Below are 72,089 nucleotides of genomic sequence, written 5' to 3'. Positions count from 1 at the left end.
AGCTGAAAACTGTATTAAGTGGAAATTATACATGGCACCAGCAATGCGTTTCATCCTCATATTCCTCAGTTTTGTGATATTATCTGTGAAATATTTCCGTTGATTTTTTAAAATACATAAAATATCAAAATTGAGATTTGCTAAAATGCACTTTAAATATACTGTTCTGCTCTTTACTTCCCATTTCATAAAATATATATATATATATATTGACTACCTGGATAAACAGTGTGAGTTAAATTTCACCTAAACTTAATATGGGATAGTGACTTAATAACTCCCTTGACCCAGGCATTCATCCACACTTAAACTACTGCCATGTATAGAAAAGTATATCTTATTACACTTAAATATTCTGTATGATATTCCTCAGACTCTCTTAATATTTTTAAATTTCTACAATATGTATAAACAAAATTCCTTGCTTATGACAGCCTGTGTTAAAATTTCTGCTTCATCCTTGATATGGTTTGGCTGTGTCCCCACTCAAATCTCTTCTTGAATTGTAACTAACTCCCATAGTTCCCATGTGTCTCAGGAGAAACCCCGTGGGAGGTAATTGAATCATGGGGGCAGGTCTTTCCCGTGCTGTTCTCATGATAGTGAATAAGTACTCATGGGATCTGATGGTTTTACAAATGGGAGTTTCCCTGCACAAGCTCTCTCTCTCTTTGTCTGTCCCATACATGCAAGACAAGACTTGCTCCTCCTTGCCTTCCACCACGATTGTGAAACTGCCCCAGCCACGTGGAACTGTAAGTCCATTAAGCCTCCTTTTCTTCCCAGTCTTGGGTATATCTTTATCAGCAGCATGAAAATGGACTAATACAATCCTAGTAAAGGACATTTCTGACATATGAGATTTGACAACTCTGCATTTAGACAGAAAAATAGTTCAAGAGGCATAGAACCTAAAGACATTTAATTCCCCAAATACTGCCCCTGATTTTGTCTGGGGTCTTAAGTTACATCATAAAATTCTTACTTTCTTACTCTCATACTCCTAACACCTAGCAACAAATACTTTATACCAACTTTGTACAAATTAATTCACTAGGAGCTTTTCCCATGTATGGTCTGACATATTTCTGCCTTTAAAGAAATTACTGTTTAGTAAGAACAATATAGACTAATAACTTTAGCTCAGAATAAAAAGTGTCATCATAGTAACAATTAATAGATGGTATTGGCAGAGCATTTATTACATTAATAAAATCTAATATAATAATTTTAAAGCTTATTTTAGGTAATTCCTATAATTATATCATGCAGTGCTAAAAAAATCTCCATTTTACAGCAAGGCAATTGAGGCACAGAGAGTTTGAATCATGTATCTGAGGTTATTCAGAAAGCAAGTAATAATGAAGCTGAGTTTCCTACTCAGACAGTATCTGAATCCAGGGTCCAAATTTTTAGTTACTCTGCTAAAATCAGTGTATGAATATCATTCTAAGAGGACAGAAGCAAGATTTAATAAGCTTTTAGGTGGGATGCAAAATAGAGAGCTTTCAAGGAAAATAACAGAGAAGATACAACATTTGAAGTGAGTTTCAACGGATGTATAGTTTTCTGGACAAATGATCAAAGAAAGGATGTTTTGTGCAAGGAAAATAGCCTGAACAAAAGCAAAGAAAGAGGCACTGATGATAGTTGAAGTTGTTGAAAACATTTATTTGCCTCATTAACAATGTTCAAATTGATTAAACTAGCATTTAAAGCCCAATATTATCTTCCCTTAGCCTAAATGTCTAGTTCCGTCTTTCACTCTTGTCTTCTACTATGTAATTTACATAATGTAATATGCACTTCCTTTCACTATCTTCATACTTTCCTACTGCTATTGTTTCATTTATACTATTCCATCCATATGAAATCTACTCTGTAGATTTGCACCTGTCCATTTTAAAATAAAGTATTCACCACTTAATCTCCAAGGCCGAGTTTAGAAATGCCTTTGCCTTTATGAAATATTTCCCTCAAGGAAAGAATTTTCCATATCCACCTTATCCAGTTCCGTAGCCCTTGCATTCTCTATTCATCTCCATGGTACTCATTATTCCACCATATAGTTTGTGCATTATTTATCATTCTGTACATTCATTAATAATTTTCTATCTACACAAATTTTTACCAGTTTTCTTAGATGGAAAAGTTTTATAATAGCAGTAAAGATATTGGGCTTCATAGTCTAACACAGTTCGATGGGAATACTAATTCTGCTATTTGCTAGTTTACCAAGTAGCAAGTTAATTACACAATCTGATTTTCTCATCCCAAAAGTGTGCATTCAATACCTCCCTAAAGTCAATATTTTGAAGATTAAGTTGAAGAGTAAATATAAAATCCTTAGCTCAATGTGAGCATCAATGAAATGGTAACTGTAACTATTACTGTTGTTGAGATAAACAGAAATTTCCAGTAGCAGATATTTAGAAATAATGTATGAAGAATTAAGCAACATTTCTCAATTTTAGTGTTGATGTTTATTGTATACAATCATCACTTAAAGAGCTTGTTAAAATACAGACTCCATGGTTTTGCCCCCAAAGACTGATTTCCTAGGTCTTGGTAAGGAGCAGTAATCTCTTGCTTAACCAGCCACCCAAATGACTCTACTAAAGATTGTCCAGGGACCATATTTTGAAGAATGAAGAAATGCCAAACAGAGACGTGGTCAATGAAATCTCTCAGCTAAAAAACAATACACATCTTCAGAAGTTTGTTGCCAGGCTGGGTATAATCGATTTATTTTCTAATCAATTATCTTTCTCTCTCTCTCACCCTCTCTCACTCTCTTCTCTTTCTCTTAGAAGAATAAAATAAAGGCTTTTTCTTTTCAAAGGACTTCCTAGATTATATGTTCTTTGCAAGAATAGAAGCTTTGATGTGCATACGTAAGCCCTCTCATACAATTCTCTGATTTACAAAGAGCAAAGGAGAGCTGCAATAAAGAAAAAAAAAAAAAAGAGAGAGAGAGGAATCTACACAATTGCAGAGATTTATAGAGAAAGCTATTTTGCTTAGATAAAAGATTCACTTTTATTTGGTTGACTAAGGTTGGCTTTGTTCCTGGAAATGCAGTAGAAAGTTCCCCATTATGATGTTAACTCTTCTCAGAAGCAAAGCACGCTTTGATAAATAGCCACCAAAAATTTTCATGGGGCTAGACTAACACCACTTATCAGTGAATCTCAATTCAAGATGTTATGGAGGAATCGATTTGCTTTGATTCCATCTGCTTCTTTGGGTTTTTTAATAATTCAAATATCTGGCCACATTCCAGAGATGCTCAGAAAAATCTTAAATGAAGCCCTGGTATGTGTTGTTTTTGAAAAAAATGAGGCCAGGTGTGATGTCCCGCCTGTAATCCCAGCACTTTGGGAGGCCGAGGTGGGCAGATCAGGAGGTCAGGAGTTTGAGACCAGCCTGGTCAACATGGTGAAACCCCACCTCTACTAAAAATAGAAAAATTAGCTGGATATGGTAGTAGGTAGCTGTAGTCCCAGCTATTCAGGAGGTTGAGGCAGGGGAATCGCTTGAACCTGGGAGGCAGAGGTAGCAGTGAGCCAAGATTGTGCCATTGCACTCTAGCCTGGGCAACATAGCGAGACTCTGTCTAAAAAAAAAAAAGAAAAGAAAAGAAAAACTGAGTGTGATCACTGAGGCTTGGGAGCTACTATAAATTACCCAGTCTCAGGTATTTCTTATAGCAGCATGAGAATGGACTAAAACAATAATATATAAAATATGACTATATTATCCACTTTTGTGATATATTGAAAGTATTTTCTTACAGTATTAATTTTTTAACTTTATTTAATATAGTTTTAATGTAGTTCAATTTAAAAAAAAATTTCTTCTAATGAATCAGAATTTTTGACTCCAATGAAAATGCCTTTCCTCACACTGAGATTAAAACGCCAATTATTATTGAGTGCTATGTAGTTTAATTTTTACCTGTAGATTTCTGATTCACATAAAGTTTATTTTTTACACACTATATTATGTGAGGTATGAATACAGTACTATCTTTTTTCCAGTCGTGATCCAGTTGTCTCACAATGTGCTATAATATTTCATCTTTCTCCAGTGATTTCAATGCCACTTTCATCAGATGCTAAATTTCTGTATGTACATGAATCTATTTCCAGTTTTTCTTATTTTATTTCACCAAGCTATCTGTGTATCCATATGCCAGTACCAAAAGGGGAACATACTTCATCAGCCACACAGTGACTATTAGAATTATGAGTAATTTTGGTTTTGTTAGTCAGTGAAATCAGAAGACAGGCTACTGGGAGTGGAAGGAAATGGCATTTTCAGAAACAGTTGTTTTCACTCAATTTAATTACTGCTGGAGTCTGTTTCAATTACTGTCTCTGTGTGTGTCATGTGATTCTTCATTTTGAAGAGATGAGAGTATTATTGAAAAACCCAGATGTTTTATTTAGCTGTAGCTCCAGTCTTTTTTTTTTTTTTTTTTGAGACGGAGTCTCACACTGTCGTCCAGGCTGGAGCACAATGGCGAGATCTTGGCTCACTGCAACATCTGCCTCTCAGGTTCAAGCTATTCTCTTTGCCTCAGCCTCCTGAGTAGCTGAGATTACAGGAGCCTGCCGCCACATTCAGCTAATTTTTTTGTATTTTTAGTAGAGACGAGGGTTTCACCATGTTGGCCAGGCGGGTCTCAAACTCCTGACCTCGTGATCCGCTCACTTCGGCCTCCCAAAGTGCTGTGATTACAGGCATGAGCCAACACACCTGGCCGCTCCAGTCATTTTTAAGAGGAAGGAATGGCTGAGCACGGTGGCTCACACCTGCAATCCTAGCACGGTGGGAGGCCTAGGTGGGCAGTTCATGAGGTCAGGAGTTCGAGATCAGCCTGGCCAACATAGTGAAACACCATCTCTACTAAAAATACAAAAATTAGCCAGGCGTGGTGGCACATGCCTGCAATCCCAGCTACTCAGGAGGCTAAGGCAGGAGAATCGCTTGAACCCGGGAGGCGGAGGTTGTGGTGAGCCCAGATTGCGCCACTGCATTCCACCCTGGGCAACAGAGTAAGGTTCTGATTCAAAAGAAAAAGAAAAGAAAAAAAAAAGACAGAGAAAGGAAAGATTTAAAATGTTATTTCTTCCAAGCTGATCTCTTTCAAGTTAGTTCTTTCCCTAATGAGAGAGTTATCATATATGCCTCTGATATTTACTTTGATTTTTGTTTACTTGAATGAATGACAAAAAATATAGTGAAACTGAATTTAAAATGTATCAAATAGTATTCATTACAACAAATGACAAAAATATTTCCTTTCAAATAATTTTTTCTTTTTTTTCTTTTTTTTTTTTTTGAGACAGAGTCTCGCTCTGTCGCCCAAACTGGAGTGCAGTGGCCGGATCTCAGCTCACTGCAAGCTCCGCCTTTCTGGTTCACGCCATTCTCCTGCCTCAGCCTCCCGAGTAGCTGGGACTACAGGCGCCCGCCACCTCACCCGGCTAGTTTTTTTGTATTTTTTGTATTTTTTTTTTTTTTTTTTAGTAAAGACGGGGTTTCACCGTGTTAGCCAGGATGGTCTCGATCTCCTGACCTTGTGATCCGCCCGTCTCGGCCTCCCAAAGTGCTGGGATTACAGGCTTGAGCCACTGCGCCCGGCCTCAAAGAATTTTTTCAACTTTATATTTTTAAAATCAATTAGCAGAAATGAATCGGATTATATATGCTGATATTTATTCAGACACAATGATTCTGCTGAATGTTCAAATATTTTCTTTCTGGTATTCTTTGTTCTATGGAATAGACTGTATTTTTTGTTTTTGTTTTGTTTTGTTTTTGTTTTGTTTTGTTTTGTTTGTTTGTTTTTGTCTTTATATCGTAGTCCCCAACCCTGGGCAGGGACCAGTACTGGATAGGAACCCTACTGGCACAGCAGGAGGTGAGGGACAGTTGAGCATGCATTACCACCTGAACTCTGCCTTCTGTCAGATCAGATTAGATTCGAATAGGAGCTCGAACCATATTGTGAACTGTGCACGCAAAGGATCTGGGTTGTGCGCTCCTTATGAGAATCTAGTGCCTTTGACACCATGCCCTGCCTCCATGGAAATATTGTCTTCCACAAAACCGGTCCCTGGTGTCAAAACCATTGGAGACTGTTGATTTAGATTTCTTAATTTCTTTATTATTGCAACTATACTAAGCAAAGATAAAATACCGACCATAACTTATATTTGCATAGTTCTTCAAAATACTTTGTAATGGAGACTGATTGCCTGGCTTTGTCACTGGGGTATATGGATATTGATTGCCAAATTTAAACAAGACCCACTTAATGTAGATATCCTTCAGTAACTGTATACCAGCAGCGTTTTGTTTATAAATGACTTTGTGAAGGCAACAGAAGGTTACTTAAAAAAAAGAATGTATTATATGAAATGAAAATTAAACACATTCTACTATGAAGCTAACATAGCAGATATAATATACAACACATTGAAAGGGATAGAGTGATATTTTCATTCCCATTTGCTGCACAAAGGAACTGATGCAAGTCATTAGGCAGCTTTGGCTAAAGGAATGACTTGTGTGGTGTTCTGGTATATAATACTTTTTGAATTATATAGTTATGTGCTGCTTCTTGTGGCCCTGGTGGCTGTGCTAAATTAATTCATGATTTTAAAAAAATGACTAAATGAAAAGAGATATAAATATTTGGAGCATTGTTATGTCGTTACATATATTTTGTATTATCTCATTTAATACTACAAACTCTGTTTATAAATCTGTACAAATTAACATTAAATAATCTTTCTAATTGCCTCTTATTAAAAATTTCACTCCAGAGATTTGGTCTAAGCTAAACTCTGCTGAAAAAACAAATAAACAAAAAGAAAGAAAGAAAAAAATAAAAATAAAAATAAAAAAACACCTCAGTAGCTTAACACCAGTGATGTTGTTTTTCCTACGCAAAGTCTTCTGCAGTTCCCTTCCATACACTGTCTCAGGTATCTAGATTTAAAGATTAGGGCTTTACTCACAATATGTCACTCCCACTCTCATTGCAATAGAAGGAATGAGAGTATGAAAAACCAACATCTGTTGTTATTTCTAATGGGAAGTGACCCACATCACTGTCACTGTTGCTTCCAAAGGCCACTAGCCAGAACTATTCTCATAACCCTACGTAATCACAACCTAATTATGAGGGAGGATGGGAAATTTAAGGAGCATACACAATATTAAGGTGAACAATAACTGTCTCTATCACTTGCTTTGCAAAAAGCCTGCTCACTAACCTATGAAAATATTCCTTTTCTTTTCACATATGTTTGAAGTTTTCTTTCTCCTGTAGCAGCTATGGGTATTTTATGTTTTCCAGTTGGCTGTCTCTTTGTTCCATCCATTTGCATTTAGGAATATGCATTAATAATAAACAGTATAATTTTCTCTTTCTGGAGGAAAAAGTAACATTTTTATTATATTCTGAGCTGAAGAGGACCACAACAGTCTCTGGCATCTAGATCTATTTATTTCCAACGTACAGATCACAGTCAAATGGTTAAATTTCCAAAGGACACTGTTTTACCTTATTTCTATTACCTGAGGCTTATGTATGTTGTCAGTGAGTTGATTTTATGCAAAAATTTCTGTTGGATTAATGACTGCCCTACTTCCATGTTGAAGCACTTTACCATCTGAAAGATAGGCTTAAGGTACTGAGTTGGTAATCAGGAGAACTAAATTATCCTTCTCATTTTGTCACTAGTTAATTGTTTTCCTCTTTGGGCATTTCACTTAACTTCTCCATGCATTAGTCACTTAATCTGTTAAATAAACGTGCTAGTATATGAGTCTCTTTCCAAATTTTGTACATATGCACATTTGTATACATCAACTTAAGGTCGGGTTATATCCCAATAAATCCGTAGGAAGTTGAAAATAGCATAAGTCAAAAATGCATTTAGTGCATCTACCTACTAAATATAGCTAAGCCTAGCCTACTTTAAAAGTGCTCAGAACACATACATTAGCCTACGATTGGGCTAAATCATCTAGCAACATAGTACACTGTAGCGTATCAGTTGTTTACCCTTGTGATACCATGACTGACTGGGAGCTGTGGTTCTCTCATACTGCTCAGCATCATGAAAGAGTGTTACTACCCCCGGAAAATATCAAAATTCAAAACTTAAAGCATAATTTCTGCTGAGTTCATATTGCTTTCACACCATTGCAAAGTTGAAAAATTGTAAGTCAAGCAATTGTAAATTGAGGAGCTGTATTTATAAAACACTCCAAACACTTTTTTTCATGAAATTTGCCTTACAACCCCTATGTATATTCAAGAACATGAAAGCTTTCTAACTGAAAAGGAGGTACAGGAAGCAAACATGAGGTTCCCCCAGATTCTGGATCAAAGCTGAGGCACAGCTATCTAATTCTAGGTCTTAAAGAAATAGGCTTTGAAATCCAGTGAAACAGATGTTTTCAGATATTTTTCAAATCAAAATCTCTTTTATAATCCAAAAGGAGGAATGAAGTTGGTTGTGCCTTTTTGGTATAGATCAAAATTAGTAATTCACTGCAAACATTAAGCAAATGAATGAATCGAGTTTCTCTTTAATGAGATAATCTGTTTTTCTGCATTTATTCAACATTTAAAGTAAAAGGCAGCAAAGGATCATATTTTGATTTAGTGAGTACATCAGTCCATTCTCACACTGCTATAAAGAAATGTCCAAGACTGGGTAATTTATAAGAAAAGAGAGTTAATTGACTTACAGTTCTGCAAGGCTGGGGAGGCCTCAGGAAACTTACAATAATGGCAGAAGGCGAAGGGGTAACAAGGCACATCTTACCTAGTGGCAGGAGTGTGTGAGAAAGAGCGAGGAAGTGCCACATTTAAAACCATCAACTCTCAGGAGAACTCCCTCACTATCATGAGGACAACATGGGGGAAACTGTCCCCATGATCGATTCACCTCACACCAAATACCTCCCTCCACACCTGGGGATTACAATTTGAGATGACATTTGGGTGATAACACAGTCCGAAACCATATCAGTGAGGCTATATCATGTATATGCAATGTATAAAATGGTTTCAAGTGTTCCTTATTTAATGTTTTTTTCTAGAGAAAAACATGTGTCTAAACTTTTATATCAATAATTTAAATACATAACCAGTAGAATTATCTTATGCAACATATAAAATATTTTATTTTCATAAAGTTAAAATTCAACTTTAGCCTTGACTCCAAAGGAGGCTGAAAAAGTCACGTTATTTAATATAACTTTTTTAAATGACATGCTTGTTTTGTAACTGACTTAGTCTGATTCTAGAGTATAAAATACACAAACGTGTCATAAGAAAAGTAATCCTAGTGATACTATCATGCTAGCAAAGCCATGAATTATTGTAATCCTCAGAGAAGTTTTTTTTTTTTTTTTTTTGCTCTCCAGACAGTTTTTCCTTTGGTTTCTGGAAGTTCAGAACCTGTTATGCAGTGAAGCCAGTAAGAACCCTGGGAACAGGCATGTGAATTGTATTCTTTGATTTTCTAATATTAAAATCAGTTGAGCAGTTTTTAGACTCTTCCCTGGAATGCTATTTTCATCACCTCCTGTAGTAAAGTCACTCTAGTGAATGATATTGACCACCTGATATTCCTAATTATTTAATCTATATTTCTCTCCTCATTTATTTTATCCAAGGGTTTTTTTCATACAGAGTTGAGCAGACATTTGAACACCCCTCGCCCCCTACATAAACTCCTATTTATACATATGAGTAGGGACTAGATAGGCATACATATGTATTTACACTCATTTATTTCTTATTTTTCTTTCTTCAATACTCAGTAAACCACTTTCATGAAAGTTAAAATTTTTTTCTCATTTTATGCTATGTCTAAAGTATGAACAAAATTCACATTTAAGGTGTAATGTTAGTGTACTAGTGGCCTCATAAACCATTCGAACCATCGATCTGAGACATTCTCATAAATCACTGACTCTAAAAGAAACACTCGAATGGTGTAAACAACAGCTTCCATTGCTAAGTTTTAGGTGATTGAAAGCCAAATCACACAGGAATATGATCCTGGGATCACAGCCATCCTGTTGGGCATGGAGACAAAGGAAGCAGAGGGCTTCTTTAACGCTTCACAATAATGATTGCCATGTCCACAGAAGGCAAGCCCTTTCATACTGCACTATATTTTCCGGAAGCAATGGCTGTGGTACACAACGCTTCTCTCCACACAAAAAAACACAACAGCCTGCTGCACTAATGCTTTACATGACAAATATATGCTAAAATGAAATCATGTCCTTTGCAGGGACATGGATGGAGCTGGAGGCCATTATCCTTAGCAAACTAGCACAGGAACAGAAATCCAAATACCACAGGTTTTCACTTAGTGGGAGCTAAAAGATGAGAACACATGGACACATAGAGAAAAACAACACACAATGGGGCCTTTTGGAGGGTAGAGGGTGAGAGGAGGGAGAGGATCAGGAAAAACAACTAATGGGTACTAGGCTTAACACCTGGGTGATGAAATAATCTGTACAACAAACTCCATGACACAAATTTACCTATGTAACAAACCTGCACTTGTATCCCTTGAACTTAAAATAAACGTTTAAAAAAAATTCATTGGATACACTTTGACAATTTGCAATGACTGAATGCTTTGGTTTGAAATAAGCTTAAGAAATCAAGGAGTCAAATGTTTGTTATTTGTAGATGAAGAAGTTGGACTTAAGATGTAATGAGAGTCTTATCCATGGCCAACAGTCAGTAAGTGGTAAAGCTGGGATCTGAGGCCAGAGACCCAATTGCTAATTTACTATGCCACCCCATCTCATGTTACCAAGCAAGATGGCAAATCTCTGTATTAGAGTGTGTCCATGCTCCTCCTTAATTTGTATGGGGTCTAAGGACAAGACCTCTGGCACAAACTGGTTATAGGCTTGTTCTACCTGTGCTACTGAATGTTGAGCAAATTTTACAGGGTCCAGGATTTTAATTTAGGAAAAAACAAGAAGGCATGCTCGACATTCACATGTGATGTTCACCAAGTCCCCTGAAAGCTGCAATTTTATTCTAGATGGAATTACCAGCACAATGATTCTGTTTTACAATATGAATTCAGCCATGTGGAACAAATTTAACAGTCTAGGCCTTTGACATACACAAAGCTAAAATGTTTCCTTTCAAGCTGGTGACTTATAAGTACTTGTAGCATTTACAAGAAAGGTATTACCAGGTCAAATTGTGCACTAAAGATTATAGCTGCACCAATTCAATCCATTTCTTTGGGTCAGAAAGCCTAAATAGTTTAGGAACTAATATGTTGCTGCACTTTGTTTAACTAGAATGACCTCAAAAATCGATAAAAGGCAAATGAACACACAGAAAATAACGTCAGAGTTGCAGAAATAAACTATCTGGGCCAGATAACTTGTTTTTGAAATGACCATATTATCAGAAATAAAATTACAATCCCTTTCTAAATTATTTAAAAGTATTATTAACATTTCTATTCTATAAGAAATTTATTATTTAGCATATGGAGAAAAATGCATTTGTTTCTTTCTGAAACTTGGGATTAGTCTTACTCATTGCTGGCAGAAAGAATTCTACTGCATTTTGTTATGCTATGTTAAACAACATGCTGTCTACCCTTTAAACATCAACTTGAGGCATGATATGTTTTAGCACAGAATAACTCTTAATAAAGAACACATACTAAGCAAATTTTAATAAATTGCAATAAAAACATGCCTAAATAGCAGAGTTTCTATATTCAACTGAATAATTTGGGATTAAAAATTATGTGAAGCTCAGTGAGTATTTCTAAATACTTAGAAAGAAGAGGTTATCATATTCCCGGCATTACTGTACAACACGCTTACAGTGTATTATCTCAATTAGTCCTCAGAACAATGATTTGAGATTGTCCTCAATATCCCAGTTTTATAGATGAAAAAACAACTTCTTCAAGATTAAATAAGTTGCTGAAATTGAGTGACGAATCCAGAATTCAAACCCAATCCCACATTGTGTTCAATCCATTCAGCTGTTCCTCTGTAACCCATATGTTCAGCCTTGTTGTTTATTATGCTCCATTAGGAAGCAATCTGACAACTAGGTTGGAGTTTTACATCTCTTTCTATGTATCTTAGAGAGATTAATTAGGAAACTCGCTGGAGTATTTGTGGTACAATTAGAGTAAATGTCTTAATGTTATCTGCAGGCAACAAAGGCATGCTTTCTAATTTCACTTTGTACTCCTCCATCTGACATTATTTCCCTGATCAACACAAGTGTTGTGCAATTGGAAGAAATGGGCTATGGTTTAGATAGACTTGAATCCAAGTCTCACCATTTCTAGCACTGATATTTGGTAGCTTACTCCAACTCAGATACTTTTTTGGATCCTTATCAGGATTAAATATGTACTGTGTATGGAACATTGATGGTGCATATTAATCATAGCCCATTCATTACTTTACATGAGAAATCTTAGTACTCTACAATGTTTTCCATACATTTTCAGATAGTACTACCTTTAATTTGCCTTGACCCATATTAATAGGAACCACAGCTAGATAAGAGCCCAAGAAAACGGGTTGAAAAGATAGATGACCTAGAAAAGATGGGAGGGGGGTTTTGGTCTCCTATGTGCACCAGCCATTAGTTGAGTAGACTAGTGTAGACTAGTGACTCTGATTAATTGATAAGTAGAAACTTCCTAGAGCCAACAATCATTTATTTGTTTATAGATTTATCTTTCCCAGACAAAGGGTTCCTGGAACAAACAACTAAATCATGATGCTCTACAGTCTTATCTAAGCCATGATGACAAAAATGCTTTCAATTCTTAGCAAAACCACAGCAGATGCTAGAGGGAAGTATCCTCAGAACCCTGTTTAACACCCCAGAGACTTGACTAGACAAGGCCAGTCACAGACTGTAGACCTCAGCCATCTGCCAGTAGGCCTCTGGAATGATACTCATTTGATTGGATGGTAAATTATAAAAGGGGAATTAGAAAGGTGATCAATATGGGGAGAAGTGAATGAAAGGCTGGACACTATCAGGAAGCGGGGGCAACATAGGAAAAACCTGTTAAGCCTGGAGACAATTCATTGGCTACATTCCCTGTATTCTGTAAGTTAACAGAATAGGGAAAAAAAGCTGACCTCTTTGGATTGAAATCACTACTTGGTTTTTAGAAAATGTCTTAGCACTTCAAGATTCTACCATATGAAACTATATCATGTATTCAAACTCAAAAAGGTTATGATGGAGCTTGGACTGAAACCAGAGGTTCCTATTTTCAACTGTTGACTGGCTCAATAAAACCCCACTGAATACCAGGGATTCATTCAAATGCTTGCATATTTTCTTTCTCTGGCTTTTCACATTCTTGTTTTTGCTTAAATATATAATAATATTTGTCTTCCAGATGTGTAATAAAATATTAGATTAATAAAAACTTGGTAGTTTTAGTAATTTATAGATGCAGTCTTTAATTTCACCACTCTAACTATACAAGTTAGGTCACCTTAATCCCAAGAGCCTGAATACTTATTCTATAGGCAATATACTTATTACTCCTAACCTATGAGTTTTTTATAATATAAACTTGAGATAATAAAAACAGCTCATATAGTTGTTTAACAGGTCACATTAAATAATGTATGTGAAAGCAACTAACGTCACCATCCCTGTGACAATGTACACAATTAAGCTATTTTATTTTTCTGCTGTCTTTTTCTAAACTTCTAGTTTTGCAGGGTAAGGTTAAAATAGGTGTGTCATTTTTTATTCCACATTATTTAAATAGATTGTTCACAGTTTGGAGGATTTTTGTTCTGCACAGAATATTTGAAAATATCTGTGGTTAGTTTTGGTTGTTACCACAGGAAAGGCAGATGCTGCCAGTATCTAGAAAGTAGAAGCTAGAAATGCTGCTAAACATCCTACAACTCATAGGAGAACCCCCAACAATAAAAAAATTATCCATCCCAAAATGTGAATAATGCAGATCAAAATTGTCTGATGATTATTGATTAGATGCATATTTTACTTAAAAGGACTATAGAATTGAAGGAATCATTAAAATCTAGATCATCATTAATATCAATAAATATTAATATTTGTTGACTAAACTATGCAAAATATGTATGTATACATGTATGTACATATGCATATATGTACATGAATATATATACACAAACATGCACACAAAAATATATTTTTACTGGACTTATCTAATTTTGTTTTATACCATTCAATGCAGTTGATTATTTTATACTGATTTTTATAGGAGGCTTGATGATGTCATACAATCTGACCCAAGGACATGTAACCACTGATGGAGACATAAGTTAAATTCAGGTGTTTTGACTCCAAAACCATTGCTTTAAATCATTAAGCAATGTTGTCTCCCGATGTTTAAATCCTGGCCCTGCCACTTCAGTTCTTTCACTAAGAATGTAATCCTTTTGAGTTACGGTTTCTACTTAGTAAAAAAATATTTTTTAAAAGATTTTACATTTTCATGTACATTATGGAGTCAGCATGAGCATCAAAGTTGTGAAATCAATAAAAGCACTTTAAAATTTTAAAGTACCATAAAATGCAAGCTGCTATACCCACTGATTGATAGATCCCTCTCATCACTGATTATACCTGAAGAATTTTAACTTTATGTTGCTGAAACAATGGTCCTGTCGGTACTCTATATAGATAGACATCAATAAAAATAAAAATTCTGTCCCATGGAGAACCAACTCCTGTTTGGATAAGCAACATTTTTGACAAATCATAAAGAATAAGGAGAGAATAATAAATTTCAAAAATCTAGTGTTCCCTTCAGAAGTAAAAACTGTTGTGTTTACTGATGAAATTAAGGTTGATTAAACAAATAAAATTTATACTACAGAAAAATTTACACAGCTTTAACCACACAGTTTTACTTCATATTTCCTATGAGAAATAAATCCAAGAATTATCAAAAACTACCAGGGTACAGACGGATATAACATATGTGAGTGTCTTCAATAAAAGAGTACTCATTTCTGGTCAGATTTAAGACTGTTAATACCACAAGATTTTCAAGAAAACTCCCATACTAATGTTAGATTTTACCAGAGTAAAATTGAGGTATTCTGGTTCTTACAAGAGTAAGTATGTATTAACTAATATTTTATAATGATTTTCTTGATTAATGTCCCCAAAGTATAATACTCTTTGACTCTCTTATAAGGATCTGGACAATTAGATTTCAAAAAGACACCTCACTTAACAGTCGTATTGTACAAAAAATGTATTACAATCATATTCACAACACATTTACAAAGCAGTTGTATTAGTCAACCATTCAATACAAAGTTATGAAATGTCTACTCGCTGCTCATCATTGTGTTAAGTATCACTGTGCAGCTAGCTATGAGCAAGAATACTTACAAATAAAAAAGTTCAATTTCTAAAAATGAAATTGGAGTAAGAATCTTGAGGTCTAACTGGAAGCTGGATTACAGTCACTCTGCATGTCTTTAAGGGCCTCATAGTTGAGTTAATTACTGTCATAACTGCCTCTTTTCTCTTTGATTCATCTTTTCATAGTATTAATATTTATTCTCTGTTAAATTCTTGCATCTCCCTCAAACTCCATAGGGACATTCCTAACATGTTAGTTTATTCCTATGCAATCTGAGTCTTATAGAATTAAGATGCAAGATTAAACACTGCATTCATATTAAATCTATACAGTTTAGTCTATAACCAATGGCTAGTCTAAAATTAATGTCTAAAGAATGATCAACAAAAAATTCAAAATGCCCCTTTCAAGATGGTTCAAATTTTTTATGGAATGAGAAGTGTTGTATATAAGTTAACTTCAAATAGGCAGAGACATCTTTCATTGAATATCTACTGTGGGCACTACAGATATCTGAACAACATTCATCCCACTGTTTCTCCACAGTGACATGTTCATGGAGTTTAGATTGTGTTGACTTCACAGGTGGACCTTGGCTGACTAAAATTAAACCCTGATTGTTCATTCTTTTCACAATGAAAGGTTCAGGGCTAAGACCAATGTTTTATATTCCTCTGGTCATAATACTTAGTTCTAAGATAATAAAATTGGTGCAAAACCCAGGAATTTTATATGGCTCTTGAGGGATACACATATTCTCTTCTACTGCCACTGAATAGAGAAATAGATTGATTATTGTGTTTGTATCTCTCTCTCTTGTTGAATAGATTGACTATTGTGTGTATGTATCTCTCTCATTTGTAAGTATATGCTTATGTAAGTATATGCAAACAGAAAGGGAGATGAATAGAAAGTGATAAAAGTGGCCAGGTGCAGTGGCTCATGCCTGTAATCCCAGCACTTTGGGAAGCCGAAGCAGGTGGATCATGAGGTCAAGAGATTGAGACCATCCTGGCCAATATGGTGAAACCCCATCTCTACTAAAAATACAAAAATTGGCCAGGCATAGTGGTGCATGCCTGTAGTCCCAGCTACTAGGAGGACTGAGGCAGGAGAATTGCTTGAACTCGGGGCAGGTGGAGATTGCAGTGAGCCAAGATCACGCCACTGCACTCCAGACTGGCAACAGAGTGAGACTCTGCACCCTACCCCCCCCAAAAAAGTGATAAAAGTAAATAATATTTATGCATTAATAGAAGGATGCTAATGAACAGAACACTATGCACCATTTATCAGTCCCGGGGAGGGCTCCAAGCACTTCTGCCCATTGCCTCTTGGTATCAGATATGCCAGGGGAAACACAGCTTACATAAAGAAAATTTTCTTACTTACATAGAGAATACACAAAGTAAGACCAACTCCAATAGTATGGCATTGGTCCCTTATGGTTAATAGGTTACCCTGGCAGCTGGCACAGAGCAGCTGGTTTGCCGCCACAGTAAAAGGACCTCACCCTAACCTCGTAGAGTCTTTAATACTGACAGTTAGGGCCCTGTCTGATAGTCACTAAGGGATTTAAAATTTTAAAGTGCTTTTTTTTCAATGTACAAACTTAAGCAGAACAAAGGAACACTTCCTGAGTCAAACAGGGAAAGATGCCCCACACAAAGGGATACTTCTGGCACAGGCATGTTGGGCTCTTCATCTCTTGATAAGGAAGTGTTCCAGGCTCCAGACCCACTATTCTGCGGCTGAGCCAGGGTTGAAAGACTGGGCACATAAGATTGCTTTTTCCAACAGACACCAGAATGGTAATATTTTCATATTACACCTCTGCAGTTTACACAACACTTTCACATAAATATTATGTAATCTTCACAGCATGCCTGTGAAGTATAATTATTATTTTTTGTAAGTGAAGACATTGAAATTTTAAAGAAGTTTTGTGATTTATCCTATTCTACAAGTATTAGATCACTTGACTACTGCCAAAGTAGTACATAAGAAGAGACAATAAGCGAACAGAATCTCAAGAAAGAGAAATCACAGTAAGGAACAGTTCTTAAGGGGGCCTGAGGTTGTTGGAAAAGGAGAGTGACACTTTAGAGGGGAACAATAAAAACAACCAGAAACTAGGGCAAAAAAGGAGATTCTGATCTTAACCAAGGTGTGTGATTCCAGACCCTCTTCCTTTACTCAGCAAACACTGACTCTCAACCTCAATATAAACGTCCCCACTGCCAAGGAAGTAAGGATTAGGCACCATGAAAAATTATATCGATACAACCTATTGTGGGCTGTTTTTGTTCATGGCTTCAGATCACTTTAATGCATACAATGTACAGATTTTCCTGGGCAATTTTCCCTTTTGTTAAGCCTGGAGGTTCTTGGTGGTGCCTTTCCCATGGCTGATAGATCTATGATGCTGGGAAGCCTCTTTAAAATGACTCAGGAGAAATTTACTGAGGCACATGGACCCCAAAAGAGCATGTGCATATCTAGAAAATTAGCATTTAGTAGAATAATATGTTAACAAAACAGCTAACCATACATATCACATAATTTGTCAGAGCCCTTCTAAGCTTCTCTGTATCAGAAGATGATCTTCCACGGAGAACAAACATCAACAAGATGAGAGAATTTAACATTTCAGTTCTTCTAATGGGCCCGAAATAGCTTTTAAACAACACATTAAACCAGAACTATCAGTTTCTTTTATAACAGGTCACTTTGGGATGGCTTTTCACCGCTTTTTTTTTTTTTTTTTACTTGTCCATAAAAAAAAATATGACTTTATTTTCAATCTACACACTTATTTATTACACAAATATTTAGAGAACAGCCTTGCTTTCTTCTTTTTTTATTGTACCCTCTCTCAAGATGTACTAGCTTCTGATCTTTACCATGCTAATGTTAGCCATGCCCTGAAAGGTTTTCTGACCATGACAAGAAACATATCGAGAGAAGCTAAAAATAATTTTGCCTCATTTAAAAAAAAATTGTTACCTGATTGCTTTGATTAACGCCCTGTTTACCTTACCTTTCCTTGTTCTTCCCATTGTATAAATTTCCTCCCTTTTAGAGGCTTCCATGAGTCTGGCTGGACTACCCACCAGTGCCAGCAGCCTTCTCTAATGACTTGCTCTATGGCTGGCCATAATGATCTCATGCATCACACTTTATTCCACAACTGACAGCCACTAGGGCACACCAAGACAAACTGTTCCATTTTAGATGGGACTTAACCTTTACTTTGTCAGAATCTCAATAGACTTTGTCAATTGGAAGGACAAAGAGTGAACATATTTCTGAAAATTTAAGAGTAATGGCTTAGCTTTATAAAAGGAGGTGAGAGCATTCTATCAAATGAGTTTGACATACAGTTGTATTCTGAAACGTTTGAATGAGGATTCAACAAGTGAATGTGGATCCGAAACAATATGCACCATATGCTTTCTCTTAAAATAAAAGCTGACCACCAGCACCAGCTTTAAAAGGCCGGTCAGTGCTAACAGTTTTTTGAGGTTGAGTAACTTTGAGTAAAATGTTCAAATGTTAAGGGCCAGTATCACTGTCTGTGATAGCAGGTGCTATAAATCTCTAAAGTTCTCTAGATAAGAAAAGTTTCTCATAGGCTATGCTTGCTTGAAATAGAATAGAGAAAATTTATCCCACAACACCCTTATGACATTGCCCAGCTTACCTTTAGAACATTATCTAAAACTTCAAGAATATTTTTGTATATTAATTTCAAGCTTATACTTCTGTGAAAATGCTCTATTTTCTCATACTTCTATTTTTATCTATGTACTCTTCTCCCTGATTGAAGTAACCTACCACCCTCTCAATACTCTTCTTCATTTAGCTAAATTTTACAAAGACAAAAATCAAGTGGCACATTTTAATTTTTTATTCTATCTTGCTGCTATTTCTCTGAGGCCCAGTAACCCACTATGTTTGTCTTCATCAGCCTTTAGGAACATGCATTAAATTTGATGTTATATGTTCAGCTTCTCTTATAAGGCTACACTGTGGGATGACAATCATTGATATTATATTTGCTTTCCTTGATGGCACAGTACACGAAATATAATAGGTCTTCTGTTATCTGCTGAATGTTTGTGCCTGCCTCAACTCAAACTTTATATATTGAAATCCTAACACCCAATGTAATGGTATCGGGAGACAGTATTAGGACCTTTGAGAAGGCATTAGCTCAGAAAGGTAGAGCCCTCATTAACAAGATTAGTATCCTTATGGGAAACACACACACACACACACACACACACACACACAGAGAGAGAGAGAGAGAGGAGAGAGAGAGAGAGAGACAGAGAGATTCTCTTTCAACCAAGTGAGGATAAAATGAGAAGATGGCTGCCTGCAAACCACTAAGTGTGCCCTCCATAAACACTAGACAAGAGCTGCACGTTGATCTTGGGCTTCTCAGCTTTCAGAACTGTGAGAAACAAATCGTTGTTTAAGCCACCCAGTCTAAGGTCTTCTGTGGTAATAGCCCTAAATACTGAGATATACTCATCAGATGTTTACTGAATACGTGAGTGACTGAATGAATGGGTGGGTGATGTCTGTGTTCTTATTTTCATCTGCAATGTGATTTATTTCTATTTTGTTGCCCATATTCTTCATTCCAAGACCAAGTTTTCTCCCTGCCAGTCCTTCCTCTTGGTTTTCACTCTCTAACTTCCAGACTCTAAATTATAGTCACATGAAAATGAATCAAGATCTTTTCTTAATTCTGATCAAATATGCGGTTATGTGCAAACCAATGAGGCAAATTAACCAACCTTTCTTGCCTTCAGGCCTCTGCAGGAACTAGTTGAAGAGTAGAGGGCAGAAGAGAAAGAAACCAGAGGATTTACCTTCCTCTTTCTCTGTAGGGGCTGCATCTTTCCCTCAGTTTAGGTCCCTACCTGAGAAGACTGTCATACTTTCAGGTTCTACCAGGTTATCACATACCCTGATTTTCAGTGACACTGACTCTTCCTGTTGTCACTCCATTCCAAGAAATTTGCTCCTTCCCAGTGTTACTCATCTCTGGGTAGCTTCGCCATCTCCTGCCTAGCCTCTCTGCTTTTCCACAGCCTCAGTATTTAGTACACTGACTTTTTTATTTTTAATATTAAGACGAATTTTTTTTTCCTGGTTGGAACCTGACTAAGGACTATCTAAGAGGGGAATTTAGACATATGGGCAAGAAGCAGCTAAATTTTTTCTTAGTTTTTTTTAAATTACAGTGAAAATCCCATGTTTTCTTAAGGACTTTAGTGACTATATAATTCATTCACATCATATTGGTTTCAATGATTGCTGAAAACTGTGGAAATTGAAATAATAGCAAATGCAAATGAAAGTAATGAATGGACACATGAGTATCATTTGGTTCCTATAAAGACTAATATAGCTTATTACTCTGTCAAAAACCTAAACTCAGCCATAACAAGTATTAATTTATGATTTCAGAATATCAGGTTTCTTTTGTTAAAGGTAAAGCCATCACATTTAGTTCCATATAGTCACATTAGTTCCATATTCATTATCATTTAAATGACTCAAATTAAATACTCTTCATTCTGTCCTGTGAAATTCTGCAAAATAGATTTTCTTCAACCCAAGGAGGGGTAGGGTCCATGTGGGCTGGAGTGGTAAGAATAGATTTCCTGGAAGATTCTGCAAGTTGTTCAAGGAAATATGTCTCAGTAGATTTTGAAATATTTCCAAGAAATTAAACTAGAACATGTAGCTTCAATGTAACCAGGAAATCAATTTATTGAATAATTTTAATTAAATGAGTCAAATGACTATGAATCTTTATGAAGAATGCTTTCATAGAAAAACTAGCACTAATACTATCAAACCACATACTTAGGTTAACAATTTGGCACCAGATAATCCCTGCAAGAAGTTCAGTGAAACACACAAGTAATACAGCAAAGAGAATATCAAGACCCAAAGGAAGCTAATGTGCCAGCTGCTCCGATTTATTTTTCATAATACAAAGTGATGATGTGAGAATCTTTATTTTGATACTATTTGGGTGAGGAAATTTATCTTTTATGCCAGTAGAGGAGGGATACCTAATATTTCTTATTGCATTAGTCTGCTAGTGCTGCCACAATGAAGGACAACAGTCTGGGTAGCTTAAATAAGAGAAATTTATTTTCCCACAGTCCTGGAGACTAGAAGTTCAAGATCATGCTATCAGCAGGGTTAGTTTCTTCTGAGGCCTCTCTCCTTAACTTATAAATAGCTGTCTTCTCCCTGAGTTTTCACATGGCTATTCCTGTGTGTGTCTGTATCCAAATTTTCAATTTTTATATAAGACAATAGTCATATTGGATTAAGGCCCACCCTAATGATTTTATTCAATGTAATTATCTTTTTAAAGACCTTTTTTTTTCAAAAACTGTCATATTTTGAGGCAATAGGTATTAGGACTTCAACATATAAATATAGGGGAGACACAATGAGCCCAAAATACTCATAGAGCAATTGAATTTTCTTTTGGAGGTAATACATATTGAAGTTGGTGGTTTGGTGCTAACAATAAAGTGGAAAATAGAAAATCAAGAATAAAAAAGATAAAAAGAAAAGGAGAATTGCTTCTCACCAAGAAATACTCAGAAATCTACTAATCTGACATTTTTTCCACTTTTGTATTTACTTTTTTGTCAACAATTGTTATTATTTTTTCATGGCTAATCCCTAGTAGAGATTCTTCAAGAACTAACTTTAGCATCATCCTCTGTACAAAACCTTTCATCTTGCCACTTTCACTGATTTGAATTCAATGGTTTTTCTTTGTCCTTCTTTAGCAGCTGGATATGTATCAGACCCAGTAGGGTTATCATCTGGTACAATAATCATATACACCTATTGCCTCCATTAACCTCAGAGCTCCTTGAGGACAAATACTAGCTATGTACTCTCCATATTCTCAATGCTTAGCTTTGATAAGGTTAGGTTTGGGAACCTAACCTAATAGGTTCTACATTAACATCATTTCTTGATTCAACAAATATTGTTCTGTATCCTGTGTCACACACAATAAAATAATAAAAATAATAAGACACAGTCTCAGCAGTACTGAAACTGTTTAATGAAATAACCCCATGAGAAATAAATGTTACTCACACACCATGAGCAATATTACAATCCATAATCATGCTGTATTCTATAGGTAAGTAGAATTCTACAATAAGCCTTACAGCCCTTGAGCAGAGGTTAGTAATCCTTTCTAGCACAAGTAATGGTGGCCCAAGACTTGAGCTAGGCAGTAGTCAAATAACCCTGAAACCTGAGTCCACTTCTCAAAGCTCAGTTGGGAAGCAGAAATTTATGTATAGTGACTTTTAACTTGAGCAAAATGCACGACAAAGTATGAATTTAAAAATCCTAGAAGTGACATGGTTACAAATCAAAGGATGTCAGTGATGAATGGAATAAATATCAAGTAAGCCTTTAATTCCGACTTAGTAGCCTACTTCACAAGCTACACAATGAAGGGGAAAATCCTGTCAGTGTCACCCCATCTTTACTGGAAACATTCTGGAGAGTAAGGAAAATATATTTCAAATAAACCTTCTATCTCTCATCTTTAAAATGAAATTTATTACCCAATACAATTTTCTAACTAGATATTTATGCTAGAACCTATCAAATGCCTCTATAAATTATCTAAGATTTTTTTTCATCTACCTCTGCAAAGTTGCTTTCCTTAGAAATGATTTCAAACTTGCTCATACTCAGCATTCATTTTCTCAGAGATTTCCCACCCCTCATTCAACACTTCTCTTTTCCTCATGACTCAGATTTTAAAGGTTTATTAATTAGAATATATTCAATAATTGATTTTAACACTATTTATTGGGCACCTATTATATGGCAAACAATTCATGTAATTCTAGCTCTCACAGAGGTTAAATCCAATAATTAAAAGTTAATTCAAACAACAAATTTAATTTTTTTTTTTTTTTGGACAGAGTCTCACTCCGTCGCCCAGGCTGGAGTGCAGTGGTGCGATCTCAGCTCACTGCAACCTCTGCCTCCCGGGTTCAAGCGATTCTCCTGCCTCAGCCTCCCGAGTAGCTGGGACTACAGGTGCCCGCCACCATGCCCAGCTGAATTTTGTATTTTTAGTAGAGACAGGGTTTCACCATATTGACCAGACTGCCCTGGAACTCCTAACTTTGTGGTCCACCCACATCGGCCTCCCAAAGTGGTGGGACTACAGGCGTGAGCCACTGTGGCCGGCCACCAAATGTAAATATTTCTAAGTGCAGATGCAGAATGGTCAGTGGCAAGTATTTGAAAAAGACTTTTATACTTAAAGTCAAACATGGGCATATATGAGTAGGACCTTCACACAAACACACACACACACACACACACACACACACATACACACCCACCTCAAATGTCCACAATAGTTCAAACTAAATTTTCCTGGCGTCTTTCTACTGCTCTCCAAAGACACTATTAAGTGTTCTCTTTGAAAGCATGTATGTAGAGTATTTGCAGTGATTCCCTAAAATCCTAAACGCTTGAAGTTACCTAAAGTCTTTTGCCAGAATTTCATCACTAATAATTTATATTACATGTCAAGTATTTTCTTATAGAGGATTCATATGAAGAGTTCACTGTATTTTTATACAGATAAGGAAAATATATTTAAAAAATATCTGCTTTATCAATTTGCATTATTTCATTTTTGGTTCAGTGGGTAACTATGCAAAAATTCCTTTGCTCTTATTTTTATCAGTGACTTTAAAAATATCACCATCAGCTAAGAGAGTGTGAAACATTTATTGAGGACAATTACAATCATTCCATAATGTTTTCCTCTTTTAAAAGTAGAGACTCAACATCTCTTTTCAAATTCAGCATTAGCTAAGTTAGATTTGTTGTGCAGTTAAATTTGCCAATTTTCTTGCTTTTCTTAATGCTCCTCAAAATAATCTTGTGCACTTATTCACATAATATTCCCCTTGCTGTGTCCACTGGGGAAAAGTCCTGAGGTTAAAAGCTTCCGCCTGCCCTAATTCTCTCTACAAAATTTTATAACTTTCTTTTGTCTCATTTTTTTCTTTCCTTCTGATATCTTGGCATGTAAATGTTGAATCATATGCTAAAATAAAAATTTAGCAAAGAAACTCTTTTAAAATCCTAAAGTAATCTGTGAATAACTAAGAGCAAAATTTAAAAACATGGCACTAATAAGATCAACAGGAATCACTGCGGAGTTAAGAAAATACCTAATTCCATATCACATATACTGGTCAGGAAAGAACTATAAGAAAATCAGCATTTACTGAGTATTACGTGTCAAGCACTGCCTGAAGCACCACCAAATATAAATGCATGAATAAATAGTCATTTCAATATTTGTTTCAAGGTCATAAAGCAATGCATAATCTTAAAACTGTTATTTGAAACCAGGTAGAGCTTGTTCCAAAGAAAGTCTAAGTTTATTCAATTTATATTCTAATGGGATCAATGGTATCAATATCCAGTCTTTGGCATTTTTAACACCTACAAAATGGAGATGACAGTATCTCTCAATGTGACTGTTGTTAGCATTGTACGAATGAGTGTAAAGAAAACCCCGATGATGATTCCAAGAATACAGCCACTCGGGGGTTTGATCCCTCTGGCATACAAAGTTTTTGTTAGGCAAAGGCAGAAACGTAGGATAAGGGAATGTCAAAGGCCTCTTTTACTTGAAAAAAAAAAAAAAAAGTATCTTCTGAAGGGGTGAGCCAAAGGCATCAGCTTTTACACGTGTATGTAACACTAACTTACTGGCTTTTCAAAGCATCATTTAAATTAAGAGGAGATTGCCAGTGCTGGGCTCTGAAGGCCATGTTTACCATCTCTGATATCTGCCAAAGAAGTTACAACTCTCCTAGTTCTAGGTCAGTACGACCGCAACGGCTGAGCTGCATTCAGCTGAGCAGGTTTCTAGCCTAAATGATTTCACTGACAACATAGTTTTCTTAATTGTCCCATGCAACACCGTACAGGCTTAACAGACCTAGAAGGCAGTAAGAACAAGCCACTGGAAGAATGTAATGAAGACAAAACAGACATCGTGACCTGTTGAAAGCACCTCAAGGAAAAAAAAATCACTCCACATGTATAACTATGACATTCCCTGAAACTCACAGACTCAGAGTCTTAGGGGAGGTTCCCTCAACTCAGAAACATTCAGTTATTGAGGAATCTGGTTTCTGGCCATAACCTATTTGTGATCACCCAGGCCCAACCAGAAGCAATTACAAGAGGCTATACCTCACAAGATTCATCAGAGGAAACGGCGCTCACAAACAAGACTCGGTGTACAGTCAATAATACACTTCAGGACTCAGCTGCCTCCACCCTCCATACTGGCCAAGCATTTACACATAATCCGCATTTCCAGAACAGGCAGCTCTACTCAGTGGCCTCTTTATCAGGGGCCTTTGGCACTCACCTGTCAGGCAGGACTTCTTCTGGCACCTCTGCCAAAGTCTCCTTGTTGGAGGGTGTGGAACGGGGAGGCGTGGAAGGCACGTTTTCTTCACTCTGAGTACGGAGCAGTTTTCTGCCGTTAGCCCCTCTCCCCCTTACTTTTCCCATCTCTCTTGGGGCTCTCTCAGCGGTGAGGTAACGCCCAAATCTATGCCAATCCAGCTGGTCCTAGACCAGTGTTATTCCATGGGGGAAAATGTGGAATCCGGAGCCAGCGCCTTCTCCAATTCAGCCTGTTGCTTATCCTTCGGCAGTAAGTGATTAAAGCCTTGACTGATTCCTTCATTTTGACCTGCTGTCTTAATTGGCTTCTCTAGCACCTGGCAGCTCAGTTCTCTGCAGCTCAGTGCTCTGGCTCCTCTCAGTCATCATCCGGTGCCGCACTGCGTGGAGGCAGAAGGTGTGATCCTAAGGAGGCATGGAGTCTGGAGTCAGATGACTGGATTCACATTCACGCTCTGCTACCTTTTCCATTTTGACAGTTATGAGCTAAATTGTGCCTCACACCCACCCTGCCAAAAAATTCACATATTGAAATCCTAATCCCCAGTACCTCTCAATGTGACCATATTTGAAGATAGGGTCTTTAAGGGGTAATTAAAAGGAGGTAATTAGCATGGGCCCTAATCAAACATGACTGATATCCTTCTAAGAAGAGATCAGGACACAAACACACACGGAGAACAGATCATGTGAAGACACAGGGAGAAGACAGTCATCTAAAGACCAAGGACAGAAGCCTCAGAACCCAAACTATCATCATGCTGATCTTGCCAGAAAATGACAGGCAGTTCAAATACATTGTAAATATTTTTAAAATGTTCAGCTTTCATTTTTCTTTTGGGTTTGCAAATATATTACCTGCTTCTCTTCCATGATTAGCAACCCTGTTCTAGACCCTCTCCACTACGTACACTGGAATATTAATCTTTTATCAGATCATTCACTTTTGCCGAATGATTTAACAACTCCTAAATGTCCTAAAGATAATATTTAAACTTCTTGATCGGGGATGGGGGAGGGTGGTGAAAACAATCTCCTAAAATTACTCTAGTGAAAAAATCTAACGGAATCACCTACGATTAGCCCAAATCTTCTACTTCAGTTACAGTGATAAACTCTCTTCTCCTGGAATCTGTGATACTTACACATTTTGGTTGTGTACATACTTTTATTCTGTGCTCAAAATCTCTCTCTTTTTAAATTTAAACACTTCCTCATTCTTTAGTGCTTACGTTGAGGAGGTATTTTCTTAACATTCTCACTCCCATCAATCTCAAAGCAGCCAGGAAATAGGAGCTCAGAAATTAGTTCCTTTAGAAATATATTACGAATTCATTTATTCGTTCAATGATTATTGGGAATTCTCTATTGGCTAAGAATAAGCTATATTTGAATACAGGAAATGAGAAAAATACAGACCTTTCCTCCAAGGGTTTATAATCTACTGGGGTAGGCAGCTACACTATAATCTCCTTGAATATTCTCCTTGACATATGAAAAGGATACTTTGTACACATAGGGGGCATATGCAAACGAAAATGGTCAGAGCAGACTTAGAATATTTGAGGTGAATCATGAAAAATATAGCATCAGTTGGAGGATAAAAGAAGTCTCTGGGAAAGACATGTTCAGGACACTCCTATTAATTCAACTCAGCTGGAGTATGTACTGAAGAGAGTGGTAGAAGGCAGGAGGCAGGAAGGGGCAAAAGAAAAGCTGGGACAGTTGGCCAGGAACCAGATCTTGGAGGGACGAATATAACAAGCTAAGGGCCTAGATTTAATTTCGTTAGTGACAAGATTGCAGTTCTTAAAAGATAATTCTAAAACAGTGAGAGATCATTTTCAAGAGAATGAGAATGTAGAAAGAGCAAGCATTTAAGATGCTGTTTTAGTGATTCCAGTGAGAAACGTGTTACATAAGTGGAATTCACATGAGCTAGGCTGAGACCAATAGGTGGCATTTTTTTTCTACTTCCTATCTAATTTGAAATAGATACAAGTTATGAGAGGTAAACTTGCCCCTGCTGGCACATGGCTGAAAGCCACAGGAGTCCTGATATAGGGCATAGAATGTGTGTATATGTCTAAATATCCTCTACTGAAGGAAAATCATAGTCAAAAAGATATTATTAAATATTCAGGAGTGTCAATTACATAACAGAAAACATGATTTTATGAATATTATCCAGGAAAACATCTATTTAACTGTGATTGCTTATCATTCGTATTTATTTTATTTAAGCTCTTTCTACACATTTTATCACCCTTCATTGTCTTACTGTCCTGTTTTTATTTCTTGTATAATTAATAATTTAGAGGTATAATGTCACTACTTGAAAAAGAAATTTAGTTGATTTTTATGAACACTATAAACTTAAGATTATTTTACAATGTTGCTTTAAGACTTTGCTGTTCAATTTTATGGTGGTTTTCTTCTAAAATTATTTAAGAGTCAATATTCTTTCAGCCTAGGACAGTAATTTCTATATCTGAGAATTTCTGGGCAATACTCTCTGACTTAGGTATTTCATTAAGTATGTTCCATACTTAATATTATGCAATACTTAAATATGAACATGCTTCCAAGGTGCTGGATAAATGAATTAGAAAGGGCTAGCAGCAATGTTAAGTATTGAGCATATACTCTGAGTTAGATATTTATATCTTTTAATCCTTACAAAACTCCATAGCCAGTTCCTGCTGCCACTGTGGTGAGATCAAGTGTTGTGAGTATCCATTGAAAATGCCATGTGATGCTAATCGTCTCCCAGTGAGCCGTTCCTCTCTCCAGTAAATGGTTTATTAGTAAAAACTGATCTCCCACAGTTTCTTGCACAGTTTTCGTCATGTTTACTGCAATACCATAAACCTTGAATAACACATGGGATCCATGTGCAGTGCCACAGTGATGCTAGAAGAGCTCCAAGAAAAGTCATGATATTACAAGAAAAAGTTGAATTGCTTGATATGTACCGTAGATTGATGTCTGCAACTGCCTGCCATTTCAAAATAAATGAATCCAGCATAAGGACCATTGTTTTAAGAAAATGAAAAGGAAATTTGTGAATTTGTCCCAAGCAGACATGAAAACTTTGCATTTTTTGTGAAATACCTTTTTTAATGTGTACATGCAGCCTTTGTGTGATTGCTGATGTGGTATAAGAAAGACATACCTATAGACTCTAATATGATTCCAGAAAGAAATGAAGTCATTTTATGACAATTTAAAGTAAAAGAGAGGTGAACCGTCTGAAGCTGATGAAGTTAATGCCAGCAAAGGATGGTGTGATAATTGTAGAAGATTTGGCTTTAAAAATGTCAAGATCAGGAGAAGCAGCTTAAGACAGCAGACAGGATCTCAGACGCCATTAAAAAACTAATTGAGGAGAAAGGGTATCTATCTGCCTGCACAGGTTCTTAATGCAGATGAAAGTGTCCTATTAAGATGCCACAAAGGACATTTACTAATAAGGAAGATAAACAAACACCAGGATATAAAGCAGGACAGGATAGGGTAACTCTGCTTTGTATAAATCTAGCCTGCTTTGTGATCAGGACTGCCTTTATCTGCCCTTACCTGCTACCTACATTAGGGTACATGCTTGATACTTAGCATTGTGCTAGCTCTTTCTAATTCATTTATTGAGCACCTTGGAAACATGTTCACATTTAAGTATTGTGTAATATTAAGTATTGTGCATACTTAATGAAATACCTATAAATATAAAGCTGCTAACTCCGGTGTCTGAAGGGAAAATAATAAGCACCAGCTACCAGTCTTTTGGTTGTACGACAAGAAGGCCTGGACAATAGGAACCCTTTTTCCGGATTGGTTCCATCAATGCTTTGTTCTTAAAATCAGGAAGTACCTTGTCAGTAAGGGATTGCCTTTTAAAGTTTTTTTGATATTGTGCAATGCCCTGACCAGCCAGACACCCCATGAGTTCAGCACTGAAGCCATCCAAATGGTCTATTTGCCCTCAAACACAATGTCTCGATTTCAGCCTCTAGATCAGGGGATTATAAAGACCTTTAAGGCTCATTACACATGTAAGTCTATGGAAATAATTGTCAATGCTATGAAAGGGAGTTGAGACAGAGAAAACATTGTGGAAGTCTGGAAGGATTACACTATTGAGCTGTCGTTGTTATAGGACAAGCTGTGAAAGCCATCAAGCCCCAAACAATAAATTTCTGTTAGAGAAAACTGAGCACGGATGTTTTGCATGCCTTCACAGGATTTATGACAGAACAACTCAAAGAAATCATGAAAGAGATTGTGGATATAGCACACACACACACACACACACACACACAAATAGGGGGAAGGTGAAGGATTTCAAGATGTAAATCTTGGAGAAATTCAAAACCGAATAGACATCACACCAGAGGAGTTAACAGAAGATGACTTGATGGAGATGACGGCTTCCAACCCAGGGCCAGATCATGAGGAAGAAGACATGGAGGAAGCAGTGCCAGAAAACAAACTGACATCTAAAAGGATGTAGACTAAAGGAAAGCAAATCATATACTATGTAAAACCTACTAATTCATGATATTGAGCTTCACATTAGCTGTGATCATGTTATTTTCAGTTTTCTCCACATCACTGGCAAAATGATTAGCCATCAGGAGAACAGACTGATGGGACAGAAACCATCTGGGACATGGCACAAGGGGAAGAAAAAAATAGACAGTGGATGATTCAGTTGAAAAGAGGCAGAGAGTGAAAATCTCTTCTGCTCACATTTTATTGCCCTGTTTAAGTTCTTTGGTCAAGCTTGACGTCAACAGATCTGACATGTGTAAGGAGGATAAGTGAATATTTTTTAACAATATACAAATATAAAATATACAAACAATATTCAAATATACAAAAATATTTACCAACATACAAATAATACAAATTTTAACAACATACAAATATATACAATGTTAACAATACAATTTGCTCCATCTATCACCTGCTTGTGAATGGTTCATAATATTTCACCATGTAAATGCATCATAACTTATGTGTGTATGTTTATGTTGTTCCTAATTTTTCAGTAATACAAATAATTCTAGAACACAGAAGCTACCCACTCCTGTTTGCTACATAACGTGAATGAGAAAAAGACCTTTGTTGTTGAAATCCATTGGAACTTTAGAGTCATATGTTATTACCACAGCATAACTTTGCCTCGTGTGACACTGAGAAAGTAAATCCTTGGTACTGACATGGTGATATTATGAACATGCTACTTTCCCAAACTCTGAACATAAAGCAATTAATTCATAAGTCTAAAATGGCTACATACAAATGACACATAATGTCATCTGTTGGTTACTTTGTCATACTTTTGCTTTAGGTTAGGACATCCTTTTGCACTTTGGAACTATGAAAATTCAAATAAAGTAAGTAGAGGTACTTCAGTGATATACCATTTTTTAATTTTGTTTAGATTTTTTAATTTACCTACTTACCCTTCTTCAACTATTGATTTATCTGTATAGATATGAAAGGAAACACAGCAAACCATGAGCATGGTTAGGAAGGAGAAACGTAGGGGAAGAGAAAGAAGAAAACATAATTTTTACCTTAAACAAATATATATTAATTTATTATTTATAAAATACTAATTTCATTAGTTAAACATTTTAAAAGGTTACCTCAAAATGCTATCATTTATCTTTACCTCTGTCAATATTGTCATTGATTTCAGAGGAATTTTCTGTAAATTCTTTGATTTTAAGGGTTCGTTTTTGTGTTTTATTGCTTTATTCACCTATTTGTGGGGCAGACCAGCATTATATATAAAAGAAATGGAATCTGGATTTGTTCTTAAGCTGACATATTTAGATTCATGCTGCTAAAATGAAATAGAATTTACTGATAAATGTTTTCTTATGTAATAGCAATGGCCAAATCCACTAAAAAGAAGAGAAAATAAAGACATTTCACTTTTATGCTACAGTATTTCATGGCTACACTCTCACTAGAGTGAAATATGATTCTTTAAAGAAATGTAAAAAAAAGCTACGATAATGTTTTCAGGATTTTTATTCACTTTATTTTTGGTAGCCATGAGGTGCCTGACCTTCTTTTGACTAAATACTGAAGTCCATAGTTTATACAATCCTACAAACACATCTGTAATTCAAAGCAATCCATTAAAATGGATTTTTTCCCCCAAAGGGAAAAACCATGAGGAAGTCCTCATTCCTCCTTTCAGGATCGAGGCAGGAGTTAATGCTGTTTTCCAAAGTCATACTGTAGGTCAGAGGTTAGCTTTTCACCTGCATAACTCTGGAGGTCACATCTTAGGACATAAGGTGAATGTTCTACTGCAGCAGATTTCAAGGTGGTGTTGAAGTGCTTTTTGGCATTGAGTCCAATAACCAAGGACTAATATGCAGTGAGAGAATTAATACAAGAAACTATATAAATGTTTGAAGATTTTCCTTTCTTGTCTCCTTTTTTAGCTAAAGAACTTTAATTAAATAATCTTGCTTTTAATTCTCATTTGGCTGCTTTCTAAATATGTGACTTTGAATGAGTCACTTAACCTCTCTGAAGCGGTATTCACTGTCATTTGTTCAACAGAATAACAATATCTTCACTGGTTTGGGGAAGATTAAAATACAGTAATATACACACAATGTGTACTAGAGTTTGCGGCCAAATATGGGTGTTCTGCACAAGGGAGGCATTGCCTGCTTGCTGAAAGTGTATTTGCATATCAGCAAACAGATAACCCTTGGCTGCACTTTGGAGACTGGACAAGGTGTCTCACCCATTTTTCATATCGGTATCCCAAAAGATATCACACTTATTTGTCCTCAAATATCATTGCATATGACAAGAATCACCTAAGGCTCTTGTGAAAAATGCATATGCCTAAATTCTACCTTAAAAATTCTGATTAGGAAGATCTGGGAAAGAACTCATGAATTAAAATTTTAGCAACTATCCCCAGGTGACTCTGAAGCATGCAGCCCATCAGACCCCCTTTGAGAAACTCTGGCTTCATTTTTATAGGCAAATTTGGTATTTGTATAACTATTTGCTCTTTCCAAAAAACACCACACTTTAAGTGAAATGAGGCTAACCGCACACAGGCTGTCTTAGGATAGTCATGCTTGTGTTCAAATAGGGATCCGTTTCTAAACGAATAAACTTCCATAAAATGGATATTCCCTAAGGAGTTATACTTCAGCAGAAGACTAGCCATGATTTTCAGTTAAAACAGCACCACCCACTTTGTTCTATTTCTGTTAGGAATACACTAGGTTAGACCACGCTTTCAAAGCCAATTCAATGCGTTTGAAATATGCTCCCATCTCTGTCACATAAAAACAAAGTTGGTTAAACTTACTCCTACCTCCCTCTAAAGATCATCTCCATCAGAATGATATCCTTCACCTCTCTGGTTTTCATTACTTTTGGGCTTTGATGGGTATAATTGGTCAGCGTGACTTCAAAGGGACTCAAATGATATTTCACCTCTGTCACTTGAGAGACTGACCTCTCCTTTGCAGTAATGGGCTCCTTGTAACCTCCTCTGAGGTCACCTTAGTTGCTTAAATGTGATCTAATTTAAAGCAGCTGTGTGGTATCTGATTACAGCACGCGGTAAGCTTGCCCTCTAGTGGCTACCATTCATATCGCACTGAAGGAATTTGGTTCTACCTTCACTTACTTGGTGGCAGGGGTAATTTAAGTCAGAAATAAATCCATCCACATAAAAAAGTAGATATCTCCCTATTTCACAAAATAACATTGTCCTTCATGTGATTTTTTTTCTTAGTAACTATTTTTGATGAACTTAAATGAGTAACATTTTAATAAAAATAAGCAGTTGTAAGTAATGCATTGAGTGTGTGTGTGTTTTTAAAGGCTGAACAATGTATTTCTCATTATATAAATAAAGGATAAAACAATTTTGAAGGAAAAGATAGAATTGTCCATGCTACATCTAAACTTTAGCATAGATGGATCACAATATATATTAAAGAATTTGTTTTGATTCCCAGGATGTCTGAATTCTCATCTTGTCATCTAACCTTATTAAGAATCCTTAAGTGGATCCTAATGGCAATAAGTTAACGTATAAATCCTTAACACAATGTAAATAAAGCTTTCACAATTTGGCTCCCAAAATCTTTTTTTAATTTTTTGCTGCTCCTTCATTTGGAATCCTGAGATGCTAGCCAAATCAAACTGCACTAACCTAGAGAAGTCATATCTTTTCATAACTACATGCTTTCACATAGGCTGTTCCTTCTGCTTGAAATGCCTTTTTTCCTTTTTCTTTCTTTTCTCTTTAGGAGACTTGTCCAAATAGATAATAATTTTTTCTTGGCTTAACATCATCTTTCTGTAAAACTTTCCAGATTCTTTCTTTTTCCTACTTGTACCTTGAACTTCATACTACATCATCTCTGGACTATGAGTTTTGGACAGTCTTCTTAAGGTATGTTAATTTGTCTGTGATCTAAAAAATTCCCAGTAAAGGCATCTTTATGAATAAAAGATGGGTTTGATATATAAAGAAAATGCATTGCATTTCCAAGCATAAATGGGTGGATATACACTGAGCTTAATTCAATATCTGGTTTCCTTGTAAGACATTTTGGTGGTGTCTGCCATTTTCACACCCCAGCATCCACTCTCCATCATTTTAGTAAAGACTCTTGGTCCTATCGATCTAGGAACGACTCCCAGACTCTCTTTCTCTGCTTCTGTGTGCGCCCGTGTGCTTCTGGTGCTGTTGACTTCACTCAATTCTGCTGTCATTCTGATGCGCTGTTTAGATCTGGCTAATCAGAGCATCACATTCTTCTGGCATTGGCAATTAACTCTAGGATGAACAACATGAAGACCCTTGCTCATTTTCCTTGAAGAGAGACTCATATTTTTCCATCCACCTACTAATCTTGAAAATTGTGAGGAATGGGACTGCTACCACTCTCTTGCTACCATATTAAACCAGTATTACGATAATGGATCAGAGAGGCAGACAAATTGGGGTTTTAGTGGTGTTGAGAATATAAAGTAATGACTCAATACAGAATATTTTAGAATGTGATCTAATTAAGACTGGGTTTTTAAAATTTTTTATGGAGTGCAGAGTCATATGTACCCCTCAGGACTTACTGTTGACTGTTTGTTCTCACTTACCTGGACTCAAGTTGGGAGCAACCAATAGATGGCTCTCTAGAGTTGGCACAAATCATGACCAATTTGAACCTCAAGTGTACTAATTTTAAGACATTATATTTTGCACTGCTGTTTCAAAATTCTACAGTGGATAAAACTTCAAATACAAACAGTACTAAATTTCCTAAATTTCAGGTTAATATACTCTATTATCTGTCTTTCCTCTATCACCTTCCCAACTGGCTATTGGTATTCTCTGCACAACTTAAGCACATTATTTGTATTTGAAATTTTGTCTCAGTCTTCTTCTGAGGGAAGCTAAACTAGACTTAATGTCTGTGTGTGTGTATGTGTGTGTGAGTATGTGTGTTGTATCTTGGGATTTGTATACTATGATTCTTTTATAATAGAAGTTGCTATGTGGACATCTTTACCTTTCTATCTTTATGCTCCAGTACTTACAGATCACCCTACATGGCTTTCAATGGTAAGGTCAGGGAAGTTCCAGTGTCCTGAAAAGAGGCAATTTTGTATGCAGGATAGACTGAATGTGAGAGAGACTAGAGGCAAGAAAGAATGTCTGGTGACCATCCCAATAATCCAGGAGAGAGAAAATGAATGTTTCTTCCCTAGAGTCTGTGAAGCTTTTTTCTTATGGATCCCTATCTCAACTAGTTCCCTTCAAGTTTTAAGAGATCAGGTCTAGAAACAGAGAAGTTGAACATTCTTCACAACTTTACCTAAGTTAAATTTATTATTTTATAATATTAGAAATAATATTCCAACACAAATAGTGCATACAAATAGAATCCTTAACATATTTCTGCCTCTTTGAATTGCTTTGCTATTGCTGTTGTCTTCAAGTCCATGAAATGAAAGATTGTCCTATGGGTACATAATTGTAAGGAACTTTGCAAATCATGTATATGAAAAAGATTTCATATGCAGAATAAAGAATTCCTACAATTCAACAACAAAAAGACAAGTAACCCTATTAAAAAGGGGCAAAGGACTTGAATAGATATTTCTCCAAGGAAGTGTACAAATAGGCAAGAAGCACATGGAAAGATATTTAACATCATTTGTCTTTTTGCAAATTTCTGTGAGCACTGGTTCAAGTCAAGTCAAGATAGACTTGCAAGTAGGGTCTCCCAGGGAACCAGAAAACCAGATAAATGGTGACAACTGGGAATGAGGCTTTAAAGGGGTCCCAAACTCATTCTGTGTCCATCCAGCAACTTCAAGACTCTTTATTTTCACTGTGATTGTAGGCTGTTTTAAGATTACTACAGAGCTAATTAGAATAGGATGGGAATAGAATAAGTCAAAATGTAAAATAAATACTTGCATTTATTAATGAATTAAGCCATTTTTCTTCAATAACTCTCCCTGGATTAGTGTAAATCTTTGGTTCATTTCCAGATTTCTGAAAAAAAAAAAAAAATGACACTGATGATGCTTGTCAGTTGTCTCATTGCTTTAATGAAAAAGAGTTTTCCAGGGTTCTTATGCTACCATTATTGATGATGATCTTCTCCAATTGTTAACTCTTTCACAACCATAGTATAATTTCAAAACCAGGACAATGGCATTCGTGCAATATGTGTGTATAGTTCATGTCATTTTACCACATGTGCAGAGTTGTGCGACTACTACTGAATTCGAGATAAAGGACTATTACATCACCACAAAGAGTTTTCTTGTGTCACCTCTTTTTATTATCACATCTACCCCACTAGTCTTTACCATCCCTAAATCCTAGTGTATTAGGGTTCTCTAGAGGGATGGAACTAATGGGATAGATGTATATATAAAGGGGAGTTTATTAAGGAGTATTGACTCCCACGATCACAAGGTGAGGTCCCACAGTAGACCATTTACAAGCTGAAGAGCAAGGAAGCCAGTCCGAGTCCCAAAGCTGAAGAACTTGGACTCTGATGTTTGAGGGCAGGAAGCATCTAGCACGGCGAAACATGTAGGAAGAAACACGAAACAAGTCTAGTCTTCTCACGTTTTTCTGCCTGCTTTTATTCTGGCCACACTGGCAGCTGATTTGATGGTGCCCACCCAGATTGGGAGGTGGGAGGTCTGCCTTTCCCAGTCCACTGACTCAAATGTGAATCTCCTTTGGCAACACCCTCACAGACACACTCAGGAACAATACTTTGCATCCTTCAATCCAATCAAGTTGACATTCAATATTTACCATCACACCGAGTAAGCACCAATTTGTTCTAAAATCAGTCACCTGTTAGAAGAGTTCCCTGTCTCCCAGGAATGGTGCCACCTTAGTATTCCTGCTATACTTGGTTATTGACAGGGAGCAGCCATAAGGCCTCCGCACAAAAGCAGTAATAGATTTTACAGCACAGCAATTGGGAAGCTGGTCATGCACACTCCTGGGTGTAGGAGATCTGACAAGCTCATTCTCATGGCTGCGAAAATCAGTAAGAACATGAATAATGTCTGTCTCTATCATTATTTTATCCCCTGCATTGGCACATAGTAGATGTGCCAGTACTTTACTAGATACCGAACACCATTGAAAGTGCTTCACATGTAGTATCTCATTTAATTCTTGTTATAACCCTGTGAAATAATTAACATTAATGTCTTTACTCTGCAGATGAAGAAATAAAGATATAGAAAGGCTAAGTAATTTGTCCAAGATCATACAGATCATAAATGACAGTCATAGTGGCTTCAGAATCTCTGGTATTAATGTATCTAATCCTATAGTTGACACTCAATTTCTGTTCAAGAAATGAATGACTGAATGAATGAAAAGGAAATAATCATTTCCTAATCACATTCATGTTTGAAAGAGCATTTCTGAACCACTCTAAACTCCCCACGAGAATAGAAAAATTATGACTAAAATAATGAGATAGGCCTAGAGGCACCCTACTCCTAAATTTTTACTAGCTAAGAACCTGTCCAAACTTCACCTCCAATGACTTGAGGGAGAGGTTCCTCTTCACACTTAAACTAAAATCAGCAAACAAAGTTCAAACTAAAATCAGCAAACAAAGTTCTTCTCATCTGAGTTAATTATGCAAAATAAATGTTGACCCACCCTAGGAATTTTCACTTGGGGAAATAGGAGTCGGCAAAACATTGTTATTCTTATTTGTACACTCTAACAGGTACAGGTGCAATTAAATAAAAATATTTTGTCAAGAAAGCATGAAATATTTATGCTTATTTAAAGATTATATAAAATTCTAAAGCCTAAGACCTTGGTTATATGCTGATAAATTCCTGAAAGTACTGCTTTAAGAGACATATCTTTACCCATTGTCCTTCTGCAACTACAGCAAGTTAAGTTTGAAGACATTCAGGCAAATGTCTTCATGAAGCTCCTCATCTCTTTTGGAATATTTTTGCCCCAACCCAGCACATGTGCATATGAAGACATGTAGTTCATCTATACAACCATGTGGATTAGTCACAATTCATATTCTCCCAGGCCAAAGCAAAAACTTGAAAACCAGTACTTTGCATCGACACACTCTTCTTGGAATACTAGCAGCAGGGACCTGTGAAGCAGGGCTTGAGGGTACATTATTTGGGCTGTCGATAGAGCTTGTTTTTCCTAAATTTTACTTACACCATTAGCCTGCTTCAGAGGGTGTTAGACAAAAATTTTTGAAACTCATTGTTTTTACTTGAAAATGTAGTTGATGATGCTGTTCATATCATGATGGAGTGTTTTCTGCATCAGCTACCAAAGAAAAGCATATATCTAAAGTCCAGAAATAAATCTGAACTGTGCTTTTCATACACAAACAGGTTTTCAATTTTTGGGGTTTTTTTTTTTCTGTAATAGATTATCTGATTCATGTGTCTGAATTTATCTCTTATTGTTGGTTGTTAGGAAACTCAGACATAAACTTTTATGAACTTCTAATAAAATTAGGTGAAGTCATAGACTGCATTCTGCATATTAATTTAACTTTTAGATTGATCTTTTTCCAATAGTATTTTCTTTTATTCCATTTCTTCTTGGCTTTGAAAAATATTACTATGTGTATTTACTCCTTTCTGTAAAAGATAATATATATTTTTTAATTAAGAAATTGAAATTGAATCCACTACTGTTGGAATTGTGTAGGCCACTTTGTGTCATTTTTAAAAAAACGAATTAACATGACTAAAAAGAAAACAAAAACAAGAATATATCTCCAGTGCATCCAGTTGAAAACAATACTTAGTCTGTATCATCTCAGCAAGCATCAGAGAAGATTCAGGTTTCATGAAACCTCAGTAGTCTTAAATTTGGGGAAATTTTTGAATAAAAAGAATACAAAATTATAAATTTTGAATTAGAAAGTGAGTAAGGAAATAAAAGAAATTATATATTTGTCAATGGCCATAAAACCCACAAACATCACTCACAAAATCCAGAAAGATAATATGAGGTATGTGTCTTAGTAACTGCCTATCACAATTCTATAATTATTTTTCTTACATTTAGACTATTCTTTGAGTCTTTATTCAAATGCATTTTAATAATATTTTCTACAGAAAAAAATTGAAAGACAAATCATTGCTTCATCTAAAACGGTTGATGAACTATTTTGCATTATACTTTTTAAATTTTTGTTTTGCTTCATAACTTATTAGTATTGCCATATACATTTTTCAGATTACTGTCAAATATGGAAAGTCTTCTTTCAATTTCCTTTCTTATATAAGGTATATGATGCTATTGCATGTCACATTTTCTTGTGTGGGAGCTACTCTCTAATCCTCTTTGAATTAATGTCACATTCACCAGTCCGTTAGCATAATCATATCTTACCAAAATAAACAAATAATCATATGTGTGTGTGTGTGTGTGTATATATATATATAGAGAGAGAGAGAGAGAGAGAGAGCATTTTTCCTTTGTTCTTAGAAGGTCCAGGGGAAACGAGTGACTCCAGGCTTTTGGTTTATTTGCTTCAGTGTAAATCTGTTCTCCAAGCCTGGGAAGACAAACCACATTGTTAGTTAATTATGTAAAACATTTCACAATCAGTATAACATGAAGAGTAGCTCATAATCACGAACAGAACTGAGACCTCATAGAGCACATACTTTGCTGGAAAGAGAAAAGGATTGTCACTTAGTGAGATTTCTCAGGCCAATGTGTGCCGAGTAATTTTATAAAAATGAATCAATCTATGTAGCTATTCAATCGAGACTTTAAAACACCAACTTACCAGGGTACTAGAAATCTAATGGTTAACAAGACAGACTTGATGCCTTAAATTCTAATGGAGGAGACAGAAAATAAGCCAGCAAACATCTAACTGCAAATTGTAACGAATGCCCTGATGGAAACCAATGGGATACCATGAAAAGGAAAACTGAGAGGTAGGAGACCAAATTTAGATAGGGAAATCTGTAAAGGTTATTTAAGCTGACACCTGCAAGATGCACCAGAACTAGACACATGAAAAACGAGAAAAGCAGTTAGGAGTCCTGAGACTTGCAGTATTTGACCCATGTCGGGGAACTGTGCTGGGGTGGGTGTGTAGGTGGATGGTATGGCCTGAGGAGGGAAGCAGGAGCAGCTCCCAGATAACTGCAGGCCTTGAAGGACAGGGCCAGAAGTGCTCTAAGTGCAGTGGGAAACAATTAAAGAGTTGGACCCGAGGCTGACATGACACAGCTTTCATTCAGTCTACTGCATGCAGCATGAAGCTAATGGAGACGAGAAGGAAGCAGAGAGGGCAGCTTGGACCTATTCTAATAAAACAGGCAAGAGGTGATGGTGGTTTGGGCCAGATGATTGGGTGCCAATATGGAGTGGAGTGGCATAGAATAAAACACGAATTCCTGATGGATTGAACGGGAGGCAAAGTAAAGGAGAAAGAGGATTCAAATTTGATTCCTGTATGCTGCAGACTTTTACTGATGTGGAGATAAACTGGAAGTGGGGAATAGATTTTATTTAATCCTTACAGCAACTCTAAGCTGAGTGTTTTTGTACTCATTATATGTTTACGAAATCAGAGAATGAGACAGCTTCATTAACTTCCCGCGGGTGTCTCAATTCAGAAGTGGAAGAATCTAAATCAATAGTTTCCTGGATTTATTGCTTTAAGAAATGCACATTTTGGGCCGGGCGCTGTGGCTCACGCCTGTAATCCCAGCACTTTGGGAGGCCAAGGCGGGCGGATCATGAGGTCAGGAGCTCCAGACCATCCTGGCTAACACAGTGAAACCCCGTCTCTACTAAAAAAAAAACAATACAAAAAAATTAGCCGGGTTTGGTGGTGGGCGCCTGTAGTTCCAGCCACTCCGGAGGCTGAGGCAGGAGAATGGCGTAAACTCGGGAGGTGGAGCTTGCAGTGAGCCAAGATCACTCCACTGCACTCCAGCCTGGGCGACAGAGCGAGACTCCGTCTCAAAAGAAAAAAAAAAAAAAATGCACATTTTGAATACACGTCTTACTTCCTTTTAAGTTTGTGGATATTTGGCATCGCTGATCTCTAAATATATTTGAATCAAGCCTACAAATGTAGTGTTTTGTTAGAGCCGCCTTTACTTCAGAATCTCCACCAGGGGGAGCTTCCACTATGTGGTTTATTTACTGTGTACAATTTTTTTTTTTTTTTTTTTTTTTACGGTAAGGTTAGTATTTACTGGTCACCCACAAACTTAATCTTAATAAAGTTCACTTTGTTATCTTTTAGAAAATAGTAATGCATATTTTGTAAAAGAGCCTGATGTCTTAACCAAAAACTTCAGAGTAAGAAAATACAGGAAGAAAAAGAAACTCATAATTTGCATAATGGCCAAAAAGCATCTAAATTAAACTGTGATGGGAAAAGACTCTAAAAATAAAGCAAGACATGTTGTATAAAATTTGATAGATGTCATTGATATTACGATTTATAAAATTATTTTGGTTCCGTCTTATTTGTTGTGCATTCTTACTCTTATTTTAAATAAATATTTAATAAATATTTCAGAACAATTAAAGATTATCTTATAAACATGGTCCCTGAATCTCTGTTTGTTATAAAGCCATATATTATGGGAGACAAATTTTGTCACCCATGGGGAGTTTTAGGAGCACTTGGAGTCATATGAGATAAGTATATTCATTTAATAAATAACACAAAATAAGCATAAGCATAATCCTAATGACAACAACAACAATAACAATAGCAACCGGCTGGGCACCAGTTGCTGTGCTAATCACTTAACATGTAGAATCATATGTAATCATTCCAATTATATTCGAAGCGTTGATTTCAGATACAATGATGGGGCTGACCTGGGTGTCCCTTCCTTTTGTCATGTGCTGACTCATGAAATGCATGAGGACAGAAGCAGCATTCCGTAGGTTTCCATTCATGCCATGGAAAGGTATGAATGATAAAGGCATCCCTCAAAGTGGAGTCCCTAAGGTATCAGTGAGTGAGTGCCCTTCCAGTGAAACGTGTTTCTAATTTGGGGTTGCCTTTCCCCTGGGGATCTTACACACAAGGTGTTGTGAGCTATTAAAGGCCCTCGGATTTCATGCGCTGCCTCCTGACATCAGATAAAGCGGCACTTTTTGAATCAGCATTGTCCCATCATAACAGATGGTCGTTAGCTCAACCTACAGGGAATCAGGTTATTGTCTTCCATAGGAAAATAAGCAGGTCAGCACTCCAAATCCTGAAATGACAACGGGAGAAATAGTTCACAGGGCTCTGAAAACAGCATGTGAAATAATCAAAGGGTAGGGGAGAACTTTCTTAACCACAAAAGATTTGTATTCAGTATACCTTAACATTTATTTCATTTAGAGCACATGAAATAGTTATATTTTGATAAAAAGGCCTGGGGATTGTCAATATTTAGCTCAGGGATCTGAATTCTGGCTGCACAGCAAAATCACTTTGGAAAAATGTTTAAATTTCAGATGCTCAGGCATACAGTTAAGTCCGAATTATTTTAGTTGAAACCCAGACATTCATCATTTTTTAAGTTCCCTCGTGATTCTAATGTGTGGTGATTTTAATATGTGACCAATTGTATAGTAATTGCATAGTAAGCATATAATCCATTTCCCAAACCTTCATGTGATAGGAATTGCCTTGGGATCTTGTTAAAATACAGTTAAGTTCATTACATCTAGGGCAAAGCCTGAGTGTCTGCATTTCTAACAAGCTCCCAGAAGATGGCGATATGGCTGTTGACACGCCACTCAGTAACTGGCAATGCGGGTGGGCTTTGGTCTCCATACAAGATAGACACAAAGCTCCTCAAATGCAGGGGTTCTTTCTGTTCATTTGCTGATATTTATTGTTACTGGATGGTACAGAAGCTCTTGGAATGTTAAAACAAACAGGGCTTAGCTCCAGACTACCTTTTTAGAGTCGTTAGCTTTGCACCAGAACCTTCTAAAGACTCTCTGCTTAATCTGTTTTCTTTCTTGAACTCTGGGCCAACAGACATTCAGATTTCTGCAGGAAGGAGTTTATAAACTAACAAAGTGTTATAAATAAATGGAAGCACAAGATTTTGCCTTTACCTGCCCAATTATTGTGTCACTAGTTATTGTCAGTAAAATTAGGTTCATGGATATTTGATATGCTTTTCTACCAAGTCAGAAACTGTGGGGCAGGAGAAAGCAGAATTGATAGAATGACTAATATATTCTGTTAGACTTGACTATCTGCACCACCAGAGCAGAGCCCAGTCTGTTCTGAACATTATTGCATGTTCCTAGCCCAATATGTAATACACAATTAGTAAATATGCTATGACCTTTGAATGCTGTATTTAATTTAGTCCTCCAAATAATGATGGCCAACATGCATTGAATGCTTACCATGTGCCAATCAGTGGTCTAAGTACCTCACATCTGTTTATTGATTCATTTACTATTTATAACACCCCAGTGATGCAGATAGAATCTCCATTTTCTAGATAGAGGAAGTGAAGCACAGAGAGGTCAAGTGATTTATGAAGGTCATACAATCATTAAGCAATAGAAACAGACATTAAATTCAGGCACTCTAGTTCCAGAGTCTGTGATCTTCACCAGTATCCTGTTAATGTTCACAACAAAAATATATGATAAGTACTATTATAATGTCACTCATTTACAGGTAAGGAAACAAAGGCACAGAGACTCTAAGCAACTTACCCAAAGTCACACAGTTAATAATTGGTGAAACCAGGATTTAAACCCAGGCAGATTCAAATCCAGGTTATAAATCCAGAGCCTTTGTTCTTAACCACTAATTTATAGTTTCTCAATTAGCCTGTTAGTTAGAAACCACCTACTAGGCGTGAAAAGAGCCCTGAAAAAAAATGTAAGTGCCATCGTCAAATATCAAACTGGAATTAATAGCAGAGGAGTTGAAACTCACATTTATTTTCTTTAAATTCTAAGTTCCTCTTCGCTTGGCTATTGAAACCAATGGAGAACTTTGTCAAATAGTAGAAAATGCTAACCTCCAAAGAGCATCATGAGGATCTTCTGTGGATTTAATTTCTCTTCTACATTCTTCTCCAGGTATATTATGGGTTGTTCACACTGTAGTGGGTAGACTAATGTCAAAAAATTAATCAGATTATTCTGAGAAGCAGATAATAACACTCCTTTCTGTGGGAAATCAGAATGTCTGCTAGGCCAGGAGGCTAAGTGAGGAAGCAGGGTAGAGGGGAGAGGCATAAAAGAAGGGTGGCTGGCAACGCTGACTTCACCTGTGACAGGCCAGTGAATTTAGTGGTGGAATCATCAGCCTGTCTTTAATTACTTGCTGTTAAGATAAAGAAGTGGAAGTTTATGATGGAGGTATCAATTATCACCGACATTTGAGAGACTGGTTGTTCAGAAAAACACAGAGTCCATGTCAGCTGGCAGTAACAGTAGGATTTTTCTTGTTGTTGTTGTTAAGTTCTAAAAACCTACATATAGGACAGATTATAAATCTGGACTCTTAAATTGTCAGCGTTCTGTGAGTGGGTAGGAAAGGGATTCCTTGTTTTGTTTTTCTGACCTTCCCAGAAGAGCTTTCCATTTTAGCTTCAATGATAATGAACACAAACTGGAGTTAATAAACAGGTATACTTCCCCTGGCCTCTACACTCCTTCCAATTTCAGACTCATTTCACTGGCCATTATGTGTCTGGAGCAATAGGGAAAGAAAACATCTAAGCAAACCATTTTCTTCTTTTGAACTGTACCATGCCTGAGAAAGCAGCAGGACAGGATAGGAGGTGAGAGGAATATTACTTTGCCATCTGAATACACTAAATTAGTCAACACTGACATTTGTAAATTGAAGAAATTAAATAGTGCCATGGATCTAATATGCCAAATCTATTTGCCTGACAATGTCCTTCTGGGAAGCTACAATAGGTAGGTGAAGTACAATATCCAGATTTTAAATTTATTACAACTTAGCACAATCTTTGGTTTTCTGGTAGATATCAGTCGTTTAATAATAAAAAGTCTCTGGGTAATGGATTTTGGAATGATTTTAATTCATTCAACAACTATAGGGGGCCTACTCTCAAGCAATGGCCTAGGCCTTGGGAATATAGAGGTAAACCATACGTATCAGGTCTTCTCTTATACATTTTAATGGAGGAGAAATAAACAATGAAAAACAACTAAATAAAATTGTTTTAGGCTCTGATAAGTGCTATAAGAAAGTAAAACAGGTTAAAGTCATATAACTATTAGCTGGGTAGAAGCAATTTTATCTAGGGTTGTTAAGAAAGGGTTTTCGTTAGAGAAAATAAGCAGAGATGAACAGTGAGAAAAAGTGGGCCAGTGAGGGACTTGAGAAGATTTCAGGTAAAGGTGAAAACAAGAACAATGACAGTGGGACAGGTATGAGCTTAGTGTGGTCCAGGGACGTCAAGAAGACACTATAGGGTAGAACGCAGTAACCAAGAGGGCAAGTGGCAGGAGATAGATCAAAGATGTAAACATGGGTAATTAATGAGGGCTTTGTAGGCCATCATGAACCAATGTACTGGAATTACAATGGAAAATCAATGGAGAATTTAAGTAAAGCAGTATTCTTTTCTGATTTAACTTGAAAGAAAACCACGGCTTCTGTGCAGGGACTTCTGTGCAGGCAAAAGAAGAAAGAATAATTAAAAGTTTCTTGTACTCATCTCATAAAATATGATGCTGCTTGGGACTAGGAGGGCAGTGGAGGTATGAATGAGAGATTGACAGGATCAGCATACATTTTGAAGTAGAGCTAATGATACGGGAAGGGGGGAGGGAAGTGCTGAGTAGAGAAAGGCAAGTCCCTGGCTCAGGCTCCACCCCCACGGACCTAGGTGAGGACAGGCATTTCCTGCCCAAATGTTACATTTACCAAGACCACCACGGCCTGACACACCCTCAAGACCCTAACAGGCAGGCACACAAGCAGCTGGACGTCGAGAGGAGCAGATCGGCGAAAGAAGATATACAAGCAGCTGGGTGAAAGAAGATGCAAGCAGCTGGATGTCAAGAGGAACACATAGCTGGAGGAACACACAAGTGGCTGGACATGGAGAGGATGTCAGGAGCACACCAACGAGCACCGGCATGCTGGCAGTCCATCCACCAACAGAACGATGGCCAGGGCAGTGGGAGAAGAGCATGGGCCACCGACTGGTCTAGCTCCAGAGGAAAAGCACCTCCCTTCTGGCTCCTCTATCTGCTGAAAGCTACTTCCACTCAGTACAACTTTGCACTCATTCTTCAAGCCCAGGCGTGATCCCATTCTTCTGGTACACCAAAGCAAGAACCCGGGATACAGAAAGCCGTCTGTCCTTGTGACAAGGTAGCGGGTCTAGTTGAACTGATTAACACAAGACTATAGATGGCAAAACTAAAACAGCACCCTGTAACACAGGTCCACTGGGGCTTCAGGAGCTGTAAACATTCACCCCTAGACACTGCCGTGTGGTCAGAGTCCCACAGCCAGCCCGTCTGGTCTGTATGCTCTCCTAGAGGTTTGAGCAGCAGGGCACCAAGGAAGCAAGCCACTCCCCCTGTCGCATGTCCTGCATGGGGGACAAGGGAACCTTTCCTGTTTCACTAACAGAGCACATTATTAGCTTGGATATGGGGAATATTTCTGTTACCTCTTACTGCATTAAACACTACCCCAATAGTGAAAGCCAGAGGGTTTGTAGGTCGGGAATTCAGGAAAAATTATTTTATCTCTGATCATTTGGCTCCAGCTGGGATGGCTGGCGCTGGAAGGTCTTCTTCCAAAATGGCATTTCCACTTCTCTCTTTTCACAAAATGTTTCATTCTGTTTTTTTTTTGTTGTTGTTGTTGTTTTCTGTTTTTTGTTTGTTTGTCTGTTGTTGTTGTTTCTTTGTTTGTTTTTGAGACCCTGTTTAGCTCTGTCTTCCAGGCTGGAGTGCAGTGGCATGATCTTGGCTCACTGCAACCCTTGCCTTCCGTGTTCAAGAAATTCTCCTGCCTCAGCCTCCTGAGTAGCTGGAATTATAGGTGCACAGCACCAGGCCTGGCTAATTTTTATGTTTTTGGTAGAGACAGCATTTCATCATGTTGCCCAGACTGGTCTCGAATTTCTGGGCTCAAGCGATCTACCCGTCTCGGCCTCCCAAAGTGCTGGGATTACAGGCGTGAGCCACCTCTCCCCGCCAATTCTTTAGAGCCTGTCTACATGGCTTGGGCTTCTTGCAGCATGGTGCTCCCACAGAAATCAAGCTTTTATGTGGCACTGGTTTTCAGGAGTGAATATTATAAGACAAAGGAAGTGCCTGTCTCTGCCTATCTCTTAATGCCTGGGCTGATAGATTATTGCATGTGCACTTTCACTATCGATTCTGTTACAGAATCCTCCCAGGTGCAGAACAAGAGAGTCAGTGAATTTATCAAAATTTTTAAACTGGCAGAGCCATGAACAGATGAATTCTCCAAAGTAGCTTGTAGATCATTGGTGAGCAATTTAAGACATGTCTTAATTAGACCAGAAAGTAATTTAGGCGTGAGTTATTCACATAGAAGAAATTATATTATTACTGCAAATATTCATTTCCACACATGTTGAGATTCTGATGTGGCACAGACAGAGAACATGGATGGGCCCAGGTATAACAAGTCATCACATGGTAGACAATACCATTTCTCATATTGAGAGAACCCTTTTAATGGTCAGTGTGAAAGATCATGCCTTTATCTTCTGTGAGATAATCTTCTGTGAGATAAAGGCATGTCAAGATAAACAAAACCAAAAAAAATGAGATAATTCTTTGCTAGCAGAGCAGCCTTATATGAAACGTTAAAGGAAGTTTCTCAGGGTGAAAACAATTGATATGGATGTTAATTTAAATTTAATTTAAAAAAATGAGCACAAATAAATGTCATCATGACTTCTTTTCCATTTTGAAGAATAGTTTCCTTTAGTTTTTTAAACATTTATTGTAGATCTTTTTTCATTAGATATTCAGTTTAGAGGTTTGTAAAATTTTATAGTGACTATAAATTGAGTGTAGAATTATTTAGTGGCATATTTCTTTCTTTACATAAGGATGAAAAACCAGGTGAGTTTGCTCTATGTTTTATTACAATGGGACTTCACCAGAGGAGAATTTATCATTTCAAATGTCACATAGTAAATTGTATTTCTTACCTTAAGAATATTGAATACTATATTACGCAAGCAGTTTTTAAATAATGTCTTCTGTGGTTCAAGTTCATTAGTTACGGCAGAAATTATCAGTAGGTACATAGGGCAGAACCCACTGGTTGCCTTTCAAGAGCCATTCCCCCTTTCTTAGATGCTCACAGGACTCTTTCCTTCAGGGGTGAGGAGTCGAAGTGCCCAGGGAATGTGGGGCTGTCTCTTGGAACCCTACATATGAAGGATTATTGGTTTCAGAATCAATGGTAATCCTCTGCGATTTTGTTGAAACTGGTTTAGGAAGGCGCACGTGACCTGGTTTTGGCCAGTGTGACCGGAAAGAACATTTGTGGTTTCTGGGAAGTATTTCTCATCTGCAGAAACACAGACAAATATGATTTTTTTCCCTTTCTTGCTTTCAGACATCATTATTTGTGAATATGAATGCTAGCATTTGCTTGTGATCATGAGGGGGACTTGTACCACCACTGATAATGGCAGAGGAGAAAAGCAAAGAAGAGCCTGAGCTCCAGTTAATGAAGTTGAGCTGATGAATCAATTCTAAAACCACCTACATCTGGAGTTATTATAAATTGACATAATTTACTAAAATCTCATTTAATTCATATTTAATAAAGCATTTTATTACTTGCAGCCCAAAATTCCTTGAGTGATTCCGTAGAGTATTACCAAGCTTGTTCTTTTTTATTCTCTTCTCTTTCAATTCTGGTCCAAGGTAGACTAGAATAATTACTTCTAAGCTTTTTTAAATCAATTTTTTACTTTCTTCACATTTTATCTCTTAACATAAACTGGCATCAATTGAGATTTATCTGTGTGGGATTTATAATGACAGGCAAAAAAAAAAGTAACAAGAAACAGATAAGCCTTGAAATCAGCAGACTTGGAGATCCTGGGAACACCACACATTTGCTCTATGTTTTACTAAGCAATGAACTTCATTTTTTCAACTGAGCATACTCAGTAGTAAAAATGGGATAAAAATACTCACTGTGAACATTGGTGATTATGAATACAGGTAATTTGACACCAAACCTAAAACATATTTGGCACTAAATAATCATTCTAATAATAATAATCCTTAATATTTATATAGCACTGCCTATTTTGCCAAGAATTTTCATATATATTACCTTTGATTCTAATATCTGTATATATACATGTATAATATATGTATAATATGTGCACATGTATACATGTATATATACATGTATATATATATGTATATTCTAACATATGTCTGTATATGGTAGAGTTCCAGCCCCATTCTCTGAGTCTTTTTCAGTGGGTTTGCCTCTCTCATATACAATTAAAATAATTCATGTGCTTTTATTTCTGTGAGCATCAGGGCACAGGACAAAAATTCACAAGAGCAGCCTTGAAGCGTGAGCATGCCTTGATTACTTAATGTATGTACATGGTATATTTTTCCTACTATGGATAACATTTTATCCTCATAGCAACTCTGTGTGTTAGGTATCTTATTTTATTGATCACATATGGATTCCAAACTTTGGTTTTTAAGTTGAATGATACTTCTCAAGTCATAGAGCTAGTATATCACATAATGAATACTTGAGTCCAAACCTACCTTTCAAACATAAGATCTTTGCTATACTATGCTTCCTTGTCATTCTGGAGGAAGTAGGTTAATTCCTCAGTGATTATCTTGACAAATAGCTGCACTTAGGTTGTATTCATATCAGCATTATTAAAGTAATTGTATTCTCAAATGTGGTTACTGATTTTTACTTTTGTGAATGTATTCTTATAATATCAATGACATACTAAATATTGCTGACATACTGAATGAATACTGAATCCTCCTTCCACTTTTAGCTTAAAAAAATTATATGAGATGCTGTTAGGAAGATAAAATTAAAAATCGTTTGTTAACTATGGTTTAGCAAGCTACCATACCCCAGGTTGTCTTGCCAGTCTTTAGGGCATTGTTTTTAAATTTTGAATGTAGCTCTCAATTCCCAAGTGCCCTCAACACAACAAGTGTCACTGAGCTGCTATCATGGCAGCCCCAGCTTTGACACCTAGTTCTCGATAGGCCATCAAGAATTGTCCTGTCTCTTACATCCACAGAGCTCCCAGCTCTCCACTATGAACTCTATGAACTCTATGATTCCTCAGTGTCTTATTTTCAGGAAGTCCCTGCTTTGACCTTTGACAACTTCTGAGCTCCTCAGGGACTAGCAACTTATTTTATGCAGCTTTATCCTGAACTAAACAAGAATACAAAAGGAAAACTTGTATATAATACAAACAAATTATGTTGTGCATTCCAAAGTGTACCTGGCACAGCTTTGGAATTGATCTTCTTATCACTTCAGTTATAGTATGCTCATGCACAGTTGATCTCCTTAAATATTCTACTCACTTCTATCACTGTCCTCTATTAGAATAATAGAGTACTTGGTAGTCATGGCCAGAAAGGATTTGGGGGCAGTGTCAGGATTTGGGATTTCTGTGCTATGTGACACAAGGAGATATGTGACAATCTTGAAATGTTAATTTCAACTATTCTAGAAAGTATAGTGGTGACTTGTGTGCAAATATTTAAGATTTTTTTAAAATCCCAAGTTCCTGAAATTTCATAAAATATTTTTATTAATTAAAAATATTAAACATAAAAAGCTTAAAATTTCATAGAACACTTCAAAGATTATTAAAACCATTGTTCTTAATATGAATAGAAAAGCCTTATTTACATTGAAAAAACAAGCTTTGATAAATGTAGAAAATTGGTCATTGGCAGAAATTGATCACTTGAGTAATTGCTTTGTAGTTAATTGGCAATTTAGGAAGCTGGGTTTTATGAATTGATTTTCAATGAATTAACCTAACATCCACTCAATGAATAAAACAATTACTTATTGAGACCTTTGTGCCTGACTCAGATGATACTCTTACTTTACTACATTTCAGTGAGGAATTGGCATAAATATCTAAAGTTCTAAGAGAAATATTTAGAGGTGTCTTATCATTATTCTCTCAACATCAAGAACAGTGTCTACAACACAGCAGGTGGCCAGTGTTTATTTGTTTTTTTAATTTACAAATCAACCAATGAAAAACAAATTCAGTTTATACACTTGAAAAAAATCATATTATGTGAAATTTAAAGCAATTGAAAATATCCTTTTTTGAGTGGGGCAATGAGTAAAATATCAAATAACTTGATAATTTTATTATTTCATAAAATATGGTTTTTGATTTTTCATTCTACTTCAAATATTTGCTACTTTATACTACCACACTTCATGTATTTTTCTGGAATAAAAGTTGCCCTTAGAAAATCCACCCCATATCTTTAAATTAAAGGCAATAAATTTGGATCAGCTTCACCTTAATCCAAATCCTCTAATGAATATATTTAATACCCATTTTAAAAGGTGTTTTGAAAAGGTAAATTATTCTTCTAAATTGGCACAGGCTATTGATGAAAACATTATTGTGAGTTTCTGCCTCATATCCTAAAATAAGCAAAACTTAAATAAAAGGCATACAGTATCTAATTAACATAATACAACATTTTCAAAGAATTTTTGAAAAAATATATGAATAGAAAAACAAGAGAGGCTAATATTTTTCCAAAATTCCTTCTCTCATCCTGTTACTTTAGTGAGCATTTTTTTCTCCCTGATGACTTTTTACAACTTGCTCAATTGTTATTTCCAGTAACTAGATCCAGGTTTACATTACTGATAAACAATGAGATCTATGCTTCTGGAATTTTTGACACTCAAAAGAATCAATTTCAGTCTAGAGTGGGTCTATGAATTCCATATATATATATATATATAATCTATGTATATATTCCTGTTGTTTTTCGCATTTTGCTTTGTAATATGTAGAAGAAATCCATTAAAAAGCAAAGATCACTTTATGGAAATATATAGAGACAGAATATTTCATTCTAACAGAGACTAAAAGATCACCTAAACAAATCCATCATTTTACGATGAAGAAATTGAGCCACGGGGATAAAAAGGACATTAAACTTTCTTGAGCATCTACTTACATGTCCTTGCACTTTGCATGTGCTTTTCACATTAAATTTATTCTCCTCAATAAGTTTATCAGATTGGTACAGTATTACAATAGCCATTTACAGGTGAAGAAACTGGCACTAGAATGATTAAATAACTCACTCAAGTGATGTAACTAGGATTTGGGTGTTATTCACCTAAATAGTTTTGTAGCTTTCTTGCATTGCCAACGTTTCTGATTGCACTTCAATGAAAGGGTCTCTCTGTGTTTGGTGGAGGAGTCCACAGGAAGAGGGTCTGTTTGGAGAGCTGCAGGGAAATGTGCAGTAGGAACTGAAAGAATAAGAGTAGAAAGTGGGCCCGGTGGAAATAAAATACATTTAAAGAACTACTGTCCACACATTTGGAAATTATAGTCTATGATCTTTTCTTAAGGGTCAGAAACTGATCTATCCTGAAAATACGATGATTGCCTCAAGACTCTCATCATGTTTTCTCCATGAATTCCATAAGACTGTTAGAGAGCCATTGAGCTATTCTGGAGCCTCTGTGTATTTTAGTGTTTATCCACACCAGCCACTGTGCTGCTGCTTTATATATTATGATATCACTGGATCTTCAAAATAGTGCTGTTTTGTTTCACTTTATTTTTTAAATTTTATTTTGAATTGAAAAATAAAAAATGCATATGTTTATCAAGTATTACATGTTGTTTCAAAATATATATTCATTGTGGAATGGCTAAATAGAATAGCACTATTCTAGAAATCATGATTGCTATTATTAGTGAAATTATCATTACTACTCCCCAAGTGAAGAAACCGAGGATTAAGCAACCTTTGTAGGATTAAGCAACCTTTGTAGGGTCATGCAACAAAATTGACAGAAGCAAGATTCAGATCGTGTTCTCTGACTCCATCACCTACACAGTGACTTTGCCCCTCACTCAGAAAGACTGCCTGTGACTTACTATAGTTTGATTTTTATCATTCTTCTTTGAAACTTTAAAAACAAATTGAAAAAATCTTATGCCTTTCATTTTTTTGGCATTTAATAGACATCAACATATCTGAGACAATGAATGTAGATGTCGCCAGTTGACAGGCTTTCAGCTGGGTCATTTTCTTCTTTCTTTAAATTAATTAATTTATTTACTTATTGAGACGGAGTCTCTCGCTCTGTTGCCAGGCTGGAGTGCAGTGGCAGATCTGGGATCACTGCAATCTCTGCCTCCCCAGTTCAAGCGATTCCCCTGCCTCAGCTTCCTGAGTAGCTGGGACTACAGGCGTGTGGTACCATGCCAGGGTAATTTTGTTGTTGTTGTTGTTGTTGTTGTTGTTGTTTTGTTTTTTGTATTTCAGTAGAGATGGGGTTTCACCGTGTTGGCCAGGATGGTCTCGACCTACTGACCTCGTGATCCGTCCACCTCGGCCTCCCAGAGTGCTGAGATTACAGGCATGAGCCACCGCGACGGCGTCAGCTCACCCATTTTCTAACACATTATTTTATACCCCTTTTATGATAATAAGGTCTTTGTTTTTCCTTTACCAACATCAAAAATCATTTGAGTCAGGAGATCGAGACCTTCCTGGCTAACACAGTAAAACTCCATCTCTACTAAAAATACAAAAAATAAAAATAAAAAAATAAAAAATGGGCGTGGTGGCAGGTGCCTGCAAGTTCCAGCTAATCTGGAGGCTGAGGCAGAAGAATGGCGTGAACCCAGGAGGCGGAGCTTGCAGTGAGCTGAGATTGCACCACTGCACTCTGGCCTGGGTGACAGAGCGAGACTCTGTCTCAAATAAAAATAAATAAATAAATAAAAATAATAATAGATAGCAGTAAGCCTAATTTAAGACATTAAATGATATTCTGTAATACTTAAAGCTATCATGTAGCCAAAAAAGTTATTAATTTTTAAATTTATTTTAAAATTATGTATTTCTAGAAATGTTCAGGTGTGAAATACGATATCTCATATCTCAATCAGATGTCAGATCAGATTGAAAATTTTAAAGATGTTTTTAAATATATTTCTGGGTTTGGTTCTTGCAGATGCTATTGTTTGGAAATAAATCTAAGAAAACAGAGCCTAACACTTTGAGCCAAATTCCTTCCATGCTCCATTCCCACCCATGTTTCCATCCTTTTTATGTTCTTCATGGAATTGTCTCCTTTCTACTCTGAAATTACAGAGCTGCCTCTCTTCAGATGTTTCTGTTTTTACTCATAAACCTGAAAATTATCTTGTGATATCAACACCCCAATGCTAACTGAAGAGTGGAATGGTTGAAATAGCAAACTTAAACATAATTGCTGCCACTGCTGTTTATTGTCCAAATAGGTGTTTCTTTCTTTTTCAAAATAAAGAAATGAAAACAAAGTGGTTTATTATTCTTGGTAGTAAATCGGCGGTGGACAGTAAGGTTGCATTTTCTCTCGTGTTGGCAATTGATCTTATGTGCACTGATTTATATATGAAAATGTTCTTGCTACCTAAGAAAAATGAGTTCTCATTATATAAATGAGTTTATTAAAACCCTACTGCCTTAGGCAGGTTGGCAGTTTTTTATGAATCTCCAAATTTAAACATCTCTAAAATAAGAAATGACAAAACATCTACAAGAGACGCTCCAGCTTATTCTGGCCCCAGATTAATTGACTCTCTCTTCAATGCTTTTGGGGATTATGAATATTAAGCAGCATATCTAACTCATTGATACTCAGATCATGTCTCTCTTTTACCAGCCTATGAGGGACAGAAAATATAATATGACCTCTGGGTAGTGTCCTACTGGTTGCTCACACAGATTGATTGATTTCCTCCTTGAATCTGAGATTAGTTTTACCATAAGACTTGAATATTTTACTGAGGTTAGGGGCTAGGAAAACGGGGGGGTCAATCATTCTTACTATCTTGTGTTGGGTGACAGAAAATCATCCAACAGGTGAGACATGGGAGATACTTCTATTATATCTCACTGCAGTGAGTAATTATCATTGATGAATAACAGACACTTATTTGAAAAGCACTCGCCTTTCCACAGCCAATAGGGCCTTAACAAATAAGAAAATGTTTTCATAATATATATCTATATCTATATATCTATATATATATATCTGATATATATCTATATATCTATATCTGATATATATCTATATATCTATCTATAACTATATCTATATCTATATAGATAAATAGATCTTGAGATAAATATATCTCAAGATATATAGATATATATAGATATATATAGATATAGTTATAGATAGATATATAGATTATATATATATATCAACGAAGGAGACAGCTTTTACTATGAAAAATATGATTAGCTTCCAAGCCATGTAATGTGGGTTTCCTCTGAGCCTTTGAGTATCAGGAACTTGAAGCTGAAACACTTCTAGAGATCATCTAGAATTCCTAATGTTATATATGAATCTTCCCTAGGGTACTCTGGTCAATGGTTGTTCAAAATACACTTGAGTACCCCTGGAGACAGGTAGCCACACCCAGGATAGCTCGTTTCATATTGGATAACTCTTAAAATTATATTGATCAAAATATTTGTATGATATACTTTTGGATTTTATGTTTTAGATTACTTCCTATAATTTAAAAATAGTAATCACTGACTGTTCTTTCTTCTCCTGGCGGAACATCCCAAGTTGCATCAACCATTGTGTGTTTGTGTGTGTGTGTGTGTGAATTTCTTTTTACCCTCCAGTATATCTGTGTTTCTTTTTTTAATCCCTTCTTTGGCTTGTTGATATTTATGAGGATCATTTTAAATTTTGCTTTATAATGGGATGTTTTTTAGTAGGGAGGATTTCTGTCAGTATCACAAATAACCAGTGAGTGTCGCTGTTTTAACACAGACAAACATTTGTGGGCCTGTCATATAATGATCAACAACATTCTTGCATAAGCCATAAGCACTTGTAATTATGCGGAACACAGGCAGTGGGCTGAACGAATCAAGGGTCCTCTTAATCCACCCACATTAGCTAATGTAGATATTTCAGACAGATTTACTGGTGCCTTTTTATTGCCACTAGTCTACTTTAGTTTTCCAAGATGATAATTCTTTTTGTTCTCCCTTCAAAATAAAAGACTGTTCATTTTCCCCAAAATGCTCTTCCTACAACTCAACTTGTATAGTTTGTAAACAACTTTTTCTCTTGATTTCAATCATTCATCCAGTGGGTTACTGCTACAAAGGAAAACGCAATAATTCTGAGTATCCATCTCTACCAAGTTTCCTTCTAAGAACTCCAAGTGTATCATTTCTTTTAACACCACAACAATGCAATGAGAGAGTCATTATTCGTGCCATTGTTTATATCAGGAAAAGGAGGCTGAGGAAGTTAAATCACTTGATTCTGGGTGACATAATCAGTAAGTAACATATCTGACATGAGAAGCCAAGACCATCTGACACCACAGCCCCATTCTTTCCACTACACCCTCCTTCCTATCTGCAGGTGGTGCCTGCAAAAACGAGGAGCAAGGAAACTAGTATCTCAATCCTTAAACATGTTGGGATTTCAACAGAATCAGTAGATAACATTTTTATCTTCTCTGTCAGGATTCTCAGAAAATATTTGAGAAAAAGAATACTAGAGACTAAGAGAGATCAAAATGTCAATTGTGAATTGACGTAAGCTGGAAAATAGGACTTAGATATGTGGCCAAAGGAGCTTGCTCAAATTTCTCGCCTCATTCCCAATCTAATAACTACCCATCCAGTAACTGGCACAACCAGGGGATCCCAGGGCACCCCACACATGGACGGATCACATACCATGTGACAGGAGACAGAAAACAGGCCAAAATGGACAGGAAGAAAGAAATTGCTGAACCAATCTTTCTTAGACATTTTTTGAGCTAAAACATCATATAATCCAGATAAATTAGAATTTTTCCCCAACAGAAGTCCCTACACATGGAATTATGAGGAGTAGGGAATAACTGTTCACTGAAAGAGTTGTGTTTTCAATATTTGCAATGCCAAGCAAGGTTATTTCAGGCCTTATAGGTCTTGTTTTCATATAATTATTCTGAGTAAAGTGATTCATATAATTTTACTCTGAGTAAAGTGGGGCTTCACTGAATGAAGGAAGCCCCTTAAACAAAGGAGTTGTATTAGCTGAATTTCATGTTAATATCCCCTGACTCATGTCTACTCATTTCCAAACCCAAACCTACCATCATTTTGGGCAATGGAGACAGATCATTTGTCTTTGGCAAGACCAAGATCATTTAGGAGATGTATGATAGCTGGTGGCAGCGGAGATGGTGAGAAGTCATGGTTAGATTTTGGACATATTTGAAAGTAGATTGAATGAGGGTTATGAGATAAAAGAGTCAAGATTTTTGGCCCCAAGCTTTTCTCCATCAATTGAAATGACAAAATAATGACTGAATATGGTCTGGCAGCGAAGATCAGAGAGATCATTTGGGAATGTTGAGTTTGGACTTGATTCTTTCAGACCAATGGAAATGTGAAGAAGATATACATGTAGTCTAAATCCCTGGAGTGAGAAAGAGAGATCTGGACTGAAGATGTCCATTTAGGAAGTATCATTCTACAGATGATATATAAAACCATGAGACAGGATGAAATTAGCAGGCATAAGAAATAAAGAGAAGAGTCTAAGGTTTGAAGTCTGGGGTTTTGCAAAGTTAAAAAGTTAAGAAAGAGAGGAATGACAAAGGAGGCTGAAAAGGAGAAGTTAGTGAGGCTGGAGAAGAATCAAGACAGTGCGGTACTCTGAAAGCTAAGTGGGGGCAGTGTATCAAGGAGGAAAGTGTGATTAATTATATACCATGGCCCTGATATATCAAAGAAGCTGAAAGTTAAGAATTCATCAATGACTTTGGTGAAGAAGAGGTCATTGGTAACTTTGACAGTCTTAGTGAAGTGATAAGAAGAAAACAAATAAATACTGTAGAGGATTTTAGAAAAATGAATTTGAAATAGTAAATTTTGGTTCTAACTTTATCTGCTTTTGTGGACTAGTGGAGCAAAAGGCAACAAATAAGTTGAGAAGAAGCCACCAGGAAAACTGGAGTTGAGAGAGATTGCCTTTTTTTTCTTTTTTTTTAAGTGATTAGAAGAGCTGTTTGTATAGTGATGATAAATGTCAACTAGAGTTGGGAGGCGGAGGCTGGCATGCTTGTATGTGATGATAATTATCAACTAGAATGGCAGTGGGTGCAGGGACTGGACCTGATTCTGTAGGGAGAGAGTATATATGGAGAATTATTGGGCTGTTGTCCTGAAGTAGGGCTGGGGGATAGAAACTACTCCATACGTGGAAGAGATGGTCTTTGTTGGAATATAGTCCATTTAGCTAGACTATCAGTCAGGAAGGCAGAATATATGATCATACAGTTGCCAATACGTGGGTGGGAGCTGTGGAAGTTTTCTTCACATTGCTTCAATCTTCTCAGTGAAATAGGAAGCAAAATTATCAGCTAAGAGTGAGATATAGGGAGGAGGTGTTGGAAGACAGGGTTTGAAATGAAGGAATAAAATATGAAGTAGTATTCTAGGAGAGTGGGAGAATAACTGGACCTGGCAAACATATTTTGACTGCTGGGCACCATTAAGCCCTCATGTGGGGTTATTATCAGGAATTTCAGGAAGACCAGTCTGTATGTTGGCATGTTTTTTCCTTCATTTGTGGTTTAATTGCACAGATATGAGTATGGAGGAAGTGTGATGACCATGCAAGCACGCATACACACACACAGACACACACACGCACACAAACACAGACACACACACACAGAAACACACACAGACACACACACACACACCTTACTTTTAAAAACAAGTTGTTTTACATCTTTCCTATGCTATTTTTGTTTTCCTTTTAGCTCCGTCTCTCTCTCTCTCTCATTAGCTCTCCTTCTCTCTCTCTCGACATTTGACCTCCATTTTATAGCACACACCAAATAATTAACCAAGTATGTAAGAATTGAAAATTATTTTAGAGATCAGTCTCATTCCCCTCATTATAGATGGGGAGACTAAGACTAGCTAAAAGGGATTGGCCCAGATTTTGGCAGTCACATAGGAACAAACTGCTAGGAGCTTCCCTTATAGATATGCATCTGTGGAACAGGTGTATAGAAAAAGTATATGCTAATTCTTAGAAGATGCTCAACTTAAATTATCCTATATATTCAATAACTCAGTTGAAGCAAAATAACTTAACCCTGAATAATATCCCTCATACATATTCTTGTTAGGATAATGCCACTACTGTTGCCTGGTTACTTTTCTTTCTTGCTTGCTTGCTTGCTTTTTTTCTTTCTTTCTTTCCTTCCTTCCTTCCTTCCTTCCTTCCTTCCTTCCTTCCTTCCTTCCCTCCCTCCCTCCCTCCCTCCCTACCTCCCTCCTTCCTCCCTCCCTCCCTCCCTCCCTCCCTCCTTTCTTCCTTCTCTTTCTTTCTTTTTTTTTTATGGAGTCTCACTCTCTTGCCCAGGCTGAAGTGCAGTGGCACAATTTCCACCTACTGAAACCTCCGCCTCCTGGGTTCAAGCGATTCTCATGCCTCAGCCTACCAAGTAGCTGGGATTACAGACACCCACCACCACGCCCGGCTAATTTTTGCATTTTTAGTAGAGACCGGGTTTCACTATGTTGGTCAGGCTTGTCTCGAACTCCTGACCTTGTGATCCACCCGCTTTGGCCTTCCAAAGTGCTCGATTACAGGTATGAGCCACTGCACCCAGCCTCTTTACTTTCTTAATTGCCTCTTCATAATGTATTTCATAAACTATGGCAACCCCAGAATGACAGATTGTTACCACTGTCATTGGTTTTCTAATTTCCGTTTGGAATTTAAAAACCAAATACCTGAATTGTTGTCCTAATTCTGACATTCCCTATTTATAGCCTTGGTTAGGTAATTGAGCTTTCTGAGTCTCTAGTTTCTTAGTTTATTAAATGAGAAAAATGGACTAGATATGCAGTTAAAATAATTGTAAAATAGCAGCATAAATGAAACTGAAGTACTTTTATTTAAACAAGGGCTGGTGCATCCAGTTGGCCACTCATTGAACACCTTTGTACTGTTCTAGGTTTCTTTCAGACAGCTGCACGGAATTCAAGTGCTCCAAGGATTACGATTCTTAAAAGTAGCATGGAAGATCTAATATTTCTTCCAGCTCTGTCATTCCGTAAACACATTATGTTATGTAGAGGAGTGGAGGCATTGAGAGATACAGAAGGAAAAAGAGAGACAGAGAATGAAAGATGAATGGTAACTTCAGGTAAAAGATTCTTACATATCTACAGTTGCAAAAACCCTTAAATGCCTTATATGATAAAGTGTTTTATTTCTTCCATCCCTATTGTCACAAAAACCTTTAATTACCTTATAGAACAGACTGTTTTATACTTACCCCCATTGATGTAATCTCAAAAGACAAGTAGGCTCAGAGTGAGAGGACACAGACCTTTACTTTATCATCTCATTTCTAAGCCCCATCACATGTAGACCTGCATGTTTTAGAAGAGCATTTACGGTTAAAAATGATAGACAGTTACTAATATCACAAATTGCAAAGTAGGCGAGAGACTGATGATGCAGCCCTGCCAAGCTACAGGTACTAGGCAGAGGCTGTGAAGGTATCTGCCAAGATTCAGTCAGTCTTCCGGTCTTCATGTGGTATCTGTCTCATATAATTTCCTATACATAAACTGAATTTTATCTGGTTCTTTGGAGAAGTGAGGAGAATAGCTCATTCCTAAAAAGTGGTTAGTGCATGAGAGTTTATTAAAAAAAAAAAAAAAAAATGATGGCCAGGCGCGGTTGCTCACACCTGTAATCCCAGCACTTTGGGAGGCCAAGGCAGTTGGATCATAAGGTCAAGAAATCGAGAACATCCTAGCCAACATGTTGAAACCCAGTATCTACTAATAACACAAAAATTAGCTGGGTGTGGTGGTGCATGCCTGTAATCCTGGCACTTTGGGAGGCCGAGGTGGGCAGATCTCGAGGTCAGGAGTTTGAGACCAGCCTGGTCAACACAGTAAAACCCACCTCTACTAAAAATACAAAAATTAGCCAGGTGTGGTGGTGCATATCTCTAGTCCCAACTACTCGGGAAGATGAAGCGGGAGAATCGTTTGAACCCTGGAGGCAGCAGTTGCAGTAAGCTGAGATTGCGTCATTGCACTCCAGCCTGGGCAACAAGAGCGAAACTCTATCTTAAAAAAATAAATAAATAAATGGTCTTTTTTTAAATGTCATCCAGATGTAGTTAATAATTTAATGAGCGGCTGGGTGCCATGGCTTACGCCTGGAATCCCAGCACTTTGGGAGGCTGAGGCAGGCGAATCACCTGAGGTCAGGAGTTTGAGACCAGCCTGGCCAATATGGTGAAAAGTCTCTACTAAAAATTTAAATATCTCTACTAAAACTGCAAAAATTAGCCAGACATGGTGGGACACACCTGTAGTCCCAGCTACTCAGGAGGCTGAGGCAGGAGAATCACTTGAATCCAGGAGGTGGAGGTTGCAGTGAGCCAAGATTGCATCATTGCACTCTAGCCTAGGCAGCAAGAGTGAAACTCCATCTCTAAATAATAATAATAATAATAACAGCAATTTAATGAAAAAGACAATATTATTTAGTTCTGTTCACCATCACGATTGAATTGCACTATGTGTTTTCAGCTTTCTTATAATTATGCCTTTTCTGCATTTGTCTAGGGTTCTGCAAAGAGGCTTCTCTAACCCCATTTTCCTCTCAAAAAGTCTTTGTCTATTCTGATTTTACACTTTCACTCATTATTTCTCACACCTGAAGTTACCTTGTAATTTCCCTGGTCTATCCAAATACTTCTACTTTTGGAGTTCAGCTTGCTTTCCATCTTTAACTGAAGATATTTAGTTCAAATTTATTATGGTTTTTCCGAACATCTGGTCTTAGTCTACCCAGAATCATTTTATCTGTTTTATCATGTTGATGGCACAATTGGCAAATCTAAATATCTTTCTCCAAAAACACAAAAGTGTTGGACAAGAAAAAACAATGAAGAGACCTGGATTCAAGATTTCTCTCTGTGACTTCCAAGCTGCACATCTCCTAATAAGCCGTTTACACTTTCTGGGCCTCAGTTTGCTTATCTGTGAAATAAGGATTGGATTAAATAGTCTTCAAGGTTCCTTTCAGTTTACGTTCTATAAACTGTTATTTAAGGGCATTTCATACAGTTTAGTATAGAATGCACGCAACCATTATAAAATACACTCTACTATTATAAATGAAGTAGACTGTACATCATTATCCATTTATCTGTCAAACAAGTTTATACTCTTGTAAAATTATTTAAGCAGATATTTTACAGAATATTTTTTTCTATTATCACATAAAACTAATTTTATTCAATTGGCAGGCTACTTAAAAGGTGAGGTTAACTATATCACATATCAATTGAATAAGCCTAGGCAATTTATATTAAAATGAAAACAAAACCTCGTTAAATACAAGGTACTTTGTCAAACATTTGGGAACAGGGAAAAGGATACAGAAATGAATTCAAAGATTTGGTATCTACCATTAAAGAACTGATTGCCTAATGAGGGAGGCATAGAAATAAAGGAATTACTATATTTATGGGCAGAAAAAGTTGTTGATTGCTACCACTTGCTGAATACTTACTATGAACCAGGATCTATCCCAGGGATTTAACATACACAAAAGCTAGATAGCCTGCACACTTTTTCATTTTTACAACATTTCAAGGTAGTTCTTCTTATTATTTCTATTTTGTAGGAGAAAAAAAAACTGAGGTCAGAGTTTTTAATCTCCCCAAGTTCATATAGTTAGAGTGATGGGAATGTAGTCTCCACTACCATCATTTCAGGATTGCATACATTTCTGTAGAAAGGCTTTTTTAATAGGAAGGACTGTTCCTAAGTGGAGGTGTCACTTAAAAAGTTGTCTTTCTAAGAGTTGAATCACAAGAGCAGACTTTCCATTGACTTGTTAGATAAAGAAGGCATTCTAGACACAGACAACAGGCTGAGCAGAGGTTAGAAAGGACAGGTTATGCTCAATAATTCTGGTGATTTAGCATGCCTACAGAATAGATCAGAGTGAGCAAAGGAAAAGATACAGCCTCCGAATTTGGGTGGGTAGAATATTAGAAGAGTGTGTTACCCACCCTAGGAAAATGTAATTGGAAAATCTGTCCATTCTAAGCTGTTTCAAAGATGACAGCTAAATCAGCTTGCATAACAGTGAATAGAACCTACCCACCTGCTTAGTTTCTAATGCAATTTACTGAAAATTGTATCTTCCTACACACTTCTTCAGAACTGATTTGACCTATACCAGATAGTAGTTCTACTGCAGCTATAGTCAACATGAAAAGCTCTTCTTTTCCATGATAATTTTCTACTCTCTTTCTGGTCTACTGAGTTTCTGAGCAATTTTTATTTTGCTCTTTTGTTCTCTCTCACAGGCCTGCAAAAGTTGTGCTTGTCTCATTGTGGGCTTGAGAAGAGTGTGTGGGCTGCCAAAGGCAAATATAATGAAGGTGAGTCTTGAGGATGGTGTTTCAAGAGCTCCCACCAACTCTGTTCTTCAATATAATGTGGTAGCAACTACAGAGCCTTTATGGGGTATGAAAATTTAACACAAATTTAGTCTCATGTTAATAATTACCATATGTGACATTTAGCTCATCATTCACTTTGCAAAGCATATTCACATATGTAATATTTTATTCTAAGCTTCTATTAAAAATGCATTTACTTATAAATGTCTCTTACAAGAGCTCACATACAAAAACATTTGCACCATTTAAGAAAGTATTTACATTCCAAAATAACTTTGCAATCTCAGTAAGCATTAATAAATTAATCAGCAAAAGGCCCTACACAAATCATTTGATATATACATACTTACATTAATTTTTAAAAAGGTATTTAGTGTAGATTTTAATATGATAATCATTTATATATATGCACACATAGCTACATATATAAAATAGCAAACTGCCCTAAAATCCTTGAATAGTTAGCAATAAACCAACTATAATAGATAAAATCAGATAAATGCAAAACGTACTTAGCAGTCAACTCCTTTTTGAGGCCCAATTATCAAGAGAGAGAGCAATTCTATTGGTTAACCAACTGATTGGTTATTGGTTAACTGAGTTAATCAATTACATTATCAGGGTGAAATGGAGAACAGATCACTCAGAAGGTAGCTATTTGCATGAGAAAACATAAAATAGAAGGTAAAACATTGGCCATAGTTGTTGGAGAATTTTTCATGAAGAGTTTACTTTACTCCAAGAGTTCCTTCTGCCTGAACACCAAATTGAGAGGTGTACATTGGACTACCATAGCTTAATGCTATTAACTTTTTTAATCATATGACTGACTTACCTTTCCTGGATTCTGGAGTCGGCAGAAATCTCGGGTTTAACATGTTGTCTAGTCTGCACTCATGTGTGTGTAGTGTGAATATGTGTGTTTTGGAAATCTATGTGCTACATAGACACTATAACTGCCAGTCCCCACAGCAGTACTATTTTTCATGACATAAGAATAATTTTATTAGTATTATATTGATATTATAGTATATTCTGTGGACTTGTTTATCATGAGTCCACCTTAGGAAAAGCTTCTGCTTCCTTCTGCCAAAGTCAGATTTCTGAGACGGTAAGTGAAGATCAATCTCTCACCATACACAGGGTAAAAGCCACCTTGGGATGCCTCCAAGCAACTAGTAAGCTAGATTTTCTCTGGCATAAATTTTACTATTATCTTTTTTCTTTACTATTTTATCCCTCATTGCTTTGCCCATAAATGTCTTTCTCGTATTAAATAATATGTAGAGGTCATTATCAGAACTTTCTTCATACTCAAAGAAAGGTGGGTTATGGAATGGAAATTAGAAAGGAGAAATGGGAAATCAATGAAGTGAGTAAAAGCAGATTCTGGGATAACATTAAGAACAATAAGAATATTCAAAGAAATTGGTATTTATGAAATTATTCTTATGTGTCAGGTACTGTGTTTGGGTCATTGACTAAGTCTATTGTGTGGATTTATTGACTGTTCCCAACAACTCTGTGAGGCCAGTGCTACTACTAAGATCAGGTGAATGAGGACTAGACATGTGAAGTAATGAGTAACTAGTGTTCTAGCTACTTCTGCCCTCCTGAAGGCCTGAATGGGACTTGAACCCACATCTGTCTCCTGAAGAGACAGAGCTTTTCATGATTCACAGATATTGGCATAAGCCTTGAAACTAGTGAAATATAAAATTCCCACAGACTATGAAATTTAGGATTAGAATTGTTGGAAAGGAGTATTTTTACATTGTCTCCAGACCTGTCCTAGAAAATGTATGCTAACATGATAGGTCACCCAACTTCTGTGTGTAGGTGAAGATATTACTAGAGAGGAGAAGGATAAGTTGCTATGCAGCTCTAAGTTGATTTTTCAGAAAAAATTCACAGTTTTACAGAGGTCCTTAGTTTTATTGTAAGTCCATGACTGCCATGTACAGCAGAGCACCAATTACCTCCTGTACTCTGATATGTCTTTCTGTCTTAATTTAAGCCAAATTTTTAACTGTGGGGAGATTCATGTGAGTTTTCTAGGGAATTGGTTCATATTTCCCTCTTAATTGATTAAAAGCCTCCTCTTATTTTAGCACAGATCTTATTTTCATGAACATTGTAAATAATTAAATATCAAGTATATATACTCTTCCATCATTTGTTTTGGAAATTGTTTCAATTAATTCCAAATTCTTCAGAGAGAGTGTACTTTAATCTTCATTGTTTCAGATCAGTTGTTCCTATTACCGTTTTGTTCTTATAATGCAACCTAGAAAGATCCAATCCTCACACAAGTCCTTTTATTCCTTGGATAAAAGGTGAGTACCTAGCATATCAATGCAAAATATATTTTGTACCTAGACTATCAGTGTCTTATTAGGACATGTGTCCATTCACTCATTCATTTATTGCACCATTGTTGGGAATCTTTCTTGTAACAGACACTGAGCAAGGTGTGAGAGTACATGAAAAGGCTCTGAAAAGAACATTGGATTCAAAATTAGAAGAATCAATATTGAATTAGGCACAGTAACATAATTTCTTTGAGTCTCTTAATTTTTATTAGAAAAACACAGGTGATAGGCCGGGCATGGTGGCTCATGCCTGCAATCCCAGCACTTTGGGAGGCTGAGGTGGGTGGATCACAAGGTCAAGACATGGAGACCATTCTGGCCAACATGATGAAACCCCATCTCTACTAAAAACACAAAAAATTAGCTGGGTGTGGTGGCACGTGTCTATAGTCCCAGCTACTTGGGAGGCTGAGGCAGGAAAATTGCTTGAACCCAGGAGACGGAGGTTGCAGTAAGCTGAGATCATCCCACTGCACTCCAGCCTGGTGATGAAGCAAGACTCTGTCTCAAAAAAAAAAAAGAAAGAAAGAAAGAAAAAGAAAAGAGAAAGAAAAAAGAAAAATACAAGTGATAATACATAGTTCACAAACTTAGATTATGCATGAGTACTGGAAGAATTATTGAATTAGAAAACAACTTGTCAAATGCTATATAAATGTATATTTTTGTGATTACATTATAACAAAAAGTCAATATTTAAATGAAATTAAATATTATAATAAATTATAATATAATTAAAAAGAGAGTACATAAAAAAGAAAGAGATAGAGACAGAAGTGAGCATGACTGCCAGGGTTTTTTCTCAACATGAAAAGTACAGTAGAAGAAAAATGCATAAGTGCTTATAATAAAAGGCAATATATCTTTGTCCCTAGACAGAAATACAGTGCTGTGAGCCCACAATGGCGAGATAGTTTCATTTCAATGTGGCAAATTCAGTAAGGCCTTATCAAGAGAGTAGACTTTATATCAGGCCTTGAAATGGAAATCGCTCACTAACATGTCATGTGTTCCCTCTTATAAGACAGCTGAAAGGAGGGGTTATAGAGCTATTACTGCACGGCAGTCATCTTCCTGGACTTTTGAGTCAGATTATCTCCGTTCAAATCTTAGTTATGCATTTTCCAGCTGCATGATTTTACATATGTTACTTAATTCAACACTTTCCCAATTTCCTCATTTATAAGTTTGTGATAACATTGCTGACCTTATAAAGATAGTATTAGGATTGAGGTAAGTGCTTAGTATGCTAAAGCATTTAAAATACTTTTAGTATGCTAAAAATCTCACTAAATATTAGTTGCTGTTATTCTACTCATTACTGCTTTTTCATTGTAAATGGGGCAATACACAAAATTCCTGTGGCCAAAAATGGATTGAGGAGGATGCTGTGGAGAGACGTGAGGCAGTGCCCTATGATTATAAGTGAGAAAGGCAAGTCAGCCAACCTTTCCCTCCTTCTTTTTCTTTCTTTGTCTTCTTCTGTATATTAGTTTCTAGAACTCAGTTTGTCTGTAGCCTCTTGCTGTCATCCCACTCTGTTGGGTAAAGATGTTGGTCCTTCCTTTCTGAGACTCCAGGATCTCAGGGCTCAGGAAACATAATAAATATGTGAAATAAATGATAAATTGATTCAAGTCATATTAGTAATGACTTAATGGGTTTTCTCTTCTATTTTCAACAAGAGGTGTTCAGTAAATGTGAGTCAAAGGAGCAAGATATAAAGACTTTATCTGTGTAATCTAATCAATCTCCCAAACTGAAAATCATGTTCCATTAATATAGACCCTTCTCCATTATCGTCAAGCCATTCAGCATTGTATAATTATATGCAGTTGGTAAGTTATATTCTGTTATTGCTGGGTTTAATCCCAATAGTTTTATGAGTAAATATTATTGTTTTTATTTTACATGTAATATTTGTTTTCTTTTCATAAATCCTAGGTAGGTCTATATTATGTATATTCTCAGAAAAAAATAGCTGTAGATGATTACATCTATGTATGGCATTCAGATGAAGAGCAATTCATCTTTTTTTTCTATCAGTCCAAAAATATCTATGTATTATCTATTATTTCCTATCTAATTATCAGTCCACAAAAATCCACTTCAGATAAGCAGCTCACAGTCCATCCTCTTTTTCTAGACTCCAGTGACTTTCCCTCAATTCTCAGTTTTTCTAATCTTCTGCTCTCCACCTTGTTTCCGGCAGCACTCTAAAAGTCTCTGCTGCAAGTTGCTGGAGGGAGATTTACCTGAAGTTCAGAAAATCTAATGCTTTCAGGGTCTAGGCAGAACATGTGGGTGAATTAGGCAGGCAGTCCATGCCATCTCGTGGGGAAGAATAAATATAATTAACCATCAACTTTAGGAGAATTATAATGAACTAGAGATAAAATTGGGAAGAATTAACTGTTCAGTTCCACTTGATCGTTGACAAGTGGGAATAAAGTTTCACTTTTAAGAGATGTTCTTCTTTTTTTCAAGAGAAATTGCAAATCTGAATCAATCAATCAATATATCTATCTATCTATCTATCTATCTATCTATCTATCTGCCTGCCTGCCTGCCTGCCTGCCTACCTACCTACCTATCTCACTTTAGAGTATTGGATATGCTTTTGAATCCTTTAAATAAATATTCCGTAGACTCACTAAGACAACCCAAAACCCAGATTTGTCTCATGTTCATCAACTTAAAACCGCTGCCTTATAACCTTAAAATGTTTGATAGAGGGCAAGTTAAACAAAACATAGCCCTATTAATATTGATGCCAACAAAGAGTGTCTGCACTCTTTCACTAAAGACCTTTCCTCTCCACTGGGGTTAAGTGTGAGAACAGAGGGATAAATAGGAAACAGAACTATCTCCTGCTACACACAAATGAGGTACCTGTGGCTGCATATTTACTCTAGATGTGGTTCGCAAAGTTCCTAGTTGACCAGAGACAATCCTGGCTTATGTGTGCGGTACCATTCAGTGTAATAATTAATAGCAATCCCTTTCATGTTCAAAGGTATGCCTGTTAGGAAAATAAATTTTAAAGTAACACTAGTTCTGGGCAGCACAACTGTCTTAGCTAGTCTCAGTGGGAAATAACATGGATGCAGGGGGACAGGTAAAAAAATTGATAGGTGTTATATGAGATAAACTGTTACAGAGTTCAGACCCAAGGTCAGGTTCGCCGACTCAGAACGCTTTCCACAATCCAGGCTGTCTTAAAATGTATATAAAGAGCTGGCAGAAACTACCATCAGAGTGAACAGGCAATCTACAGAATGGGAGAAAATTTTTGCAATCTATCCATCTGACAAAGGGCTAATATCCAGAATCTACAAGGAACTTAAACAAATTTACAAAAACTAAAAATAAAACAACCCCAGCCAAAAATGGGCAAAGGATATGAATAGACACTTCTCAAAAGAAGATATTTATGGGGCCAACAAACATATGAAAAAATGCTCATCATCACTGGTCATTAGAGAAATGCAAATCAAAACCACATGAGATACCATCTTAGGCCAGTTAGAATGGTGATCATTAAAAAGTCAGGAAACATCAGATGCTAGAGAGGATGTGGAGAAATAGGAACGCTTTTACACTGTTGGTGGGGGTGTAAATTAGTTCAACTGTTTACACTCAGAAGACAGTGTGGCGATTCCTCAGGGATCTAGAACGAGAAATACCATTTGACCCAGCAATCCCATTACTGGGTATATACCTAAAGGGTTATAAATCATTCTACTGTAAAGACATCCATGCACACATATGTTTATTGCAGCCCTGTTCACAATAGCAAAGACTTGGAACCAACCCAAATACCCATCAATGATTAACCCGATAAAGAAAATGTGGCACATATACACCAAGGAATACTATGCAACCACAAAAAAGGATGAGTTCATGTCCTTTGCAGGCACATGGATGAAGCTGGAAACCATCATTCTCAGCAAACTAACACAAGAACAGAAAACCAAACACCACATGTTCTCACTCATAAGTGCTAGTTGAACAATGAGAACACATGGCCACAGGGAGGGGAACATCACACGCCGGGGCCTATTGGGAGACTGGGGGCTAGGGGAGGGATAGCATTAGGAGAAATACCTCATGTAGGTAACAGGTTGATTGGTGCTGCAAACCACCATGGCACATGTATAACTATGTAACAAACTTGCATGCTCTGCATATGTACCCCAGAACTTAAAGTGTAATTAAAAATGTATATTAAGCCTCAGAGACCTATTTTGCAGATATTAGAACCAAGATTGAGAGAAATACAATGTACTCAGGCACATTCCACAGCAATTAACAGAATGTAATTTTAACTAAGGTCTTCTGAGGTCATGACTGCATACTTTCCCAGCTGCATTCCTGTTTGGAAACCAAAGACTAAGCATTATGCTGTACAGAACAATCACCACCTGAAAGGTACAATTTGGTGATGCATCTGTTAAAAGAAATAGAAACTGAGAATAGGACTAATCGGTAGGGAGACACGACTGACAGCATAAAAGAATCAGAGAACAAGTCATGGTTCTATATAATTAAGTGCTAAATTATTTAGAAAGGATAAAGAAGTTCGGAAGAGACATTGTGTGGGCTGGTGTATTCAGAGGAGAGACGACACATCAACTGGTCCTTGGAGAACTTGTATGATGAGCATCAGGTGGAAAACTTTCCAAAAAGAGGAAACAAAATGAGGTATTTGGGGTTATTTTTATGAGGCATGTCTAGGAGTATATTTTGACCCAAGTGAGGGTTCCTACTGAGGAATATGGATAAATCTGGTGGATAAATTATGTTGGGCTAAATGTATAAGAATTGTTTTTAATGCTTAGTTTTGTTTTACCCATACATATACATAATTTTATACAAATGAATATACGTGGCAACACATCTTCTTTTGAATATATAGTTGTTTTCTTCCCTCAGCCCTTTGTACTTTTTTCTGAGACAGGGTCTCACTCTGTTGCGCAGACTGGAGTGGAATGGCAGGACCATGGCTCACTGTAGCCTCAACCTCCAGCCTCACGTGACCCTCCCACCTCAGCCTCCCACATAGCTGGAACTACAGGTGTGTGCCACTACTTCCAGATCACATTATTATTATTATTGTCATTATCATTATTTTGTAGAGACAGGTTCTTTCTATGATGCCAGGGATAGTCTGGAACTTCTGGACTCAAGTGATCCTCCCACCTTGGCCTCCCAAAGTGCTAGGATTAGAAGCGTGAGCCACTTTTTCCCTTTTTTGACTCCCCTTTTTCCCTCTCTTCTTCCATCCTCCCATCTTAACCTGCCCACCCAAGTTAATAACCTAGTATGTAACTTTCTATATGTTTTCCACCTCCTCAAATAATTGGATAGACTTCAATTA

At 36.7% G+C, this 72,089-nt stretch overlaps 1 long non-coding RNA gene across 1 annotated transcript; it reads right to left on the bottom strand.

The window, feature by feature from the left end:
- Positions 1-42,102: 42,102 nt before the first annotated feature.
- Positions 42,103-44,624, bottom strand: LOC117080377. Its single transcript, XR_004435808.1, has 3 exons — positions 44,577-44,624; positions 43,948-44,167; positions 42,103-42,788 (listed from the first exon to the last, which is right to left on the bottom strand). It is a non-coding gene; the product is annotated as an uncharacterized LOC117080377 (long non-coding RNA).
- Positions 44,625-72,089: the final 27,465 nt, after the last annotated feature.

Source organism: Trachypithecus francoisi, unplaced genomic scaffold (assembly GCF_009764315.1).
Source record: "Trachypithecus francoisi isolate TF-2019V2 unplaced genomic scaffold, Tfra_2.0 Lachesis_group8, whole genome shotgun sequence".
In the NCBI taxonomy this organism is placed as follows: Eukaryota; Metazoa; Chordata; class Mammalia; order Primates; family Cercopithecidae; genus Trachypithecus; species Trachypithecus francoisi.
This window is presented reverse-complemented; position numbering and strand designations above follow the sequence as displayed.